This window comes from Sinohyriopsis cumingii, chromosome 18, assembly GCF_028554795.1.
Source record: "Sinohyriopsis cumingii isolate HCF-2022 chromosome 18, ASM2855479v2, whole genome shotgun sequence".
Lineage (NCBI taxonomy): Eukaryota > Metazoa > Mollusca > Bivalvia > Unionida > Unionidae > Sinohyriopsis > Sinohyriopsis cumingii.
Window position 1 is genome coordinate 85,013,720 of NC_142978.1, and position 72,089 is coordinate 85,085,808.

Sequence of the window (72,089 nt, forward strand, 5' to 3'; positions counted from 1 at the left end):
GGGGCATTTATAGGAGTTTCTCTTCGGCCCCAAATGTCTTTTCCAGTTTGAAGCAAGACATCTTTGCCTTTTCTCAAGAATGCTTCTTTGGGATTTTGTTTGCAGATGATGCCATTTTGGAGAAATCCTTTACAGTGCCTCAAAGCGGCATCTTTTAAGGCGTGCAATCCTCATGTCATCATCGGTTTTAAAACAAGGGCCTCCGAACGAAAGGCCGATTTCAACATATCTCCTAAACCATGTCCTCTCTGTCGAGGGACTCCTCGGTACACTGGATACATGACTTACAAGTCGTTAGATAATCTGTATCGAAAATGGAGTTTCACAGTGACTTTCCCTTTGGTCAATGGAATATTTTGTCATCTTTTATACCAATGTTGACACTGTCGAAATACGACTTACTAAAGGACAAGTAATGAGGATGTAAAAATTCATGGTGATCTTGATAGGTGTTTCCACTTTCCTGTCATCAGTTACGGCAGTAACGGCGCGGAAGTGTGTCCCACCACGTCGTACTCCACCACATCTGAGTACACAAAGATCAAATTAAATTCTTCGTTCAATTATACCGGCTGACTAAATAACTTTAAAATCGACTGTTGCTGAAAATGCTGATGTCAAGGGAAACCTGGCCATTAGATAAGGTGATCTTCTCTCCGTCCAACATGCCAAATAAAGTGGGATTAAAAGTGATGGACAACGTTTGGGCATCCGTAAATTTCATCAATAGGCGATGAGCCACTTTATGGTACTCTATCGTGACAGGTTTGTTCTGTTTTGTCAGGGCTTTGCCAAACTAAGTGTCGAAAATAGTGGCAATCTTTTCCACCAAATGTTGACTTTTAAAATAATAGCCTTCAGGAATTTTCATATCATATATGCTCAGAAGAGAATTGGTTTGTGATGGGTTTTTTGATTGGTAAAAACCAGAATCAATAGTACCCAAGTTTTCTTGTACTTGTATATTCCGGATTTCGACCCAAAACTTCGTTTGATTTTTGGTGAAGTTTAGGATTTGTGTAGGGTGAATTATTTAGACCTAAGCCATTTCCCAATGGGCCTCGTGATCCAATAGGATGACCTGAGGTAATTTGGCCGTGAAACAGCACAAAGTATTGTGGGGAAACACACCCATGGAACTGTTACTGGGTAAAGTAAAATTGGTTATTCATAATTCCAGAGTTCTGCTGTTCGAGGGGTCACTCGAAGAGGACTGTCCAAAAGAGGGTTATTGTGGTTGTTTGGTGGCGACTATTGGATGGGTGACTGTTGTTGGTCGTAAGGCTGCCGTTGTTACCGTTCGAGTATTTTAGGGAAGGGTTGCGGAGAAGGTAACCGATGAAACTGCTCTGTAAAATGGTCCACAATTGTTCGTCTCCTTGTTGCAAACTCTAATTGGCATTAGCAGCACAGATGACACAATACACTACAATGATTTAGCAGAAAAAGAAGATTTGCGTTTTAGGCACTTGTTCTCCATACCCCACACAGAAGGGATGCTTTTGTAGATATTGCAGAGAAGAACTCGGAGTAGGTGTGGTCACTGTGGTGGCTGAGTCTGCGTTGAAGGGCATGATGGCCACTTCTTTTTATACTTGATGACTTCTTTGACACGACATTTTCCCACTTTTCGGGTTCTTTGATCAATAATGCTTTCGATGTCGTACACTTCGTCTTCTTTTTAGGTCACTCGCTGTAACTCGGGCAAGTAAAACGTTCCTTTTAACACTTCTCTGTTCATGTCTTACAATTTATAGACGGCAGGATGACGATCACGCACTCGTCCAGTGACACTGAAACAATTTGGTGGTCCAGTTGGGTAAGTATCCATTGCCGAAAGTGCGTTTGGTTTTCCAATGCACACCCGATATCCCGTCATCAACACTCCACCGTTCTTGGGGATAGCCACAGTCGGGAAACGTACCAAACAGGCGCTCAAAAACGGCCGCTTCGTTGTCGGGGGTCACTTGTTGTGGGCACATCCGATGCCCCGATGGTAAGATTGGTTGTACGCTTGGACCAGGTGTAGAAAGATGTCGATGTACTTGAGGGTGTGTTGATACGTAAAATATTTCCACATGCGTTCTTTGAAGGTGCGTTGAAAACGTTCCACGATACTGGGTTTGGTTTTGGGATTCTAGGTGGTGAAAAAATGAATGTTTCGTTTCTTTAATTCTTTTTGGAAAGCTTGGTTCAGAAATTTGGTGCCTTTGTCGGTTTGCCATCGTAGAGGGTGACGACCATTTTGCTTCAGCACCAGTTTTAGGGCTCGCACTAACTTAGTGCTCGATTAGTAAGATAATGGCACGACCAAGCCAAAGTTGGAAAAGACGTCGATGACATAAAACAAATATTTGTAACCACAATTGAAGGTGGCCAAATGAGAGACATCGGCTAAATCGGCTTGCCATTGATGATCTATGCCCTACACTCGTGTGCGATTTCTGGAAAATTTTTGGCGAAGGGGTTTGTGTAAGGTGAATGTGGCTTGTTCTTATAACCATCGTTACACTTGAGGTTACACTTGAGGTAAACGGATACGTTTGTGTCGAGTTTTGGCAGCACGATACAATTTATGAACTCCGTAGTATCCCGCAGGATGGGACGGATCGTAGTAATTGTTGGCTAACACCTTCTCCATGAGGACTTTTTTAATAAGTCACACACTCTTCACTGATGTTACTTTGGATGGGGTGAGGTGGTGGTTTGGAAACGGGTTTACATGTCCGGCTTGCCACGGGAGTTGAAGTCGAGGGGATTGTGGTGGTGGTGGTAATGGAGTGGTTTTGGTCTTGCTTTCTTGTCCCCCTTCTTTCTTTGTGGCTTCTGTTGAAGGAGGAGTGGACATCATCTTTATAACATCTTTATAACCCAAGCTTTGAGTTTTACTCGTTGATGTGTGGGAGAAGGGGTCAACAAGGACGCTGAAATTTTACTAGGGATGGGAGTTGCTTACGGTGTTTGAAAGATTTCTCGTGCCTCTTCCTTCTTGGGCATCCCTGGGGCTATGTCTGTCTTGGTCACTGGGGGTGGTGGTGATGGACTTGGGGCTGTTTCTGTCTTGGTCACCGGGGTTGGTGGTGATTGACTTTTCATCAGGGTCTTAAAATCTTTCAGAGTCGGTCGAGCTGTTTCGTCTGAAGCTTTTTCTGGTGAAAGAGCTGCAGTTGTTGCAACACTTTACCGTACCGGTGCGATGTTTCCGTTTCTGATAAATTGCTGCGATCCATCAACGATTGCAGTTCGTGTTGTAACTGGGACATTTCAGTCAAATGAGGTGTGGAAGGCAAATGCAAGGTCCGTTGTTCTTGCTAACGATGGAATTCCATTCATCGTTTGTAAGGCACTAAAGTCAGTTTTCGCCTTCCATCGGATTCCAAAGGTCACATCTGAGATCTTTCGACCCTAAAGGTCCCTTTTATCTTCTTGGTCATTTTTATCTTGCTCCAATGAGTTATCCCAGCATTGTTCCCAATGCTCCTTTCAGCAAGAGTCCTAACAACATGGGCAAAATTCCTTCGCGTTGTATCAACATATTTGTCTTTTGATGGATGTTTTGTTAAATTCCATTGGACCATTTGGCGTAGAACGTGTCGATGCTAGGCTAGGCATTCTTTCTGATGTGGAAACAAAGGTATCGTGCCTTTCAAGACATTCATGCAACATTCATACACGGTATCGACGACGTCTTTGGAGGATGTTCGAATGAGTTGTTTTCGCATGGGAGAAGGGGCTTTGGACAGGACGGACTACACGTTCAAACGTTTGGCTAAACGAGGAGACAGTCCTTCTTTCATTTTCCTTCCTTTTGCATTTAGAAGAGGGATTACTTCTGTTTGTGTGTGTGTGTGTGTGTGTGTGTGTGTGTGTGTGTGACATCTTTGTGTGTTCGGAGCACAAAAACATTGATACCTATAGTCTGGTACAGGTGTTTTGTATAGTGGAATGCGTCGGTACTGATTCTCGGTCCGTTGTGTCATAACAGACTAAATTGGAACATTCTTGCTTGGATAAATCCAGTAAACTCCGTAACATGCCCGATCTCTCTTGGACTTTGATTTCGGGGGCAGGTACTTTGTGAACAGCTGTCTCAGCAGCTTAAGAGGTGGAGGGTGTCACCGCTGGAGGAGAAGTTCCTTGATACACGGGTTTCCATTTTTTCATCAAATTATGAAAGACGTGTGTCAAATTGGGTTTGGCTGGCATCACCAGCAACGGAGAAGTGGAAGAATCTTAGGCTACCGGAGACTCGGTCACCGTTTCAGCAGGCCGTGGCTTGGGGATGTAAGATTGCATCCTGGGAGAAGTACCTCTCTTGCGGGTAGAAGCTGTTTCTGAGGTCTTTCTGGGGGTCTTTTCTTTTTCTGGGAACTTTTCTGTTTCTGGGGCTTTGACCTGATTTTGACACCACTGCTTTTTTCTTATGGGTCCGTTGGGGTCAGGGAGTGACTTTTTTCTTGGGGACTGATCTGTTGGCATTGGGACCTCATTTTAAGAGGGAGCTAATGATGACACCTCCTAGAGAACCGTTACCTCCATGTTTCAAAATGATTCGCATTTTTGGCTTAAGTGTCGATGCGGATATCTGCCAGTTGCGTGAAGACTACTTTGTTTCTGTCAAAAAAGCACTTGGTTTGATGACGGATGTGAATGATACCTTGTAGTAATTGAATTCTATATAGCTATTATTGTGAGAAATGTGACTATAAGAATCGAGAGCAACACAAACATTGTGGATCAAAATGCTCAGGATTTTTGGCCTCACAAACATTGTGGATCAAAATGCTCAGGATTTTTGGCCTCTAAACCCTGTCTGGACGAAAGACAAGAACGAGTGCATTGCCCAGCTTGTCAGCGCACTTTTGTCAGTTCTACCTATTACCATCAACATCTGAAGACGCAAGGTTCACAGACGAAAAGTGCTTGCGAACTCCTGAAGTTTTGCCCTACATGTCTTTGAATTGTTTTGCCTCGAAACAACAGAGGGCCGCACACTTCTTGAAGGCGTCTTGCAATTTTTGCATTTCAGGAATGCCACAGGGTGTCTTTGGATAGGCCTGCTTACTGTAACAGGAGTTCTGTTTCTCTTCGTTGTTTGGCTTGGTTCGATTTTCGAATGTTCTCCCAGTCTCATTTCCATTCTGCCGTGTCGTTCTTGTCGGCATCCGTTCGTCCTACCACCCTGGCTAAACATATCTGGTCTTGAGAGTTGTTAATTCGGACAAGACTCGTTTTGGTGCTGAGAAGGTTGTCTACCAATAACACCTTTTGCGTCCGGTCTCTTGGGGAAGAGAAACGTGGGCCATGTGCAGTGTCGCTTTTCCATCGGTAAGGTGAAACTTGTCGTTGGAGTGCTGCACGCGTTGAATCTTGTCGATGACTTTGGAAGGTTTTATTTCTTCTGGCCTGCTAAACTCAATCCAAACGAGGGACTTAGACTGTCGCGATCAATGGAAAGTGTCAAGAGATCGTCTTCTTTGGCGTGACATTGTCGTTTTAGTGCGGTTAACAAAGAATCCCACACATCGTTGATGAACTCTTTTGCTTTCTCCAGCGAACGTCGGTCTTGAAATCGCTAAACCTCACCGTGAACTTGCAGGCTGTAGTTCTAAATTTTCTATAGGAGCGTTCATCCGTCTCTCGAATGTGGTAGTACTTTTCAGGGTTTACTGGTGGTGATGGTGGTGGACTTTGGTTTAGTATAGACTCTCTAGGTCTGGATTCTGGCTCACTCATGTCATCTTCATAATCGCTGGCATGAATATGATCCAAGTCTTCAGATACTGTGCGAGGTGACAAGTCACGTTTCTGCCTCTTACTTTCTTCTGCTTTCCCCACAAAATGATGCAATCCTTTTATCTTTATTACAAAAAGTCAAATGACTACATTTTAAACGCCATGGACCCTTTCTATCCATGTTTGGCTAATGTCTTGCCTTTATAAAGGGCCAGTGTCTGCCTTCACAGTATTCATTTCACTCTCAATCTGGCCAGAACGATGGAAGAGTCCACACAGATGGAATTTCTGATCAGAGTTTTGCGAGGTATCATACTATGGTTTTCTTGAGACAAGCCGACGGACTACTCCCCCTCCTTGCAAGATAAAAGTCAAGATACTTGCTATATCTGTCAGAAGAAAGGGCATTTGACTACAGAATGTCTACAACGTCCAAAAAGCAAGATGAGCTTCAAAAGAGACAAAAGTCAAGATACCTGTTATCATTTTCAAGAGAAAGAACATTTGTTTTCAGACTGCCCTAAGAAACAACATGAGCAGGAGGAGGAGAGGGGTTCCGAACAGGAAGAAGAGGTATCCTCCCAAAAGGAAGATCTCAGACACGTCAAGAAAGAGAAGAAAAGAATACGAGAAGAAAGTGAGGAAGAAGAGGAGGAAAACCTGTGATAGTTAAGAAATTCAAAAGATGAGAGAGTGAAAAAAGACAGAGAAGAAGCTAATGAACATTTTAAAGTAATGTGTTGTGACATCGGATTGTACATTTGTACCAGAATAGACCAGAATGAAAAACGTAAGTGTCTCTTGGTTTTGATTTTTCAGAATAAAGACCTACACTCACGCACTCACGCACGTACATCATGGGAAAATGGGATTTTGAATTTTAAATTGATTTTTAGAAATTTGATTAGTATCTCTTTTGTGTGTGTTTGTGTGAATATGTTTGGATGTGTTCGCGTACGTTTGTGTGTGTTTGTTTAAGTGTTGCTGTGTTCGCGTACTTTTGTTTGTGTGTGTGTGTGTTTGTATGCGTTCGCGTACGTTTGTGTATGCATTGTGTGTGTGTGTGTGTGTGTGTGTGTGTATATATTTTGTGTTTGTATGCGTGCGCGTAAGTCCGTGTTTGTGCATTTGTTTGTTTTTGTCTATCCAGTGATATATCCCGCCTCGCCAGGCTATGTTTGTGTTTATTGGTCAGTCTCGCGCGGAAGTTCGTTCCCGGCCCGCCAAGCGTTCTATCCAGTTCTATGTCCCGCCCCGCCAAGAATTGTTTTATTCATGTAGTTTCACAGCTGAACTAGCTGGACTTACCCGCTTGGCGGGACGGGACATAACGTTATCCCCCCCCCCCCCGCCACATACACACACACGCTGTCGCTGTTTGGCCCGATTGAGGTCAGCCATTTGCCACATTGTTGCCAATGTCCAGTACAGTGACGTCACCCTACCTGTTCCATTTCCCTTGTCGTTCTATCACCGTGAAAGGCTGTACCGCTTGGCGGAGCGGGACATACCACTTTATATAACGCCTGGTGGATATGGTTACCAATGTCCAGTACCCTGACGTCACACTACCTGTGCCATTCCTATTGTCATTATATAAACCCACTATATTTGTCCCTATACAGACCCAATATTCCCATATTCAATTCCCCTTGTCGCTAAACAGCCACAAGGATTTTGTCGATGTTAAATTCCCCCTGTATGCTAAACAACACCAAGGATTTTGTCCATGTTAAAGTCCATTTGTCGCTAAACAGCCCCAGGGGACTTTGTTCATGTAAAATTCCTATTGAGGCTAAACAGTCTCAGCAATATTCCCCATGGTGAATTCCCCTTGTCCGTCTTTAGTCCCACCCATGTTTAATTTCCCCATGTTAAATTCCCGTTGTCCCTAGGGTACGACCCTCCCCCACCCCATTTTAGCAAAGAAGTCACATTGTCCCTAGGGTGCCACTTCACTACTCTTCAATTCATTTGACATGAAAAGTTAGAAGAACGATAAATTATTTTAAGATATTGAAAACGCTAGTTGCATGACACTTTAAACGGTTCCGATGCTTAGTGAAACATAATCTGAAATATAGTTGGGTAAATAAAGAGATGGATTCCATGAAATGTTTAGAATGTACAGAAAGTAAAGACAGGATAAAGTTTGGGTGAAAAGAAAGTAAACGTACACCTTATCAATGATAGTATAAGAAGATATGGAAAGAAGAAAACAAAGTGTGCAAAATACATACATGAGAAAATACATGAACAAAATTATCACAGTGATACAGACTTCAGGAAATCACACATTACTACCAGCTTAGAGGCGAAATATTGAATCGGTCACAATATTAAAGTTACTAAATAGACTATCTATTGATTTCTGCAGAAGATAGCTAAAGTTCTCAAAACATAAAGGTTTTTATAAAGATGTGCTTGATATACATCATGTAATATCGTATACCCTTCTGAATGGATTTTTTTTTCAATTGCGTGTGTAATGCACACACACACACGCACGCACGCACACACACACACTCACACATACATACATACATACATACATACATTACATACAAACATACATATATTAATAGACTGACGCACTACCAAGTTACAATGGGTACCGGGTAAAATTGTAAAAGACATAATATTGATTTTATTCCATATGGAGTACATTGGTTGCTGTTTTATAGGGATCTCTTTGTAACTGAGTAATTACATTCATTTTTCGCTTACGTAGTTTTCGCTTATACCAGTTTCTTTTGAATAGTTATTAGTCCGATAATAGCCCATGTTTTTCTTAGCAACCAGGTGTGTATCCAGATATGAGTCATAAATATTGACGCGGCCCTGTAATAAGAGTGTTTATATAAACAGGTTCATGTTGGCCTCCAAATGTCAGGATAAAACGTTCTCTGTCCATTTAAATTTTTGTCTTTATTGATGTATGTCTGTCTTGATGTCCTTGTCTCCATATATATTCAGAGTATCTGTCTGTCTCTCTATCTTTATCATAATCAGTTAAATATCTGGCAGGTTTTATTGTTAAAGTTTGAAGAAAAAAAATGGTTTCCGATGTTCAAGAATGCAGAATGACATAAAAAAAGCTGAAATAATTCCAACACAATAAGGATGATGCAATAGTGTGTAATTCATACAATACAGACAATTATAACACATTCAACAGAAACATTTTGTTTTCTTTTTATCCACTGGTTGAAATTATAGTTATCAGTCCATGTTTAATATATAGATCTCGGTGCAAATGTAGTACGTGCTCACGTTTATCTTGTAGATGCGATACATGCTTTAGTTTATCACAGGCGTATATGATAATTTATATGTTTACAAGTTGTCGTCAAGGAAACGTGCGTGCCAAGATGATGCAGAGAAAGCTGCCTGGCGTGTACCTGATTTGTAAATCAATCAGAACTTTAATCATGACCTATCAATATTCATAGGTGTTCACTGCATTATGCGAGATCGATAGACGGTTGTTGCACCCTTGAGTGTCAGGAGTCAACTCTATGGGGAGACGGCTTTATTCTTATTAAATCCAGTGAAATTACACTACAATAATTAAATATTTTCGAAGAAAAAGAGACTAGATGTTATTTTCCCATTGGAAGCAATGTCTGGGTCAATGTTGCATCCTGGGATAGCTATGAATTACATTCAGTAACATATAGATGATTCAACAGAAAATTCCGACCGCTGATGCGTAGAAAAAATGTGGCACTAGTCAAGACTTCATTACTCGAAATTTATTTAAAAGTTGTTTGCGTTTGATAAGGTGTTAAAATTTATGCAAGGATGAATCTAAACCATGTTCAGCAAATAGACTATATGGCGTGATTTTATGTATATCTGGGAGAAGTGTATGTATGATTATTGTCATAACATTAGCGCAAATGGATGGAAGACCGTCTGAAGATCTTTCTGTTCGAATTGCCTTGGACAAGGACACTGATTGTAACCTCTCCTTAGAAGCAGATAAGTTTATTTCATACCGACGTTATTTACATCTTACGCAATTTAAGGTTAAGGCAGTTACTTTTTCTGTGTGTTCCCAGTAAGTACTGTAGATATGTTAGCGTTTCCTTTCATGAAAATTAATATGAACATCAAGATTCATGTGCCTTGTTCGGGTTTGTGATCCCCTACTCACTGTGTAACTAATAACACGGCAAAGATAGTTGATCGATGTATCTTGCAGATTAAACCTGAACTATGTGCAAGTTTCCTTCGATGTGAGTAGAGCCTACATTGTGAGGAGATCCGAAATAGGACTATCATAACTTAATTTCAAAACAACATCGTAAGTCAAGAGAACCTAATTTTGTCAATATCTTAACACACCGAAAATGGAAGAAAGTAGGGCGAAAGAAATAGTCTTGAAAGTAGGAAAACATGCAATACAAGTAGGAAAAAACAAAATATGGCCGAATGAGGGGAAAAAATCTGAGAAATCACAACAATTCCCTAGGTTAGACGAGGACAATCTCTCACAACTTGACGCGACAAACAATGATGATTCGAAATCTACACAGAAAAAGACAGCTGGTTCTTCCGAAAACGAGAAAGGAAGTGTTCATAATGTATACAAACCAATTGAGTATGTTCTGCGCTTTTGTGGAATCTATCTTTTCGAGAAAATGAAGACAACCACACATTGTCTCCACACACTATATTGTGCATGCGTGCTGATACTTCAATGGTTTGACGTTGTCCGAATGCTGGTGTCGGTATTTATAGAAACCGTTTCTTCAGGAAGTTTTGTTAGTATCTTTACCTTCGTAATAAATTTCATGTCTACACTCTACGCCGTCACTGTATCCTTATTTGTCTTCCGAACCCATCATCAGAATGTGGTAAAGTTATTGAACGAATATTTCGAAAAGCACACGACAAACGTCAACTTCAAGAAAACGGCGAAACGGGTGACTATCGTCATGACTATACTTGTGATAGTGACCTTGTCGATCGTTATTTTAGGAATTGTCGTGTCCTTGACAAATCTTCTACCTGACGCCGCTGCTTTCACAAAGCAGTTCGTTCCAAATGGATTATATGTGCAAACTGGGACTGTCGGATATGTAATATTAATAATTCTTATAGGGTTTGCCAGAGCCCTGTCAACGCTTGGTACATTCACAATTTTCATCTATTATTACCTCACTATCTTTATTTTCTGGAAAGAGTACCAAGATATCCAAAGACAAGTGGAGGGATCCTTGAAGCATGGACATGATGAAGTGTCAAAACTAGAGGAGAGTTTAGAGGGGCTCCGAATACGACATGATGATCTAAGCCGCATAATTATGAAATTCAATGATATACTTGTCCATTTTACATCGATAATCTACATGTCGGCCTCCCCGACGTCTGCCTTTCTCATTTACGGCCTTTTTAATGGTCAGCTGAACGTTGGTGATGCGTCCGTTTTCGTTTGGTCCTTGACAACCAACAATCTTCAAATGGTAATCATGACAGTAGTTGGCGCCATTTTGAACGCAAAGGTAAGAAGTCGTAGTGCTTAGATTTTGCCATAAAACCTATATCACCCGAACTCGGTAGTTCTGATGAAAGCGATGATTGGGTAATCAAACTTTATGTTGACTTAACGCGTCACATTTTCATAGTATTTTTGTACACATTGCGGAAATATAATCCTAGATATGTTGCATCATGGTGTAAATTTTCTATACTTTTTATCTTGTAATAAATGTGGACCAGTCATGAATCCTCTCATTCAGAACTTTTAAAAAAGAATTAAACATTACGGTATATTGAAGTAAATGAGACTAAGACGGTATATAAAACTATAACACATCCGTATCTCTACAGACAGACAAGTAGACAAATTTCTTGAGTTCTAATTAAATTAAATTAAAATCATCAATTTGCTTGATGTTCATTTTCCTTTTGACATTTAGTTATTTATATTTTTATAACTATAAAATAGAGAAAAATAAAAATTGATTTTAAACAAGTATTCTGCTATGGTGGTTCAATAAGTCCATTTGCAAATTTACCTGGCTAAAACATACACTGAAATGTAAAACGAATGTCATGCAGATTTAAGGGACAAAAAGGTTGCGTAATTTTATGATGAAAAGTTGCTATTAATATATCTTTTTTTTTTAAAATGACATCAACCGTAGAACAGTACCGAATCCATTTTGAGGGTGGAAAATCTATGGACAGGATTGATAACTTTATCTTAAACCCTGTCGTATCTTTGTTACTTTTAGATTTAAACAACTTTATCGTACAAAGCTGGGTCCTACTAAACACAGTATAGTCAAAGTCTGAACAAGTCAGATAAAGTCGTGCAAAATTAGAGAAAGTTTGTTTATTTTTGTTTTATTTGTATAATGTTGTATCTATTATACTATATTAACTTTATTTTGACAATATTTAATTAAAATTTTAAAAGCGTGTTTGAATGTTGTTTGTAAGTAAAACTGGTATATATGCACCCTTAGTTGTGCCCCTTGATTTGTGCCCCTTGATTTCGCGTTGTGACAACGATAGATATGTCGACAGTTGTTAATAAACATTCATTAACGAGTTGTTTGAACTAAATATTTTTTATTATTGAGATATACACAATAATATTATGACAGTTTGATGTTTTGCTCATCAATGGAAGCAGAGTCGTCTACCGTTGCAAAGCCGTTTGCTCTGAAAATCATGTCATGTCAACGATTAACTCTATCAATGATACTCTTTAGTATATTGTTGGTCATTTGTTGGTCATTTGTCTTTTGGGTGTTTTGAGCACAGTTTGACTGAGCAGTCCGTAAATGACATGTCTATGGCATTGGTTATTGCCCTTTCGTCTTCAGTTCCCATAATCATTTCGTTATGTTTGTCTCTAGACGAGTATGTGTCGTCACAATCTGCGTCAGCGTCATCATTTTGGTTCTTAAGGATGCTTTCATTGCCGGTGAGCGTTTTATTGTCACTAAAATCACCGATATTGCTACTGGCCGTGGTGGTACAAACATTTACATTTTCCTCATCGAGAAATATTAAATTATTTTGTATGCGTGGTTCATCATTCGTCATGCTTGCGTCATTCATCGATTTGGCTGTCGTACTGATCTTCTCTGGTTTTCGTGACAACAACAGTACAAAATGATTTACAAGCCATATCCTTCCACCGTTGCAACCTAGTCTCGACCATATTGGACTAATTTTCATTATGATGTAGCTATTGTGTTCATGTCAGTAGTTTAGCTTGGAAGTTCGCTGCACCATTTACGGATACACAGCGTTTATTGTAAACTGCAACGCATCGGATGCTGCTTGAATTGGCCATGCACTAGAGTATCCACCAAGTTTCGCACAGTTCCTAGTTGCTTCTGAAAACGATTGCGAACATAACTGGAAGTCCTTGGCGGACGGTTGGGTGGTATAATAGTCACAAGTCACGGCAATTTTAATGTACTTGCGTGCTCATATTTGTGCACTTAATGTTTCACTGCCACAAAGTCCAATAGACAATGCATTAAACAAACATTTCCCATCATCCGTGGTCATTATACATATACTAAACTTATGCAATATATAACTTTCCTATTATTATTATTATTATTTGTCTGTCAATACGATAGTTATTATATAAATTTATTAAATCTGGCTTGGTCACATTCAATCTGCCTTTGTCATTCACTGTCTGGCTTGTTATTAGTCTTTGTCAATCTCTCTCTGCCCCTGTTCCATTAAATATTTATATTAAACTTATGCAGTATATTATTTTCATAATATTTTGATTTTGTCTCTCAATAAGGTAATTATTTTATACATTTATTAAATCTGGCTTTGTCCCGTTGAGTCTGCTTTGTCATACACCGTGTTAAATGAGTTTATCATATTATGTTTGCCTATGTCATTCGTTATCTGTGTTAAATGAGTTTGAAATATTCTATCTGCCAATGTCATACGCTATCTGTTATACGAGTTTATCATATTCTATATGCCTTTTTCTATTGAATAGTTATATTATACTTATGTAATACAAAACTGTCTTGATATTATTGTTAAATAATTCATTTTTTTTAGCAATTATCGGTATCTACATGGAGTTGACACAACACGAAAAAGGGACACAACTAAGTATGCATACGAAATTACATTCAAACAACATTAAAACATGTTTTTCTTCTTCTAATTTTCATTAGAATATTGTCAAAATAAAGCTTAATACTGTATACTATACACAAATTAAAAAGAATAAACAGACGTTGTATTACTTTGCATAACTGTGTCTGACTTTGTCTGCGGGGTTTTAGTAGGACCGTAAAATTCTCTCTCTCATTTACAGGCCCATGAACCGATCTACCACCTCCATAGAATACAAATCTCTAAGATTTCCGACAAGACCTTTCAGTCGGTAGGTCCTTGATGTATATTCTCTCTCTCTCTCTCTCAGCTGATTTTGGTCAATTACGAAATCACTAATATTACTTTTGTTTAACAGTGAGAACATTCTCTATAAAATTTCCCTTTATTGTGCATTCATGGATTAAAAGAAATGGGGCGTACAAATGTTTTTTTTTTGTTGTAGTTTGATGCGTGTTAAAACTTGCAATTTGTATGTGTAACGCCATGAACACACATTTGTATTAAGAACTGAATTATGTTTTGTGAATAAACTTTTTCTGATTCTCATTATTTAAAAGCTGAAGTCATGAATCTTGATGGGCGATTACACGATTCATGAATGGCCGTAGCAACGCGAAAATTGTTTGTAATTATGTCTGAAACTTGCTGATTCGAAAGTTCATCCGTCAAGCAGTTTTGTTTCACTTTTTTGTTGATGTAGAACTCCACTTTAAATCTAGAAAGTGTGTGTGTGCCAGGGATGTTGCTAATATTTGGAGTCGCATCACTATGTATCCAGATGCATGGAAAATATAACAGTAATATATATATATATATATATATATATATATATATATATATATATATATATATATATATATATATATATATATATATATATATTTTTGCGGCCTACAAACCGAATTTCATGATGTAATTTCAAAATGGAAGTACTTTTCAAAATATAGAATCCTCATCTGTCTTTGTGATTTTAGAAGACGTGTTCACTTTCTTCCGACTTATAACTCTTTCATATGGCTATCTTTAAACTCGCTTGATCTACTTTTCTTCCGCGACACCGAGATGAAGCACGTGGTGTGTTTAGTTTGCGATTCGTTCCGAATGCAACTTAGAGTTTTTAAATGTGCATTGATATATTTTCTTGCTATATTCGCCAGGTGTCTCTGTTTCTTTGGCGGCTGCAAGGTCCACCAATTGGAATAAGTGTATGGCGTCTGTTCGTCATCAGCAAGACGACCATCCTAGTGGTAAGCAGCACTCATAATAGAAACGCCATCACCATCACCAAAACCTTCAAATTATCTGATTTTCAAGACATTCTATTGCAGTCGAACGCTGTTACCATGGTGGCGGTGGATTTATACAATAAACAGAGATTATAACATTATATCATTCGTTATGCCATCTTAAGACAATTAGATCACGTGTGACTGTACTTCAACTGGAATATTCATGCTATCCTGTACGGTTGAACTTAGTGTCTAACCGCCACCCGAAGGTTTAGCAACGCTGTTTATGAATAATATATTATTATGTTGACATAATATAAGACTGGAATGGCCGACCCTGCATCTTATCCAAATGCACACAGAGAAGACGAATTGTTTGAGCGGGATACTAGATTCATCGTAGGTAGCGGCGTCGAACGGGTTTTTTGGTAGAGAAATCGAGAAATTTACAGTCTGAGTTTTCTCTATCAATACCTTTTGAGACCCTCACATTACGATATATCTGATATCCCACGAAAAGAATATTAGCTGAATGATTTATTATATGACCGAGGCTTTATTCCGATTTTTATATGACACCTGTCTTTCCCCCGTTTCATGTGTTTCCTATATGCGCTTCTTTACACCCCTTTTTGTTGTTGTTGTTGTTGTTGTTTTAAATCTTGCAACATCAGTCAAGGCTGCATTAATGCAGCCAATCATATTCAGCTGCTCACGCGATCAAACCATATAATTTCAAACAGTGGCGTCCTAAAGGTAGATGGCGACGATGATGGCCCAAAGGGGTTTGACTCCCCAAGACCTATGGCACCCGTGGTTTTGGTGCCTTAAGACCTCTGGCACACGGGGCAATCTCTCACCCCACTTCCCATTAGCACTCTACTGATTTCCAATTTTATCGACATTGTCATTTGTTTATATATGGTGGATAGTGCTGTGATATTACTTCAGTAACACTTGTCGACATCCTTTTGTTAAACGTTTTGGATCATTTTCAAGGCGAGGCAGGAAGTGAGACATTGTTTATCGTTACGGATTTTGTTAAATGGAATTGAATGCTGAATCTAGGAAGGTTTTTGGATAGTTTAACATCATACAAATATAACTGCTTCTTGATAGCTTGCCGCTGCTGAAGAAAAACAGCCCTTACGTAATCTGCCGAAGGAACACTGCATTGAAAATGTAAACACTTCCTAACAGTCTAACACAATGTACCTGGATTTATTACCTTGCTTTATTTCTAGGGCATATTTATAGTGTATTAGAATAACGAGTTAGCTTTGTGGAATTTATACCTTCAGAATGGTCACAAAATACGTCAAGCTGAACACGGACAACTATACTAGTAAATTCAGAATTTCACTCCTGGAGCAATGGTTAAGACATTTACTGTGGGGGTTTTGTTGCTTGTTTTTTATTATTATTTTTTTAAATTTCATTCGTTTTTTATACTTTGCAATTTTTTTCTTTCGTTGTTAATATATCCTTGGCACATATAAAACAATAATAATAATGTACTTTTTATTGAGTTAATTGGTTTTCTTCTTCGAATTCTATATTTTCATTCAGTGTTTATTTACAAGATTGAATAGACGTTTTCCAATGTCAACTTTTTCATTTTATTTACAAAAGTAATTTATTTTGAAATAACTCTCTCTCTCTTTCTCTCTCTCTCTCATTGTGATCTAGATCTATTTGACCACACACTTGAGACAGCGTCTGACGTCATTGATTTATATCACATTTGGCAACGCACATTCGTGGAATACCAGCTAAATTTAGAGCACGTACCAGCCGTAGGTTTAAAGGAATTTGGACGACAGGAAAGATCAAACGACAAAGCTGTCGTCATGCAATAAAAATAATATTTATTTGATAAAATGATTTTTTTTTTATTGGCTTACGAATGACTCTGCCTCTTCAGTATATAATAGAGTGTTTTAAATACGGTAAATGCAACATGTGTGTGTGTGTGTGTGTGTGTGTGTGTAATTTTGATTTTTAACGAAGCTTTAATAATTTTCCATCATATCGCTACGATGCCTGCAATGTGCAGTTTATAGTGATGTCTAGCATTGGGTCATCATGCCGATGACATGTAGCATCACGTGCTGGACGGGGTTCGAACTTAGGTCACCGGAGCGATCTGAAAATGCACATTGTCTATCTTTTTCATAAGCATCTCCCTTTTAAATGTTTCACACTCTCTTACAAATACATTTGTACCGACTGTCAAGAAACATAAAACTCTGGATAAAGCATTTTATTTATTTTTCAGATTCTTCTTGCCATGATGGCATATACAGCAATTGTTAGTTCCAGTGTGACATATTAAAGAGCGGAATACTTTATAAATGTATTGACCATATGTGCTCATTGTCAGAAGTCTGGGATACATGTACGGATCATATGTGCTCATTGTCAGAAGTCTGGGATACATGTACGGATCATATGTGCTCATTGTCAGAAGTCTGGGATACATGTACGGATCATATGTGCTCATTGTCAGAAGTCTGGGACACATGTATGGACCATATGTGCTCATTGTCAGAAGTCTGGGATACATGTATGGATCATATGTGCTCACTGCGAGAAGTCTGGGCTTCTTTATTAGGAATGCCAAACTTAGCTGACGTAGACAAAGACTTTATTATATGTTTTTTTGTGTACTTAAAGGACGATTTCAATCGTTTATGTATAAATTGTATTTTTTGTAGCTTTTTATCTCCTATTATTCAAAAGGAAAAGAAAGAGGTTGTTGATCGCACCAAGCAAAGAAGAGATATTAATGATTTTTTGAATCGCTTTGCATGTGGATTGCAGAGACACGATACATTTACATATGGACCTAAATGGAATTTTCTGTGGTTGAGAAAATATCATCATACAATTTTATTTTTGGCATAAGATTCATATTCACAGTTTCATTATATTTTGTAATGATTTGCCACATTTTGCGATGATATTTTGCAGTTCAGCTCAGCTACCTTAAAGAGAAAAAAACATACTGAATACGACATACAATTAATGTGTGTGTGTGTGTGTGTGTGTGTGTGATTTGGATTTTTAACGAAGCTTTTAACAATTTTTCAGTCAAATCGCTACGATGTCTGCAGTGTGGCAGTTTATAGTGATGTCTAGCACTGGGGCATCATGCCGCAGACTTGTGGCATGATGTCCCACCCAGTCACATTATCCTGACACCAGGCCGACAAGTCCTAACACTAACCTCTTAATGCTGCGCGCTAAGCGAGGCAGCTGTAAGTACCATTTTTGTAAAATCTTTGATATGACTCGGCCGGGGATCGAACCCACGACCTCCCGCATCCGAGGCGGACGCTTTAACCACTAGGCCACCTGAGCGGTCATGCAATTAATGATTTTCCACTACAAACACACACACACACGATGCTTGCAACTCGTAAATTTCATATACAGTGAAAGTTTATTTAAGGTCCTGAATATTTTATATATTTGATATATTTTTGTTATTGTTTATAAGGATTAGATTTTCCTATCTTGAATGGAATTAATAAAATAGCTTATTTTTGTATAAAATATGTTATTTGTAAGTGCTAAATGAACAATATAGGTAGCGAGGGGTTCGGACATTGTTTTCAGACAATACCTAATTGTCTTATAAATTATTAATGGAATGTAAATACGGATATATGGCATTCGTTGTGAATAGTTTAGTTAGTGAAATAAACATATGTATATATAGCATTCGTTGTGAATGGGTAGTGAAATTAACATATTGATATACAGCATTCGTTGTGAATAGTTAGTGTGTGTGTGATTTGCATTTTTAATGTAGCTTTAACAATTTTTCAGTCATATCGCTACGATGTATGCAGTGTGGCAGTTTATAGTGATGTCTAGCGCTGGGGCATCATGCCGCAGACACGTGGCATGATGTCCCACCCAGTCACATTATCCTGACACCAGGCCGACCAGTCCTAACACTAACCTCTTTATGCTGAGCGGCAAGCGAGGCAGCTGTTAGTACATTTTTTGTAAATCTTTGGCATAACTAGGACGAGAATCAAACCCACGACCTCCCGCATCCAAGGCGGACGCTCTAACCACTAGTCTACTGAAGCGGTCATGCAATTAATGATTTTCCACCCCCCCCACACACACACAATGCTTGCAACTCGTAAATTTCATATACAGTAAAAGTTTAAGGTCCTGATTTTTTTTATATATTTGATATATTTTTGCTATTTTCTACAAGGATTAGATTTTCCTATCTTGAATGGAATTAATAAAATAGCTTATTTTTGTATAAAATATGTTATTTGTAAGTGTTAAATCAACAATATAGGTAGCGAGGGGTTCGGACATTGTTTTCAGACGATACCTAATTGTCTTATAAATTATTAATGTAATTTAAATACGGATATATGGCATTCGCTGTGAATAGTTAGTGAAATAAACATATGGATATATAACATTCGTTGTGAATAGTCAGTGAAATTAACATATTGATATATAGCATTCGCTGTGAATAGGTAGTATGTGTGTGATTTGGATTTTAAACGTAGCTTTAACATTTTTTTCAGCCATATCGCTATGTCTGCAGTCTGGCAGTTTATAGTGACGTCTAGTACTGGGGCATCATGTCGCAGACATGTAGCATGATGTCCCACCCAGTCACATTATCCTGACACCAGGCCGACCAGTCCTAACACTAACCTCTTTATGCTGAGCGCCAAGCGAGAAAGCTGGTAGTACCATTTTTGTAAGTCGTTGACTCGGCCGGGGATCGAACCCACGACCTCCCGCATCCGAGGCGGACGCTCTAACCACTAGGCCACCGGAGCGGTCATGACATTCGTTGTGAATAGTTAGTGAAACTAACATATAGAATAAGGCATATGTTGTGAACTTTTATGGGAATTAACATATGAATATAAGTCATTCGTTATGAATAGTTAGGGTAATTAACATATACGGATATATAGCATTCGTTCTGAATAATTAAGGGAATTAACATATACGACATTCGTTGTCTGTTTTCGATATTAAATAAAAACTTCGCAAACATTTATACATTAAGCTTCTAACGACCTGTACTTTTTTAAAGGGTGCATGCATACTTTATGAAAGATGCTGTATGAGTCAAGGTAGCTGTTTGTATTGGCATTATCCATTCCTGTGTGCTAACTGTTTATATTGGCATTCTCCTTTCCTTTGTGCGAGCTGTTCATATTGATATTCTCTATTCCTGTGTGATACCGTTTTATATTAGTATCCTCTATTCCTGTGTGATACCGTTTTATATTGGTATTCTCTATTCCTGTGTGATGCTGTTTTATATTAGTATTCTCTATTCCTGTGTGATACCGTTTTCTATTGGTATTCTTTATTCATGTGTGATACCGTTTTAGACATATTTAAAAAAAAGAAAGAAACCAATACATTTTTGCCTTTATTTAAAAAAGATTAAAAAATATTCGGTATTAATTTTAATGGAAAATATGTACTCTCATACCAAATCTTTTGGCTCTTATAGAACAAGACATTTTGAATCGTTTTCAAGCAGTTTTCATAAAGTCATTTGTTGTTTCAAGTGATTGCACAGATTTAAAATGAGGAGAAATGTAAAAGTTTAAACACTGGACAATTGTAATAAATGTTTATGATCTAATATATGTACACGCTCTCATCGTTTTATTTTAATATCACGTCCATTTGTAAACATTGTTTAAAGTACATAAAGACAGAATTGATGAGGTAGTAATTTAGCCAGATTTTGGTTAGAAGTGCTTTCTTCTTGACGTTTACAGTACTTCAATAAATATATAAAAGTCTCCACACACATCTATATATGCAAAGGGACTATATTATGCTCAAAGGTCGAAATTATAAACATTAATACATTTTCATGAGGTATCAAGAAGTTTCCAAAAATTTTGTGTTAAAAATACCCGTTTTCCCATCAAATATCAGTCGGTCGATAGACCTCTGTGCAAATCGTATGATCTGAAATGTAAGAAAATATCTTTATTACAGAGATGAATGGAAAAAAAAGAAGAAAAAAAAATATTTTAAAATAATTAAACCGAGTTTTCAAAGATCTATTTCATATGTAATAATGAGACCGACAGAAATGCCGTTCGGGAGATTCATCGACTTGTAAATTCATCACCTTGTGTGATAAATTTGAAACGTTATTTTTATTTTATTTTATTTTATTTTGTCTCATTTGGCGCTTAAATATACTTTCTCTAATTTGGAATGATTATTATGCTAGGAATAACTCGATGCACATGCTGTAAAAACAATTATTATATGCACACTAGTAGGCTATGATACGACGGTTTCCATTTGATGCATGCTAGAGGGGAGATAACTTGCCTTTAAGCCTATGAAACAATGGTTTCCATTTGAAGCATGCTAGAGGGGAGATAACTTGCCATTAAGCCTATGAAACAACGGTTTCCATTTGATGCATGCTAGAGGGGAGATAAATTGCTATTAAGCCTATGATACGACGATAAACTTAGGTTTCCATTGATGCATGCGAGAGATAACTTGTTATTAAGCCTATGCTAGATATGCATAATTAAATGAAAACGTTCACTTGTTTGTTTGTTCGACATATCATAATCCTCGTATAGCTGACCTCCATCAAGTTAATATCATCATTACCCAAATCGTGTGTGTGTGTGTGTGTGTGTGTGTTTCCTGCTGCGATTTTCCAAAATTAAATGTTTGGATTCTCTACTCACTGAAGCCGGTTTACAAGAGTCGTCTGTCAGCCATCCATTAAAATCTTCATAGACCTGAGCAGATCTGTTTTTGGTGTGAAGCGCCCTGCAAACTCTGCACATTCCGCAGTAACCGCCGTCAGCTGTGTAGTCCGTCATCCAATCAAAGTAGCTGTTAAATAACGTCTCATTTTTTGCCACGTGTGCAATGTATTTTCCTGCTGAATTCAAGTCCGGGAAATCAAACACATTTATGTAAGAATTAGGGGGTACCATACCTTTGTAATCAATCTTCCATGCGACGACTGGAATCTGATGATATGTGTGGCGTCTCCAGAACTTCTCAGATATATAATCTCTACAGTGAGCATTTTCAAATGCAAAATAAAGTTTATATTTGGTATTCAAAACGTCACATGACCGGTAATCATCTGGACATTTTAACCCACAACCCCCGTACCATTCTATATCTACATACTTACTTAGCTCATGCACAAGTTTGTATCTCCTTGCGTCATCGTTACAGTTACTGTTTATAATAAGGCCCGTTTTATTTTTCTCTCTGAAATAATTACTGGACTTTAAATGCTTGGTCATTTCTTGCTTCTCCTTTTCAGTAGTGTTTCTGAAATAACCGTATGGATTATAAACATCAGCATCACGACGATAGGACCACGTCCAGTTGAAAATGCCATCGAACGCATGAAAATTTCCCCACAACATGGAGAGGGGTTCCAGATTATACGCTATCCAGATCTGTAAGAAAAAGAGAAATAATATATATATATATATATATATATATATATATATATATATATATATATATATATATATATATATATATATATGTATGTATGTATGTATGCAATTCAACAGGATATCATTAAATTCTCACTCTCATGTATATATATATATATATATATATATATATATATATATATATATATATATATATATATATAGAGAGAGAGAGAGAGAGAGAGAGAGAGAGAGAGAAAGAGAGAGAGAGATTTTTTCGCGACGCAGCCACGATGACCACGTCTGAGGATGAGGATACAGCGGCCGTTAGCAGACCAGTTAACGCACATGTAGCTGAAGATTTTCCGTTCAGGGTGAGAACAGCTCTTGCCATCCTCTAGCCAACATTGAAAAAGTTATAGAACAAGGTAAAATGGCCTTCTACAAATAAGACAAGCTAATAATAGACGGTTACACGTACGTATTTGATGAGATTAGAAATGATGTTGTTCTTGTAGACACATGATAGGACTCGGGCCGAGGCCTACAAGATGTGTATGAGGAGAGCGGTTCTACTTCTGTGTTAAGTTGTTTGGTATGGAATATATCTGGCTTAAGAGAGAAACTGTCTAGAGGAGTGACGAAAAAAAATACGTATGGAAAAAGGAAAAAGATCTATCTTTTATACAAAATTGCAAAGATCTATTGACTCAAATACTTATAAGATTTTAAATAATATAAACAATAACAAACTTAATCTTAATGAATGCGTCGAAACAATTACTTATATTTACCATGATGCAGCAAGCACAGTGAAGACAACCAATAGAGAACAAAACGTAGATGTGACATCTCCAAGAAGAACTGTTAAATGACAGCCTTGGTTTGCCACGGATTGCATAACCGCCAGAAACAATGCCTTAAGATATCTAAGACAGTTCAGATTAAAAGGCACACGTGAATCATTTGAACATTATAAATTTTATAGAAATATATATATATACAAATCTCTTACAAGAAGCAAGCAAAAATAATATAAATTAAAACCAAAAAATAGTCTTTTATCTGCATTATACTCTAAAAATATACAGCTTTTCTGGCGTCTTGTAAAGAACTCAGGTAGTGGCATGCAAAGCAGTATCACGTTTGTAATGTGGTATGAATATTGTTTAGAATTATTTAATTTTTCCAGCTGTGTTGACGAGATACAGGAAAATGAAAGCATTCAACTAATTCATGAGACTTTAGATAGAACAGTCACTGAAGAGGAGGTGCGCCTAGCATAGAGTAAACTGAAACATGACAAAGCTGGAGGAATCGATGCTTTATCCAGCGATTTCTTTATATGTACGGGTAGCATAATATCACAAATATTAACAATATTATTTAATAGATTATTAGATGATGGATATTATCCAGAATATTGGTCAACGGCTCTCATCATATCAATTTTGAAGAAAGGGGATGCGAATGAACCCTCCAGTTACAGAGGTATTAGTCTACCTACTGTAATAACCAAAGTGTGTATATCAGTTTTAAAAAATAGGATAAATTAAGGGTGGAAGAAAACGAATTACTGGGCGAAGAGCAAGCAGGATTTAAAGCGGGGTATTCTACAGCAGATAATATGTTTATATTATATACAATAATTTTTTTAATAAGTATGAAAACGTAGGGGTAGATTCTATGCTGTACTTATTAACTATGAAAAAGCCTTGGATGGGATGGAGACGTTTACTGTACCAAAAACTAGTTAGTGAAAATATTAGTGGAAAAATGTTAAGAATTAACAGGCCACTTTATAATGATGTAAAAACATGTGTTAAGTCCAAAAACCTTATTACCGATGTTTTTAGTTGCCCTTTAGGCGTACTCTGAGGTTGTGTTTTATCGCCTTTACCCTTTTCTTTATTTTCGAACGATTTGAAACCCTTTATTAGCTGAAAGAAACAGGGGAGTGTCGGTGGAAACCATAACACTATTTCTACTATAGTATGCAGGCGATTTAGCTGTCTTTGCTCACACTGCTCACCAGTTGCAAAATGTGCTCAACAGGCTGCATACATTTTGCTCAAAGTGGAAATTTAAAGTGATTATGGAAAAACCAAGAGTGCTTGTATTTTGCAGAGGTGTCTATCTCAGAAGTTACGAAATAAGGTACTGTGGCCATACAGAGGCAAAGATTGAATCATATTATAAGTATTTAGTATGCATATTTTCTTCAACAACAAAAAAAACCTCTTGGTATTTGTGCCAGTAAATTCTATCCTTGCAGGCGCTGAAGGCTGTGTTTATATTGAAGCAAAATCTTTTACAATTTGGCAGATTACCCCTAACTTGATTGCTTCGTCTGTTTGACGCGAAGAGGGCACCGATCCTTGACTACGGAGCTGAGGTTTGGGGTTTTTTACGATGCCAATGATATTGAAAATGGTCAGTTGTCATTTTGCAAATATATTCATGGTACATCTATGTTTACTCCAAATGCATTCTTATATAACGAATTAGGAGGAATTAGTATGCGGTGTATTAGATATAAACGTATTTTGAAATATTGGCTAAGAATACTAAAAATGCCGGGAGACAAATATCCTAAACAATGCTAAAATTTACAGTTAAGATTGGGGGAGGGGGAGATTGCAGCGCTAACAATGTTTAAAAGCTTCTATTTAGATTTGGATTTGGCAGTGTTTGGTGTACTCAGGGCGTAAATGATGAAAACATATGTTTTTAGATTGTTCAGCCAGAGATGTGAGTATATATATATGTTTAGGCAAAAGCTGCAGGATGATGTTAAGTCGACGGAAAGATTGCGTTTCTATAGGTCATTGTTAGTAGAATTCAGTTGTCAAAGATATGTGAAATTGCTGAGAGATAGTCATTTTTTGTCATATAATCACTATACTAAGAGTTGGGAACTTACCAATCAGAGGTAACACGAGAAGATATGAAAGCATTTGCTCCGAGGAAAGAATGTGTCAAATTTGTAACAGTAACATCGAAAATGAATTTCATTTTATTACTGCTTGTCTGCTATATGCATAAATACGAAGAAAATATTTACCCACCTTTGTATATAAAAATCCAACTTCAGAAAAATTTAGGTCTTTTATACAAAATGATACTGGTAAAATTCTGATGATTAACTCAGCAATATTTACTATAAAAGCGTTCAAGATTAGAGAAACCGTCTTATCAACGACACCTGCTTCATAAGACTCTCGATCAATATCACAAAACTTGCTCCATGCAGGTTTTAGGGTTACCCTTAAATTCGTTGTGTGATTACTGTGTAAAATAAATTGGAATCTCACCCAATTCGAAAAATGCAAAAATGATTACTTTCATGTATATCACTTCCAATAGATACGATGTTTTTTTGTTACCCTCTATATAATGTTCTTGTACCGCATAATGTATGGATATATATCTTGGGCCAGTGGCCTGTATTACAAATAAACACTATTATTATTATTATTATTATTATTATTATTATATATCTTGTATCAATGCTATATACCACGAGATGTATACATTTTTCGGTACAAGGAAACGAGGCTTGCCGTGTTTCCTTTTAATGAAAACTTTATACAACGAGTGGTATATCATTTATACAGCGTACATACTATACATATATTTTATTTCTATCACATACAAATACGTCTATTTACCATCTGAACTGAGTTAGATTGATGAGAGGTAACTGTGTATTGACTGGGTGAATGAACTCATATCCCTGCCGAGTGTGTCCGCCACAGAATGTAGTTATGTCTTTTTATGCCTATTCACAATCACCTTTTCATATTAATAAGTTGATTGTTTTCATTTTTAGTTTATATTTTTATTCACATTGATTAAATCAATATAAGTTAAACTACGATTTATTTGTGAAAGAATGTTTTAATGAATAAAGTAGAGAACTATGCCTACAGACACATTGATTCTTGAATACTAAACACTCATCAGTTCATACAGGCGCAAGCAAATTAGAGTGGAATAGAATCTAAGCGAAACGACGAACCAACAAGATGTCATTAAAATATAACTACCGACCATAGATCTCTCTCCCTCTCTCTCTCTCTCTTCCTTTGGTCGGTTTGACTTAACATTTACCATCATTCTTCATAGGTCCAGAGACATTGTGGTATTACGCAAGCAAAAATCCTCTATTCTCGTTTCATGGATTTTCGCCAAACTGTCCAAAAGGGGGGGGGGGAGAGAATTGTATAGTCTTTAGAAATGTTAATTAAAGCAGAATAATGACATAGATGAACTGTCAATATATTAAAATATTTTAATTACCTCTTGTTGGCTCGTCATTTTGCTTAGTTTCTATTCCACGCTAATTTCCATACTCCAGTACGTGACAGTTCAGGTTCAGTGTACAAGAAGCTAACCGTCTTTACAGTGCACTACTTTCTTCATAAAAACCCTATTTCATGTTTAAATCATGAGTGTGTTTTATATTGATTTAATAAATGTGAAGAAAAAAAAAATAGAAACTCAAAAAGAAAACAATCAACTTATCAATTTGCATATGTGATTGTGAACAACATGAAAAATCGTAGAACTACATTCTGTAGCGGGCACACTCGCAGGGATGTGAAGAGTTCATTCACTCGGTCAATACACAACTGCCTGGACCATATCGTAACTCCATTCAAAGTTCATCATCATCATCATCATCATCTTTATTTCCTTCCATGGAAGATTACATGATATAAGAATAAATCATCTGAATACAATCAATTAAAAAAAAAAAAAAAAAAAAAAAAAAAAAAAATTCTATATTGGAATACAAATTCTTACACAATATCAATCAACAAAGTGTTCGGCAACTCATAAGTTGCAAGTTTCAGTACCTTATTTACAGAAGATAGCTGCACACTGCATGACAAAGTATGCTGCATACAGGACGAATAGCTTGGAGTTTTCTTTGTCGATTACTCCTGATGGTAACCTTTTACCTAAAAGATATTGTAGTTGCAGCTCATCTTCTGCATTAAATAACGTAATGTGCAGGCTCAGGGGAAATTTATCAGTAAGGAAATCCCAGAAAGAATTTCGAAAGTTCGACATATAAGGACAACTAACACAACAATGAAGTATCAAGTCTGTATAAACATTCCCACATCTAATACACATATCAAGCTGTGTTTGTGGAACAGCAGCCCATAGTTTAGCTACATATGTAAATACCTTAGTGTGTTGTCTAGTTTTAGCCGACTGCCACACTGAGGCAGGTCGTAAGTATTCGTGTATCGAAGAGAATCTATCAAAATCTGCTTGATTAGACATACGAACTCTCCAGAGGCTATTTTCAAGACCAACAATTTTTGACCTTACAATTTCTTTCCAATTATGTTTATCTGGAATTTCAGAATAATGTAAATAATCAGTTAGATACCCGAGCAAGTCAAACTTCTTTGAGGTATAATATAAATTTGAAATTAACCCGCAGCTTGACATGCATCCGCTCAGAATGAAGTGAAATAACGCAACGTTAAACACACGTTTAGTATGTACATTGTTAGGCATCAAACACAATCTGTGTAAAAACATCAATTTTCTTCTATCAATTTCGGACTGCGCTGATGTCCATCCTAGCATTCCCAGGGCAATGTCTGATCTTGTATGTATTGGAAAACCTTGTAAATGTTTGGCAAAATACCTCAGAGTTTTATCCAATAAAGCGAGGTCACTTTTTGAAATGTTACACCATAATTCACTTCCATAAAACATTGAAGGGAAAATTACCTTTTTAATTACATTTGCAGCAACCAAAGGATTTAAACCATTCGGTTTAATGCCAATACCAAACAGACCGTGAAAAGATTTTTTCCCTTTCTTGCATGCATCGAGTATTGCGTCATGCGACGTCAGCTTTGAGTTAATCCGGTGACCCAGGTGTGTTGCCGAATCGGTGACCGGCAAACATGACGGGCCAAGATACCATTTCATATTGATAAAATTCTTGTATTGGGGTCCGAAAATGATAATGTATGACTTTGTAACACTAAGCTCGAATCGCCACTTATTACTGTAGTCGTATGCTATATCTAACAGCTTTTGTAGATTGCTAGGATATATAGCCAAAAGTGAAATATCATCAGCTAGGGTTGGATTTCCCACAGCTAAGGATCCAATCTTTGCTCCAAATCCACTATTTTCTAACTGTAGCAGCAAGTCATTTATAAATATTGTGTACATCAAGGTTGACAAAACACCCCCTTGTCTCACTCCTTGGCCAATTGAGAACCAATCTGAAAATTGCCCATTTACAAGAACTTTACTCTGTAAATTTGTATACATGTTAAAAAATATCAAAAGGGATTTACCCGTAATTCCCAACGTGAATAATTTAAAAAGCAGTCCTTCGTGCCACACGGTATCAAATGCCTTTTTTGTATCAAGAAAAGCAGCAAAAACCCGTGAACCCATGTTTACATTATATTGTACTGATTGCAACAGCACAAAACTCGCTGTTGTGCAGCCTAAACCTTTTTGGTAACCATGTTGTTGTGAACTGGGTATACTAGAATTAGTATCTTTGAGCCAAGTTACCAAACGTTCATGAATAATTTTCTCAAAGGTTTTGTAGATAACAGGCAGTAAAGTAACAGGCCTGTAACTTTCGAGGGAGTTCTTTGATTTTCTGTTACCTTTGTACAGTGGTATTACTAACCCTTTTTTGCAATCTACAGGTATGTAAGATTGATCAATCATCCGAGTAAATAAAATTGTCATACACTCGATGAGGTAGTCGCTGCCATAGATCAAATGTTCATTGCAAATTTGATCATGGCCCGATGCTTTTGATTTCTTTAGACCTTTAATGATTTCTCTTACTTCAAAAAGAAAACAATCAACTTATCAATTTGCATATGTGATTGTGAACAACATGAAAAATCGTAGAACTACATTCTGTAGCGGGCACACTCGCAGGGATGTGAAGAGTTCATTCACTCGGTCAATACACAACTGCCTGGACCATATCGTAACTCCATTCAAAGTTCAAATATGTGTATTTGGATATAAATAAAATATATGTATAGTATGTACGCTGTATCAATGATATACCACTCGCTGTGTAAAGTTTTAATTCAAAAGGAAACTCGGCAAGCCTCTGTTCCTTTTAATAAAATATTTATACATCTTGTGGTATATCATTTATACACTTGTATACAAAAACACAATTCAAAGTCTTAAGAAATCACTAAACACCCTTCACAGTCTTTGCTTCAGTAAAAGAAAACGAGAAACAAAAGACAGGAACTCAAGATCGACCCTGTACAGTACAATACAAACTGTCACGAAAGTGCATCATTGTACTGACATAAAGTACAAAATGGTCTATACAAATTTCAAACAACCAATATAGATTTGCTATGCCATGTAATGGAAATATATCAGGGCATTGATACAAAGCATAAAGCATTCCGTTGTAATTTTTCATGAATCTCGAATACTTAAAAATACCAAGTTCTGCTTGTAACACGCAGATGATACAAAATTTCCTTTTCTTCTCTTAAATATTCATTGTCAGTAAATAATCTATAAAGATAAATGCCTTTGAAGTTTCCTCCTGGACATTTATGTCGATTTTTATTAACTTTTAATGATTTGAGATCTGTTCTTGTTTGCTATGTCCTATCATTCTCTTTCTAAGTTCAGCTATTGTCTAGCCTTTGTAAAAGCCATCACATTTCAGACATATCAGTGTATAAAGCACAGTCCGTGTCCTGTTTAACTTTAAGTATATTACCATTCTAAAATTTAAATAGATCCTTTCCATGAAATAAGGACAAGCTGGGCCCTCGTAGGCGTTGGATGATACAGGAGACTACCTTGGGCGCCAAGCCCGGGTTGGGGGTGGGTGGGGTAACATTTCGCGGAGTTTGCGGCATATTTTTTTGTGGGGGGGGGGGGCTCTGAAGAAGACGCTCGCCGGGGCGAAATTTCGTCCAGCGCAACTTGCGACGGCACTGAGGACATGTTTTCCATCTACTTGCTCGACGTCTAGTTACCCATGCTTTTCTTGCAGTGAAGTTAAAATTTAGACCAGGTAAGAATTTATTTCAAAGTTGTGGGTTGTCCTTTAATAATAATAATTTTCATACTTTCCAGAACATTTCTCATTGATCACTAAGTCGAAGTAATTGTTCAAATGTTCGTACCATAGGGGAGATATTATTGTTCCGTGGGTTATAAGTAGTAACTGAAGTAGTTCGATTCGATGATGGGGTAATCCTTGATGATGGGATAATCTTTTCACGGTTATCTCCCTTATTGGATTAATTTCATTTCGCTCACAGTATTTACTCGATATTGTGATAATTTCCTCTGAGTAGTTTTTCCCCCAGGTAGTTTTGCCTCTGGGTAGTTTTGCCTCTGGGTAATTTGCCTCCGGGTAGTTTTGCCTCTGGGTAATTTGCCTCTGGATAGTTTTGCCTCTGGGTAATTTGCCTCTGGATAGTTTTGCCTCTGGGTAATTTGTCTCTGGGTAATTTGCCTCTGGGTAGTTTTGCGTCTGGGTAATTTGCCTCTGGGTAGTTTTGCCAGAGAAGTGTGTTCTTTTCACGGTTATCTCCCTTATTGGATTAATTTCATTTCGCTCACAGTATTTACTCGATATTGTGATAATTTCCTCTGAGTAGTTTTTCCCCCAGGTAGTTTTGCCTCTGGGTAGTTTTGCCTCTGGGTAATTTGCCTCTGGGTAGTTTTGCCTCTGGGTAATTTGCCTCTGGATAGTTTTGCCTCTGGGTAGTTTTGCCTCTGGGTAATTTGCCTCTGGATAGTTTTGCCTCTGGGTAATTTGTCTCTGGGTAATTTGCCTCTGGGTAGTTTTGCGTCTGGGTAATTTGCCTCTGGGTAGTTTTGCCAGAGAAGTGTGTTCTTGTGTATCCTTGTCCTATACCGCTTATATCTCTTTTGATTCAAGAATAAAAGGCATGTTCACATTTATGCTTGCAAGACAAGGTTTAAAACAGAGTTAGGTATGTGTTACTTTTTTCAAAATGAAAATAAGTGATTAAGTTCATGGATGAATTCTTCTGCAGATATATCATTTTTTTTAAATTCCATATTATGAAGCAGTCGTCTAAAAATAAGTGATTCAGTTAATGGAAGAATTCCTCTGCAGATATATATATATATATATATATATATATATATATATATATATATATATATATATATATATATATTATGAAGCAGTCGTCGAAAAATAATTACTATTGTGTTTTCAATAATTCCCTATTTTGCGCCCGTGTTTATCAATTAATCTTTCGAATAATGTCTCTTCCATGTACCCAGTGACTAACAGATCATAATTTGGTGCCTCCTTGGTGTCCATAGCCGTGCCTTTTTCTGTATTTTGTATTTTCAATTACAGTACAATATACTGTGCTCACGTACTAGTTCAAGGGACTTAGTTTTAAATTAAAGACTGAATTGGGAATATATATTTTAATTGTTTTTATTTTGACAAAATATCACTCCTTCTTTTCCAAGCTCATGCGAAATATTGGTGTATGAGTACGAGGTATCCAAGGCAGCGAGTGCTGATCCATCGTTTCACGATGTCTGGAATCTGGTTATAAAAACAAATAAAATCACCTATGAAATTGGTTTTAATATTACATCGAGTAAAGGTTTATTCATAGCATTCAACTATTAGGTCCTCCTAGAATGTTTACTGCAACACGTTCCGAATTTTCCTGCTGAATTTCTTATGTGAAGGTATTACGTTTGTTTATTTTTGGAAGTCAGTAACGTCTGTTTAAGTGCGTGTATATATATATATATATATATATATATATATATATATATATATATATATATATATATATATATATCAATTACTTCAGGATAGAACAGTATTTTTGACATTTGACATCGATTTCAATTGTAAAATTCATTGTCAGATATTCAAGATGGCACCATAGTTTGACAAGAGTTCTGCGGCAAAAATATGTCTCGCCTGCTAAACGTGCATTGATAGATCGAATGTGACTTTCAAAAAGAAACATGCTTAAATCACTTATACCAGTGTTATAACAACTGCGTATTTTCCAAAAGTTGCGTTTTATATTGGAAACCTATGGACGTGTTGCAACACCTAAATTTCTTGACTAGCTATTCATGCATAGCCACGGTTTCCATGGTAATTAAAGAAGCGACTGTGTTGTCACTTAAGCGTCCCTAAATTGGATTTGCAGTTCGCTTTGGATCTATCATAACAATAAGATAGTTCTGCTTACGAAATCACTTCTGGACGCTACTGCACTATGTACTATATACGGAAGATCTACACTTCGAGATGTTGGCATCAATCACAGAAAATGACACCAGTGTAAAACAAACCTCTTTTGAGGATTAAATATCCACAAATCCTGTAATATAATCGCTGACAAGTGTGACACCCACTACATAAGCAGAAGTCGTGCACTGCAGTCGATGAAATGTGTACAACAGCAACTCAATAATAATGTATCGCACACTGCAGTTATTGAAATGTGTACAACAGCAACTCAATAATAATGAATCACATACGGCAGTAGTTGAAATGTGTACAACAGCAACTCAATAATAATGTATCGCACAGTGCAGTTATTGAAATGTGTACAACAGCAACTCAATAATAATGTATCACATACGGCAGTAGTTGAAATGTGTACAACAGCAACTCAATAATAATGAATCGCACACTGCAGTTGTTGAAATGTATACAACACCAACTCATTAATAATGTATCGCACACTGCAGTTGTTGAAATGTGTATGACGCCAACTCAATAATAATGTATCGCACACTGCAGTCGATGAAATGTATACAACACCAACTCAATAATAATTAGTCGCACACTATTGCCGCTGTAATGTTTACGACACCTCCTCTATAATAATGAGTCGCACACTATTGCCGCTGTAACGTGTACGACACCTACTCTATAATAATGAGTCGCACACTATTGCCGCTGTAACGTGTACGACACCTACTCTATAATAATGAGTCGCACACTATTGCCGCTGTAACGTGTACGACACCTACTCTATAATAATGAGTCGCACACTATTGCCGCTGTAACGTGTACGACACCTACTACCCATGTATTGTACATCTGCATTAAAATTTCGCTTCTACATAAGTGGAGTCGATTTTTTTAATCTTTGATCAATGGTCGCCAAACATAATCTCACAAGTTTAATTCGTCTAACTGTTTGATGCTTTCATGGAAAATGACTGATTGCCGGTACAATACATGAAAATTAAGGTGTTCCGGTCTGTTGCTACAAAATATGTAGGTATATAGTTTGATCAATATCCATTATGCCCGTATATTCCTACTTAGCTCACCAACAGCACAACCACTAACCAAAAGCGGCGTACACTGATATTGTTACCAACATATTTCACGTACACGTCTGTAACACTCGCAACCGTTAATAAGTCGTGTTAATTTTCGAAAAATTCAAACATTCATTTGATTAATATTAATGCCAAGAATGCGTATACTTACGGTATACGGGTGAAACCGTGACTGTTGTTCTAAATGGACTGAGGTAGTGGCAGGGTCGAGTCTGGAAGGGGTGGTTCGTTTCACGTGAAATGGCCTCATTTTTAACATTGAAAGGTATAGTACTGGAAAAAGACAGCCATTTCCATCACCCATATAGCAAGAGAAAGACGGAATAAATCGCAAATATCCGTACTTGTTTTGGTTTATTCATTCACTGGAACAATGCTAAGAATCTGGTTCCAATCAGGAAATAGGTATTGCTGTATGTTCATGCTGCATGCATAATTTGAAGAGAATCTGTCGTCCAGCGTGTATAATGTATGCAAACTATTATACCTTTTTCTCACGTGGACTAAGCTGATGAAAGATAAAACTGACAAGTCATTCTTGCCGACCTGTATTTTTGTGCTCATTTCCAGCATGTACAACACATGCAGTCCACTGTACCTTTTTTCTAAGTGGACTATGCCGCACTCTCTATTCTTATGAAAAATCATATGGACATGTACTTCCTCTCCTCATATACCCATGGATACCTTCAACCCATTCTTTGGCGAAAACCTAAGATTTATGGAAGTAAGGGTACTTAATTACTATTGTTTTAGACATACAAAGAAGAAAACTATTTGCTGTAGTCAGTGGTAAGCTATCTGACTATATTAAACAAGCTCATTTTTGTTATATATATATATATATATATATATATATATATATATATATATATATATATATATATAACAAGCTGACGTAAGCATGCACGCAGATGATAGTACATTTTAGTTTGCTGGAATAAATGTTGACAAAATGAAATAAGTCTGCACTTAGAGATTACTAATTTCTATGATTGTTGTATGCCAACAAGCCTAGTCTCCAAACGGGCCAGACCAAATCTATGTTCCTATTTTCTAAAAAAAAAGACGTTAAACTTGTTTACACTAAGCTGTCTCTTAAACTGAACAATGAGACAGTTGTTAGAGTCGAGATCTGTACATTTCTGTGTATTACTTTAGACTGTCTCTTAACTAAACAATGAGACAGTTGTAAGAGTCGAGAACTGTACATTTCTATGCATTATTTAGACAAGATCTTTAACCATTTGTTCCTTCCTTCCTTCCTTCAAATCCATGCTAAGAAAATCTTGTATAATGCTTTCATTCTTCGACATAATAATTAGTCTTCTAACATTTTGATGCAGTCGGCCAAAGACTTGTTTTGATAGACCCGAGTAAATACAAAATCGCAGTATGCGCATAATTTAAAATTTTCACTATGTACTCTCACTTATGATAATCTTAGCTAGCTCAGTTTTATCGGTATTTCAAAATGCATTATCTAAATATACATGCTGTTTAATGTGGGAGGCCGTGAACGGCTTGACTTCCAAACACCTAACAGATCAATTCACAATAATGTCCCTTGTTTTTTCCAACCATACTAAATCCATTTCAAATATGGATGTGTTTATTAGTACAGATCAGAGAAAATTCTTTTAAGTGTTCGGGATCAATAACACGTACTGACCTACCAACAGATGTATAATCTTCAAACAACATTCAAATTTCTTACGTACCTTGCACCTTTGCCCTCTGCATTGTAGTAATTGTGTGCTTAGCTTTTATTCCATTATGTTCTTTTGCAAGTGCTGTTATCATATGTGTTTGACCTTTATACGTAAAGATGCCGACGAATGAAGTTGCTCGAAATGGAAAAAAAAAATATATGTATAATTATGTGTTTCTTATGCAGAATTTTAAATCGAGAGCTTGTACAGACAACGACTTTACTCACGTTAATGAATTTTTCTCTCGACAGTCAGACTTTACTGACAAGACTGTGGTTCGGATATATCCAATCTATAGTAAACTAATTTGATTTTGAGAAACATCGAACTTTGCAAGATACTGTATAAACAGTGAAGGCAGTATTCTAATTCAACTCGGTTTACATAGGAATCACCTTATCCCTATCGGTAGATGCTTGTGGGGGTTGGGGGTTTAAATGCCATTTTTCAGCACGTTGCGGGATATACATGGCGGACAGTATACTGGGTGGAGGAAGAACTCGTAAAGATCCCGAGAAGAACCATCGACCCACAAGAAATTACTGGCTAGCTTTATCACATACCAAAGTCCATGACTCGAACTTAACGCGGACGGAGGAAAGGTGTTTGAGTGATATGTAAAGGTGAACGCCTTAAACCACTCGGGTGCTCGGGACCCCTAATAGAGCATTCACGTTCCCAACTATTTATGTGGTGTTCTATTCAACAAAATTTAATACTCTCATACACTGACAATTTCAGGATGGCATAATTTGACTCCCTTTACACAGGCGGACACATGTTACTCTCTCTCTCTCTCTCTACGCTTAATTCACGTTTACTGCGAATAAAAAAAAGTTTATTCACAGAAAAATACAATATCGGTTTGGAAGCCATAAAGAAAAGAACAAAATCATAGTTTTTATCATATTGGTTCTGATGACAATGCTATATAAAAACGAGAATCAAACACAACAAAATATTAATGGAACAAATAAATAATGAATGATATATGTCTTTCAGTTTGCAAACTATTTATTGATTCAGATGAAAAAAGTTTCGAAAATAACAAAATGATGGCAATGATAATGAAAATAGAGATAAACGTTGGTTTGTATATCAGTGACAAACTGAGATAAAAGTTAGTTTGCAAGTGTCAAATATTGCAATAAGAACATTATAATTGACTAGAAGATACACACCAAAATCGCCTTGTCAGTCAACAAAAAGACGTCAAAGTTTGATAAACACCATATGGCCTTGTCAGTCAACAAAAAAATCTTCAAAGTTAGATACACTTCATGTGGCCTTGTCAGTCAACCAAAAGTCTTTCAAAGTTAGATGCAAACCACGTGGTCTTGTCAGTCAACAGAAAGTCTTCAACGTCAAGTATACAATAAAAACAAATAATTAATTTTCACATAAATAAATTTAATCAAACAAAACAAGTCGATCTGAAAAACAACAACTTTAAAGTAAACAACTGAAATAGTTTTCGAGAAGTATAAACAGTTTGAAAACCTAAGGCGACGAATCAAACATTACATTTGGGTACACTATATGCCATCAAAAGATAAGAATCAAACATTACAGTTGGGTACACTATATGCCATCAAAAGATAAAATCAAACATTACATTTGGGTACACTATATGCCATCAAAAGATAATATCAAACTTTACATTTGGGTACACTATAAGCCATCAAAAGATAAAATCAGACTTTACATTTGGGTACACTATATGCCATCAAAAGATAAAATCAAACTTTACATTTGGGTACACTTTAAGCCATCAAAAGATAAAATCAAACTTTACATTTGGGTACACTATATGCCATCAAAAGATAAAATCAAACATTACATTTGGGTACACTATAAGCCATCAAAAGATAAAATCAAACTTTACATTTGGGTACACTATATGCCATCAAAAGAGAAAATCAAACTTTACATTTGGGTACACTATATGCCATCAAAAGATAAAATCAAACATTACATTTGGGTACACTATATGCCATCAAAAGATAAAATCAAACTTTACATTTGGGTACACTATAAGCCATCAAAAGATAAAATCAAACTTTACATTTGGGTACACTATATGCCATCAAAAGATAAAATCAAACATTACATTTGGGTAAATATGCCATTAAAAGATAAATCAACAATGAGCATCTCACGCGTATATACGCTTACTTATGCTTCACTGTTTAGCCTGATATTTAAGATAGGAATAATCGCATAATACCCAGTTTATAAGGAATAATCCCATGTTCTGACCTGGGGAATCATAACACATAGTTATAAGTGTAGTGAGGATCCCAGACTGCCAGCAGTTATCGTTCAATACAAATTTTAAGTTCAATTATTTACTCGTATTCTAAATCTCAAAATCATTTTGCTTTTTTCTCTACATAATGGAGAAAACAATCTGAATTTCGAACTGGATACTAAAAAACGGAACCTATATTGGAACTAATGGCCTTTACAGAATTCCTGAAATTAAGAAGATAAAACCCTACGATAGTTGGTGGTATTATCTACTTAAGCAGTTTTTGATTTTGTTCGGTGTTCAAGTATATAGATTAAATTAATCCTAAAAAACATAAACAACATTTGTCTTTGAATTTTTCTTTTAGTATTGTTCATAAATTGTATCTAAAATTGAAGTCTTGTATATTGTTACTGGAGAAACAGAGTATTTTCTTAAAAGGATTTTGTGGGATGATGCAAGAGAAAACCTTTCACCTGTGTTATTCTCGTTATTTCTTAACAATCTGGAGTAATTCTTGCAATAAAATCAATGTTCTTGAATGAATATAGATTCGGTAAGTTTCGCAATTTAGACAAGCCTAATACTTTTAATTCTGTTGTATGGAGATAACACTTATATTTGGAAATGATGCAGATTCCTTCCGGTAAAATAGCAATACTTATACGAATATATTACACGATGGTAACGTGACAATTGTTTATAGGAATATACACGAATGTTTATACGAATATATTACACGATGGTAACGTGACAATCGTTTATAGGAATATACACGAATGTTTATACGAATATAGTACACGATGGTAACGTTGTTGTTGTTGTTGTTCTAGGGTTTAACGCCATTTTTCAGCACAAGATAGGCTATACATGGCGGCCAGTATTAATGGTGGAGGAAGAACCCTGGAAAACCCAGGGAAGAACCACCGACTAACGAGAAGCTACTGGCAGGCTTTCCCACGTACCCACGCTACGATGGTAACGTGACAATCGTTTACAGGAATATACACGAATGTTTATACGAATATATTACACGATGGTAACGTGACAATAACCTTACAAAAATAAAGATCATTATATCTGGTCATGTAAACTAATAAGCTTAAATTTAAGCTTGAAGAAAATATTATTGCTATATACATTTAAATACCTTGGGTTTTTTTTCCATACAACCTAGATTCTTTAATGCCATGAAACACAAAGTTGAACACGAAAAGAAAGCAATGCATCTGCTATTTAATAGAATAAGTAACATGCACACCAGCATCCATTTAATAAAATACGTAAAATGCACATCCACGTCCATTTACTATCTGATAAAATACGTAATATATATATATATATATATATATATATATATATATATATATATATATATATATATATATCCATCCATTTGCAATTTAAAAGAATACGTATGATGCACATCCACGTCCATTTTCTATTTAAAAGAATACGTAACATACACATCTCCAATCATTTGCTATTTAAAAGAATATGAATACACACATCAACATCCATTTAATAGAATACGTAAAACGCACATCCACGTCCATTTACTATTTGATAAAATACGTAACATGCACATCTCCATCCATTTGCTATTTAAAAGAACAAGTAACATGCACATCACATCCATTTAACAGAATACGTAAGATTCACATCCACGTCCATTTGCTATTTAAAAGAATACGTAACATGCACATCTCCATTCATTTGCTATTTAAAAGAATACGGAATACCCACATCAACATCCATTTAACAAAATATGTAACATGCACATCTCCATCCATTTGCTATTTAAAAGAATACGTAACATGCACATCTCCATCCATTTGCTATTTAACAGAATACGTAACATGCACATCCCCGTCGATTCAATAAAATACGAAACATGCACATCGCCATCAATTTGCTATTTACAAGAATACGTAACATTCACATCCCCATCGATTTACTATTTATCAGAACACGTATCATGCAAATCCACGTCCATTTAATAAAATACGTAGCATGTACATATAAATCCATTTGCTATTTAATAGCAAACGTAACATGCACATCCCCATCCATTTGCTGTTTAACAGAATACGTAATATGCGCATCCCCATCTATTTTATATAATATGTAACATGCACATCCCCATCTATTTTATAGAATATGTAACATGCGCATCCCCATCTATTTTATATAATATGTAACATGTACATCCCCATCTATTTTATAGAATATGTAACATGCACATCCCCATCTATTTTATAGAATATGTAACATGCACATCCCCATCTATTTTATAGAATATGTAACATGCACATCCCCATCTATTTTATAGAATATGTAACATGCACATCCCCATCTATTTTATAGAATACGTAACATGTACATCTACATCCATTTAATAGAATACATAACATGCACATCCCCATCTATTTTATAGAATATGTAACATGCACATCCCCATCTATTTTATAGAATATGTAACATGCACATCCCCATCTATCTTATAGAATATGTAACATGCACATCCCCATCTATTTTATAGAATATGTAACATGCACATCCCCATCTATTTTATAGAATATGTAACATGCACATCCCCATTTATTTAAAAGAAAACGTAACATGTACACCTACATCCATTTAATAGAATACGTAACATGCACATCCCCATCTAATTTATAGCATACGTAACATGCACACACCCATATATTTTATAGAATACGTAACATGCACATCCCATCTATTTAAAAGAAGACGTAACATGCTCATCCACATATATTGAATAGAATACGTAACATGCACATCCCCATTTATTTTATAGAATATGTAACATGCACATCCCTATCTATTTTATAGAATATGTAACATGCACATCCCCATCTATTTTATAGAATATGTAACATGCACATCCCCATCTATTTAAAATAAAACGTAACATGCACATCCACATCCATTTAACAGAAAACGTAACATGCACATACCCATCTATTTTATAGAGTACGTAACATGCACATACCCATCTATTTTATAGAGTACGTAACATGCACATACCCATCTATTTTATAGAGTACGTAACATGCACATACCCATCTATTTTATAGAATACGAAAAATGCACATCCCCATTTATTTAATAGAGTACGTAACATGCACATCGCCATCTATTTTATAGAATACGAAAAATGCACATCCCCATTTATTAAATAGAGTACGTAACATGCACATCGCCATCTATTTTATAGAGTACGTAACATGCACATCGCCATCTATTTAAAAGAAAACGTAACATGCACATCCACATCCATTTAATAGAAAACGTAATATGCACATCTCCATCTATTTAAAAGAATACGTAACATGCACCTCTGCATCTGTTTAATGCAATACGTAACATGCTCATCCACATCTATTTTATAGAGTACGTAACATGCACATCCACATCTCTTTACTATTTAACAGAGTACGCAACATGCACTTCCCAATCCATTTGCTATTTAATAGAAAACGTAACAAATGAACTGAATGCCCCTACACTATTTTCATTTATTTTGTATGAATCGGTCTTTATTGTCAGGACTCTATAAATAACCCCCAAGCTACACATGCAAGAAATATCCAAAAATAAACGATCTGAATATAAAATAATGGAATGCAAAAGAACGCAACTTCACCAATGAGTATGCAGTACTTCCTTTATAAACAGGAACTGACGTATGAAATTACTTATCACTTCGTCAAAATTCATATATTGACATCTGCACAATTTTAGATTGATCAATCACACACTCCATATTTAGGCAGGACGTTGGTATCTTTCACCGCGTCAAGACAGAATGCGTCATCTTCGTGAAGAAAACGACATTAGTAATGAATACTACTATATGTTCATCTGTCATTCATTTCAAGTGAAAGATCTCAGTTTTTGAAACCTAATCTTTTTTTAAAATTAGACCAAATGATCTCAAAATTTAAATAACTTTCAACGGGAAATAGTTCTTCCAGGAAAAAAACTTCATTCAAATTATAATGATGACATTTTCGTAAGTGATATCACAACAATAGCAATATCACATGAGTTTAGGAACTTTCCGATCCTTTTTTTTCCTCCAGTTCTTCCAGATGATCTTATTACAAGTTGGTTAGTGAGACATATCAGTTAGTGAGACATATCAGTTAGTGATACATATCAGTTAGTTAGACATATCAGTTAGTGTGACATATCAGTTAGTGAGACATATCTGTTAGTGATACATATCAGTTAGTGAGACATATCAGTTAGTGAGACATATCAGTTAGTGATACATATCAGTTAGTGAGACATATCAGTTTATGAGACATATCAGTTAGTGATACATATCAGTTAGTGAGACATATCAGTTAGTGTGACATATCAGTTAGTGAGACATATCTGTTAGTGATACATATCAGTTAGTGAGACATATCAGTTAGTGATACATATCAGTTAGTTAGACATATCAGTGTGACATATCAGTTAGTGTGACATATCAGTTAGTGAGACATATCTGTTAGTGATACATATCAGTTAGTGAGACATATCAGTTAGTGAGACATATCAGTTAGTGATACATATCAGTTAGTGAGACATATCAGTTTATGAGACATATCAGTTAGTGATACATATCAGTTAGTGAGACATATCAGTTAGTGTGACATATCAGTTAGTGAGACATATCAGTTAGTGATACATATCAGTTAGTTAGACATATCAGTGTGACATATCAGTTAGTGTGACATATCAGTTAGTGAGACATATCTGTTAGTGATACATATCAGTTAGTGAGACATATCAGTTAGTGAGACATATCAGTTTATGAGACATATCAGTTAGTGATACATATCAGTTAGTGAGACATATCAGTTTATGAGACATATCAGTTAGTGATACATATCAGTTAGTGATACATATCAGTTAGTGTGACATATCAGTTAGTGAGACATATCTGTTAGTGATACATATCAGTTAGTGAGACATATCAGTTAGTGTGACATATCAGTTAGTGAGACATATCTGTTAGTGATACATATCAGTTAGTGAGACATATCAGTTAGTGTGACATATCAGTTAGTGAGACATATCTGTTAGTGATACATATCAGTTAGTGAGACATATCAGTTAGTGAGACATATCAGTTTATGAGACATATCAGTTAGTGATACATATCAGTTAGTGATACATATCAGTTAGTGTGACATATCAGTTAGTGAGACATATCTGTTAGTGATACATATCAGTTAGTGAGACATATCAGTTAGTGATACATATCAGTTAGTGAGACATATCAATCACTTTCAAATATCCTTGACTGTTTATGCATTTAAGCATCTTCAATCGGAGTCATGATTATTGCTCCACAGAACACGTAAAATTAACGCTGAAATACCTCTCATTAAAGAAACAACATTATACCATATTAGATACTATGCAGCATCAGGTTGTTTTTCAGCATGACGTATTTGCTGCCTGTATGTACACTCGGATCGATCTATCGATAACGTTATAAAATATCAAAGGAATATCGATGTAAATGAAGAAGGATAGGCTAATCTCGATTCTTATTCCAATATTACATAGACCTGTTTTCTGTTTTCATTCTAATAGTGCTTCATTTTCTATTTTCAAAATACAATTTATCACCTATTATAAATTATTTGTTGTACTCATCTGCTACCTGTATTTGGCCTGAGATTTTAAAAGATAAAGTTTTGCTCTTTTTTTTTACCTTGTTCTTAAACTTGCCTTGTCTGGTAATGTTGCAAAACATTTGTTCACAATTAAGAAGGTACACAACAAAAACAAATCTCACAAATGTTTAAAAGCCTCATGTCTAACCTGTTTCTACAGCTCTAGCGCGTTAGTATTCAAGAACGACAATCCAGTCTGAATCTAAAATCAGAAAAATAACTGATCGTCATACAGATCAATCTATAGAATAGACTCCTCCTTGTGAACTTTGACCTCGCCACCGTCTCGTGATTGAGCATTGTAAAGACTTAAAACTGAATTGATTTACTTGCAAAAGGTTATACAGGTAAGAGAATTAAAAAGAGCGATTTTGTTAAGAAAAGATGTGGCCACATACAGTCTATAAAGCGTATTTAATAAAAGTGGAGTAACTATCTACTGGTAAATAGGCAGCTCTGTATACTTATATCGAGCAAGAAAAAACGAGTTTAACAATGCAAAGAAATAGCAAAAATTAGTCTCCGTACTAGGTCAGTGTTTTCGGAATGCTTCTGTCGTTAATGTGATACTGTTAGAAGAATGACGTGAATTTGGGACTAAACCCCACTACTACTCTAAAATGCATGCAATAAATATACCGAATCTAAAATCAAAACACTGTGATCATAAGTACTAAAGCTGGAAACTTCAATATATGCAAAGCTTTCCATAGCACTGATCTGCTTGAAACAAGTAAAACAAATATGACTTTTAAGACCCGATATTCATGCGCAAAAATCTTGTGACGAACGCCTTTGCCGATGGATAAACTTCCGTGTAGCCTAAATTTTTTTTGTAGGAGCATACAAACCTTCAATATGAAAAATGCCCAAAAGAAAATCCCATTTGTTTCAACTAGATTTTCACGAGATATCTATCACCCCTTCACTGTAATATTAGCCTGGTTTACAAAACGTAAATATATCTGTAATCGTCTAAAGGTATTGTTCCAAAAGATTTTAGAAGATTTGAAGGACGATATACCGTTAGTACTTGCTTTAAGACGAATTCTACTGCAAACAATACATACCCTGATCTGCCATCGTATAATGAATAATGGTAGACCAGGGTCTATGCTGGCTGTTCTACTAATTTCTCATATCAAACTGCATAGATCCAGATCTTCAGGTAAATACTAAGTAATTGAGACCGCTTCGGTGGCCTCAGTAGTTGGCGCATTCGCCTCAGATGCGGGAGGTCGCGGATTTGAACACTGGCCGAGTCATACCGAAGACTTATAAAAATGGTATATGCAGCTGTCTCGCTAGGCGCTCAGCAATAAGAAGTTAGTGTTAGGACTTGTCGGCCCGGAGTCAAGATAATGTGACTGGGTGAGACATAATGCTACATGTCTACGACATGATGCCCCATTTCTAGACTTCACTATAAACTGCCACACTGCAGACATCGTAGCGATATGACTGAAACATTGTTAAGGCTACGTTAAAAATCCAAATCACACACACACACACACACACACAGAGTTTGACATGACTTAAAAGCTAGTATACAATGCAATTTCTTTTCTAGCTGTAGTACAATTATTCTTGCTTCAATTTATAAAAAGAAAAAGAAAACACATTATGTCCACTATATTAGATATATAATACAAAATAAGATATGCTGGCAAGAAAATAAAATAACATAGTTCCACTTCCCGCTAGCTATCCTGGACATTAAATGATCGGTCCCTTTATCAAAAGTTAGTTTCTACACAATGATTGCTACATTTTACTGTTAATCATATTCAGATGATATTGGGATCCGAAAATGTAAAATCGAATTTAAAAAGTTAAGAATATCGTCACATAGATTGAATCTGATTGAAAGAAAGGACCAAATAAGACTGCCACAGAAAACAGAGCACGTACAGAGACTACAAATTTAACCTGATTGATAGAACGGACCAAACAAGACTACCAGAGAAAATAGAGTATGTACATAAATTAGATTCGAAATTTAAAGGTCAATGGCCACTTATATTGTACAAACGTGTAATATTAACATAGTCATAAAAAAAACACGCTTTTGTTATGTATGTACACCATGAAAATGTTAATAAGTCTTAAAAATCCGCTCTTTTAATTGAAAACATTATTCGGCAATCTTCGTAAACAATCGGTAGTTTCGAGAGGCCAAAAATGGATATGACGTACGTGTATCCCCTCTACTCAACCTTGTATTCAAGTGCTTAATTTCCCAACGTACATGTCTAAGTGATGTATCTTACGATAGTGCTTTTATACAGCAAATATGGTGCACTGTGCTGCATATGGACATAACCAAAAGAGTGATGATGGGACAAAAGAGTTCTTTCTTTTTCCGAAAGACCCTGTTTACCATAGAATGTGGATTGAAGCTGTGGGATCGAATATGGCGAGGGATGGGAAAGTCCTAAATCCTCCTAAATCCCGTAGAAAGTTCGATGGTGCATATGATAAGAGGGTTAGAAAGAGCATAAGTAAAATATATGAAATAAAGGATTACATTATAGTAATGTTACAGCAGATGTACAATAATAATGTTTAAAATATTCATAATACTTTTTGAACGTGCAAAGTGAAGACTTTGATCAAACTCTTTATTTGGCATTATTATAACCAATATGAACTCAAAAGGATTTAAAAAAGAAATATGAGGTATTACTCTGGGATGTTTATGATTTATAGGTGACAAGTCTGTAGGATCAGTAATATATATTTACAGTATATATCGAGACACGATAAAATAATTATTTTTTCCTGTCCCAGAACTTATGGTCAAACTTTTATTCATCAAGATATACGTTCCAAAACTTAAGAAACGAAACAATTTTGTGTTGACTTTATGCCCCCCTCCCCCCGCACGGTACAATAAAATAGATAAACAAAACACTTATTTTGAAAATAAAATGAAAAAAAAACTAACATTGCATTGTTATAATTTATTCCTTCTTCTTTCATCACGCGAAATTTGTTAAAGAAAAAAGTATATCAACGAACTCCGCATATGAAGCAGATGCCGGCTGGTGTATGCGTCCTTATTGTACTGTGTATCGCTTATGTCAGATAACAAAATCGCAAATGAGGCGGGCATATCACACAATTGCTTGAAGGCACCTGCCATTCACGCATGATACCTTATAAGGTGCAAACTGACCAAGACTGTATTGTATCAAGGTTAACTATACGAAGGTATCTCGTAAATAAAAATCATTATTTGAAAATACATTCACTGTGAGTGCAAATGACACTATTTTCGCTAGCATGGGTTACAAAAGTATTATTAAAGCAAGTTATTACTGTATATACTATTTACCCTATTTACATCAATGACCGTTTGTATCAATTACGATTACATATAGCAAACAAATAGAAGCCCGGATGATGAATACACACAACTAGCAGCGAACAATAAACTCATTGCTTAAACTTACCGAAAGGGTATGAAACACAAAGGTCATTTTATTATAAAGCAAGCAACCCCCCCCCCACTTACTTCGGATTCTTTGAAGTGTGCCGATCTTTTTTATGAAGTCGGCCAACATAAGGAAGCCAATTTTGGTTCCTTTGGATTATTTTAGGTGTGCCGTATTTTTTTTACAAAGTCGGCCGACATAGGGAAGCCAGCATTTATTCCTTTTGACGGGAACTTGAAAATAAATTGAAATAATTAAGTTTTTGAAAGCGACACAATCTAGTGCGTCGTGCACGCATATCGATATAAGGCTGAACAGTAAATTAGTCTTCAACAGTTTCATCTAAATGTTCCCTATCCATAGTGTTTTATTTTTCAACAACAAGAAGCATGTGCTTCGTTTTGTAGGGATAAATGTACGTCATTTCCAGTTGGCGTCCTCTAAAGGTGGGAAATTGTAGCTAAGGGGAAGTAACAGCGTTACATACTTTTTTTCGAGTAATTAAATTATTGACTTTTTAACACTTGATAATTTTTTAAAATTCTTTTTGTGCGAGTATAACTATTTTTGATCACGTAATGCAAATATGATGTAAAAAGAAAAATGTTAGTATGACTGGTGACCTTTAACATGATTAATAGAACGGATCAAATAAGACTACCAGATAAAATAAAATATGTACATAGATTGGAATTTTAACATGGTTGATAGAAAGGATCAAATACAACTACCAGATAAAACTGAATATATACGTAGTTTGGAAATTGAATATGGTAGAGAGAACGGACCAAATATGACTACCAGATAAAATAAAATACGTCCATAGATTTTACATAGAATCAGTGTGATAGCACGGATCAAAAAAAGACTACCAGAGAAAGTAGAATTCTAGAAGACGAATTCATTTTGTCTTCGAATGTCCACTGTATGTGGAAGTTGGAAAGAGGAATGTACCTAAATATGTCACTTTATTGTCTAGTTCTCTTGCACGTATTGTTAGGCATTTTGGTATCATTATTAATGAAGTTATTTATCTGAGATATAATGCCTTGATTCGACTGATATATTACACCCAAAATAATGATTATACTATATTGTCAACCGTACTAATTCAATGCAATACTATCAAGAAATGAATATGTTATATTGACAACAGTAATGATTCAGCGCAATACTATCTAATAATGAGTATACTGTATTAACAATTGCAATAATTCTATAATATTAAATAAAGATCATATTACATTAACATTTGTAATAATTTAATGTAATTCTATTAAATAATGAAAATATTATAATGGCAATTGTAATATTTTAATGCGATAATATACCTTATTGCCAAGCGTAATGATTTAATCCAATACTATCAAATAATGAATATAATATATTAACAATTTATATAATTTAATGCAATACTATCTAACAAGAATGTTAATTCATCACTTTCTCCCTAAATGAGCTGATTTATGTTATAAGTGTAGATAATTGATATTCTGTATTAGCAGGGTCTATATATATATATATATATATATATATATATATATATATATATATATATATGTGTGTGTGTGTGTGTGTGTGTGTGTGAATGCTTCACAAGTTACATCTGTCCGGTATCAAAGTAGTTACATTAATATAAACAACAAAATCATTATTGCTGGAAACTAAAACGAAAATCACGGTAATCCTAAATTTGCGAAAAGATCTTACCTGGTCAGGTCGTCGATAGCCAGGAAACTTGAACTGTATAGACTGTCCTGGATTGTTTACAAACCCCACCCATGTAATATCCGTTAGGTGAAATAGTAACGCGTCGCTTGTTGCGACTTCATCCTTATTATCGGTTAGCTCGCATTTCCAAGGACACGTTCGTATACAGTCCATGGACTCTCTATACCACACCATTGAGCCAAAAAATGGAGTCCAAAACAGAATCTTTGGGGTATTATTTCTGTAGTAGTAACTTGTGGTAAAGTATTTTACATATCCTGTACTCGGGTGAAGACGCACATAATCCAAGGAAATTTCACTCGTTGTCGATAGGTAGAACCATATCAATACAGTGACAGCCATGACAACAGAACACATACATTTTAATTTTCTTGTGGTATTTGATAGTACACAGGGAAAAGACTTAAACCTTGCACAAATGGTCTCCATACCTTGTCCCAGCCAATACGATTTTCACTGTTGTCCCGTTATTGACTCTTCCATTGACCATAAGCTTACACAAAACACTCATAGGAACACAGTACGCCAAACAGCTCTTTTGTGTTCACTTTTCTACACTACGACAATCTGTTGTGGGTAAAAGCATGTAGTGTTTAATATGAAACAAACTGATTGTCTAGTATGAGAAAATCCATACATCTTGCTATTCTATATAAGACAAAGTGAATCACACACACACACACACACACAGAGGGTATAGTAAGGCATGAAAATATGAGTTGCACCCTATTTCTATCGCTGTATTGAATGCCGGTAAAAAACTCTTTATGAGGCTTTGGAAAATCAAATATTGTCAACTACGATCTTTTTAATCGAATTAGATTTAGTGAAGAAAATGAAGATGATAAAAAAGAAGAAGAAATCAGCAATATGGATATACAATTTAACGCAGTATATATTTTTTTACCTACCATATCAGTGGAGACAATATACCACTGAAAAAAAGAAAGAAAATAAAAACAAAAATTTCTGACGAACTAGCGCAGTGAACATAAGATAATAATTTGACTTCTAATATACGTCATAAAAAATTAAACAAAAGATACATCATACTAAATTGAACAGTTTTTAGAGAGGTGACAGAAATATCTCAGGTGTTTAACATTAAAACAACAATGTCGGCATATGAAGATAACTCCTATTAGCTTAAAATGTTTTGATTGGATAAAACTGTGATCAGTGCCAGAAGTGTTGAGGAATAACACTCTAAAAAATAAAGTGTACATTTCTTGATTTAATCATGAAAAAGAAATTGAATCCTTTAAAGTAGAAGATTATTTATAGATTATAAAGGAAGGTAACACTGACATAAGCAACATCAGCCCTGCAGAACGATGAAAGAATACATCATTAAGATGAAGAAATAAATTGTCTACCTGATTTCGTATTCAGCCATACTTACTGTACAAAATGAGATCTTGTAAATTTTACCGGATCAATCTCCAATGAGTCGACAAAAACAGAGATTAAATTTATCAAGTACAAAGTAAGAATTAAAACTTCAGAGGGTGAGGCAGTATAAAAAATCAATTTTGTACAATTTATGTTTCGTAATAACACAAAATGGCTATCTTAGAAAATCATTTCTAATGCTTGTCTTAGACAATCTGATTTTAATTAAAAATACTGATTGTATTCTACTAAAGTTTCCAAAGTACTGCAAATTACACACACACACACACACACACACACACACACACACACACAGAGGTCATGCTTTATATTTAATAATGTTCATTTTAATGACTCTAAAATAATTGTCTATATTTACAATTATCTTTAGTCCACTGTATCACTTTCAATACATAAATACACACTGCATCCATGACTCACATTAATTACACAAACACACATTCCGAGTTCTTTTATATAACAAACAAATTAATCTAATGATGCACATCTGTCAGTTAATCCGGCGGAGAAGACAATTGATTTGAGCACTATGGCGACTTCTGGTAGAGACATAAGAGTATTATCTTGCTAGTTACTACGTAAGAGTATTCAGTTTTATGGAAGACTCTGGTATTCTTTGCATCGGGGATGAAGTAGATCTTCATATTCCCCATTCCCTCACCAGGTCAGAGCTCCTAAGACGAGTTCAATAGTTATTGGAACATCATGGACCGAGTTTAATGGGACATAAACTTCCTATTCCGAGGCGGACACTCTAACCACTAGGCCACCGAAGCGGTACACAGAATCTAAACACACACAGACACACTTATGACTCAAATCTGGACCATTAAATAGCGGAAACAAAGTCTACGAGCACAGATGACTTACGTTGTGTGAGATCATGTGCATAGTGTACTGACTGACACCCAAACTTCGTAAGTTCCGATATTTTTCAAAGCTTTTTCCTTCCATAGAAGAATGATGGGATTGCATTATTATGCACTTATTTCTTGCCTCCGAATTTAAAGAGCTTGACAACGTGTAAACAACTACGATCCTCAGAAACTGAAGATTTGACAACGGAAGCGCTCCATTGAGAATCGGCAATTTTATGTTTTGTAAAAGCACGTAACACACACTCATAAAGTATTTTACCTTTTCCAAATTGCAGTCAAGACATATCTTAGCTTTACCGTAGCAAGTCGTAGTCAAAAAGCCAGTCCTGTCGAACCTGCCCGGTACATACCAATAATACACATTAAATCAAAGATTCCAAATTTAATCAATTAATCTGGTGACATATCCATATATTTATTGCGAGCAGACCATTTCCAAACCGATTGTGTGATCGTCCCCGCATTTAACTGAACATAGTTACTGCCCTTTACTGTCTTTCTTTAGCGCCAAAGGAACGTTTATTTTGTAATGAGTTTGTTTGAATCCATTCTTTACCCCAACGTTGTCATTTAATTAGATTTATATTAATTAGTAGTGTTTCTGGCTTGATTGGAAGGGAGGGGGATAAATGTCAAATTTTACAAGAAAAAGGAGGATGGATTTGAAAATTTTAATGATATTGACGAATGAGCTAATCATAATAGAAGATACTCAGCGATTATTCGAATTCTATTCGAATACGCTCTTCGAACATTCGAATCATATTTGAAGACACTCCTATTATAATAAAATATGAAAATTTGGTATTTGTTGCAGCTCTGATACTGCGTGCAAATTTAGGCCGGGTACCAACGAATAGTGTCAAGCACGATATCTGTCAATGTCATTACGCGAAGTCACCCATCTGCGTTTGTCTTGGGCTTTACCAATTTTATTTTAGATTCTTTCGTCCCACGTTTCCAACCACTTCAGTTATAAGATTACATTTTTCTAATCTTCCGTACAACTTGCCCTAGAGTGACTTTTGTCAGGTGCGTTTTGTATTTGACTGCGTCACCTGAAGCGTTCTTCATAAGCAACCATCCGGAACATTCAACAATGCCTCGTGTGTGAATCAGTGGTTAGCTCAGGGAGTAGCTATTATTTGATTATCACAATTCGAAGTTGTGTATCAATACCATATTATTTCTCTCTGCAATTAACATTTAACACCAGAGTACTCCCGAATCCATATTTATCGATAATTTATATTGTTTTGCAATCATACAGGCAAGCCCTTTAGATTTTTAAATCGTCGGAGTTAAAGTGGAGCGTAAACATTTGCAATATAGTATATTGTAGGAGAAAGCATTCTTTCCTAACAGAGTTTGATAGAGCTAATCGACTTATAAAGATACTGATGAGAAATCTAAAAATAATGAAAAGCTAATGTCTTTTTTATCCAAAGATTTTATCAAGACCTACGCGATATTGCGACCGAAGATCGTGTAAATTTATTGTTATAAATCTGTGGGGGTAGCTTGTGCTTTTGAAAAGAAGTTTTTGAACTTAATCATGTCCATATCCCCTGAACGAATATTTCGCAGAGTATGTGTATCGACTCCATGGAACACAACTAAAATATTGCAATTATCTCTGATCACTTTAGGTATTTGTGTATATCGCTGAGTAACATAAATCCCATCTGTGTTTTTGTGTCTGCCTCGAGAAAATGTCTGAGATCTATTTGTTTGTCCAGTATTGCATCATCATATACTACGAGATTATTAATAAATCCATCTAGGGTTCCACAATGGGGCTTCATCAATATCGGTGATAAAATCAATATCATTACCATCCTGGTCCAACATTTTTACATTTTCATTAAAATCTTTAAGCACAACGTAGCATCGCTGATCATCTACGGAAGGTGCCACCAAATGTAACTTATCACAAGCACTTTCAAAATTTAGGTCACTTTACACAGGAAGTAACGTCTATAAAAACAACAAATACGGAAATAATATGCCTAAATATACCATGTAAATAACCTATAAAATTCGACTCCAAAAACGAGATCGTCAAAAACTAAATCTATCATATAATATCTTTTATCGTAATTTTTTTCATCTGCTGAACGGATCTTTCTGGATTGTTCTTCACAATAACGAAAAGATCGAAGACTGGATGTCTGATCCATTCACTGATATATTTGAGCATGTGGCAAAAAATCTTAAAATATTACTGTGATCCCTGAAAAATTGCAGCATTTATTTTATCATTTTGATGATTCTATCAACGATGGTACAAGTATACAAATTACTATATAATTATTATTTTTGTATACTTGTACCAGTCATGAAATATATATGTATGTCTAAGTAAGATATCTTGATACAACATTTATTTTGTCATCCTGAGGCTGTTGCAGAAGTCTACAATTACTATAATAATAAGAATAATAATAACGATATTGTAGACTTTCCTCAGTCATGAAATATATATGTATGTCTAAGTAAGCTGTTATGATACAGCAATTATTTTGCCTTTCCGATGCTCCGGCGTGTTTTTTTAAAATTTTTTGTCAAGGCGAGAAATTCTTCAACCGTCGGAGGTTTATCTTTTGATACGTAATATTTCGTATTTCTTTTTGCATAATAAAGTAACATTGTTCTGTATTTATTTCCACCGCACTTTGTACAGATATCTAATTTACCTCGTAAACCCTTTCCACATCCCAGACAGGGTCTAGATCCTACAGAACCTTTCTTGATTGATTGATTATGCACGCCGCAGTATTTTCCATAGCAACTTTTATCACAAGATCTTAACGATACTTGTAAGAGCCATTTACATTTATTCATTCCGATTGGAAATGGCATTATTTATTTTATACAAACAGATGTTCAATTTTGAATTAGATATAAATCCTGCAAGTATATATATATATATATATATATATATATATATATATATATATATATATATATATATATATATATATATATATATATATATATATATATATATATATATATATATATATATATATATATATATGATGTCAGCGAATAATCACGTGTATGATATTATTTGTAAAATTATTCCTGCGGACAGTCCAATTCACGATTTGGAAATGATTGATATTAATTAAAAAATCATCAATGCGATAAAGTCAAGGAATTTTGTCTTTGTGCTGAAAATGATCCTGATTTTATTCATCCAACTAATTTATTTGAAGAAAATACTGAGGAAGAATTAATAGATATCGCTGAAAACGATTATTTATTCTCAGAGATTATTACCTATTAATGAACGCCAATTTATGTCAACAGTAAAACGGAAGCAATAAACGCTCTAAGAAGTATATTTATGTGCAAATATGTACTTCAAGGATTAATAATCCAGCGTTTTAATAAATTTTATATATTTGCGTCGGATGATGATTTTGAACGAGTTGTGGATAAATGTGATAATGATTATTCAGTCAATGAGGATAAATTAGGCGAATGGATGAGTACCAATGAAAAGATAGACACTGATGATATCATTAATTATTTCACGAAGTTATGTGATTGCTCACGGTCACGGGTCTATCTTTTCGAAACAAATAGTGGATATCATATTATATGTAAATCCACGCCTGTTTCCATAGAAACAACCAAAAGAACTAAAATAAGCTAAAAATGACAATCCAGAATGGCGTGTAGATTTACAGGCTGGACTGCATAGTATTAAACTAACGAAAGCAAGATCTTATAAACAGGTAAAATAAAAAAATGCAAAAAATGTATTTCACATAAAAATGCGTCAGCATCTGAATTACTTGCTTCTCCAACTCGCATTCAACACAAAGAAATAAAATATACTTAAAAAGAAATTACATATTACAATCATTATTCCGATGATATACCAGATGAAGACATGAAAATACTTTCTGGTGAATTAACCGGAAAACGCGATCAATTACTGGGTATAGTTTCACGTAATATTAATGCATATAACGTGCGACGAAAGCCTGGTCATTATTGAAATATTTGCGAACGAAATCATGAGATTACTCCTAATGGCTCAATCGATAGCAAATGTAATAATTGAGTTGTAATTGTAAATTTAGACCGTTATATTATTATTTGTCCGAGTTCCATGAACAGTAAACGTATAATAATTCATCGTGGCGAAGAATCACTCGATGAAGAAATAAAGAAAACAATTTCCGGATAGTCCTGTTTATGAAGGCAGCCCTGGATGTCATGTAATTTATAATTCAGATTATATCGATGGATCTGCATGAGGAAGGGGAAAATCAGAAGCTGTATGAAAATCTATATAAGAAGATCAATCTATTCCTATAGTTAGCTATAGAAAAACATTTACGAAAAAAAAAACAAGATCAGATTATAAGATCGAATCCTGTATCGATATCACTGGCGATATAATATTTAAACCCGATGATAAACGCAGAATTATCGTTCAGGTAGAATCACTTCACAGAATAAAAGGAGCTCCAGATGTATTAGTAGTTGATGAATGGCATGGAATTTCTCAGCTGCGGAGGTTTATCATGACTCTACAGAAACTGCTGGTAATAGCGATAACGTTATTGATAATGATGTAGTAAGAAACAAATTAGTTGGTTACAAACAATGTGACAAAAAATAAACTTGACTTTAATCTCAATGTTGAATTTATCATGACGCTGAAACAACAGCAAAATAATCATTGTGCAAGCTGTAACACAGTAATGTTGTGGCAGTATTCAAGTAATAATAAAGACAATTTACCGTAGATGGAATTAATAGTAATGTTGGTCATACACGCGAAAATGTGATGCACACCTGTCTTGAAGGTAATCGACGTCGAGGTACTAGTTTACAGAAGTGAATGCGGTGGTAATTGTGTGTCTTCAGGAATTACTTGTAACTGTTCACGTATAAATCCATGTTGAGGAGCAGTTGAATCTAGTCTGTGGAGTGCAGGTGTACCCGTGGATCTTACCACGCTGGAAATTGTATGTGTCCTCACACTCCAAATAGGATCTGTCGCTCTTATTTTTACCACCTTCAAGTTCACCGGGTTCATATACATATTTGACAGTCCCATTACCTAGTAATGGTTGTTTTGAAAAATCATGTCGACGTATTGGTATATGCTTTTTTGTATTTGCATTGATGGGTTTCATAGAAATTGCACAAGTAATTTCATTTTTTAACGCAGCTATCACACTTGGTAATCTTGCAACCCATTCACGAGATCTAATATCATTCTCAATTATTTCCTTCGCATATTGATATCCAAAAAACCGGTCAAAAAGTGTTCGATTACATCGGTCAACAATTGCCTGATCACGATGAATTGCTGTATGTCCTCGTCTAATTTGGACATTATATTTTTTCATTAGAGATGATACTGCAAATTCCTTGCCAGGATCAACATGTAGTAACTGTTGCCATCGCAAGGGTTCTCGTTGATAAATTCGTTCAAAAGCAGATACAACTTCAGATGCTGTTTTAGTTGATAGTGGTTTTGCGTCTTTATATCTACTTGCAACGTCAACGACAGTTAACGCGTGTTTGTATGTACGTGATTGACTTCTACCAATTTTAATAGAACCGTAAGGTAAAAACAATATATCTGCTTGATGTACTTATTAGGAGTGCTGACATCAAAATGTGCATGCTGAATGTTTTTAGGTGGTGATATATAAATTTGCCATATTGTCTGTTGTGCTAATCAATTTACAGCAAAAGAACGTGTAACATTTGCTGCATCAGCAAGTTTACTAACAGCTGCTCTACCCCTCCAATATCCTCTTGGGCTATAATACATCGATTCCTTTGTAATAATAATCGGTTGATTAATTACCGGCACCTAATACTAGTTAACTTTTCATCGCAGATTTTACTAGGAAGCTAGCAAGTTTTGCTTTGAGAGATTCATTTTTTATGGCATTTAACGAGTGAATTAACTTTTCATCTGGAATATGTCGTTGTTGTAAGTGCTTATTTTTATACGCAACATCATTTTTCTAGTTTTACTAGGAAGCTATAAAGATTTTCTTTGAGATATTTATTCTTTTATGGAATTTAACGAGTGAACCAACTTCACATCTGCAATATGTCGTTGTTGTAAATCCTTATTTTTATACGCCACATCATTAGCGTGACATGCTTGATTAATCGCATTTATTGGATTGGATGCTCTCCTGGTCTTGGTTGATCTCGCTCGTCCAGTCGGATATCAAGTCTAATTCCAGTACCACAATAATTATATCCGGGAAGATATTTTTCTCCTGGGTATTTAGCCCATGGAGCTCGTGGTAATTTTCCTAATGAAGCAGCGATATCACCACCAGACAGTTTGTGTCCGGAGATAAATTTATATATTTTTGTACCACATTTTACACATTTACCTGTAAGTGCACGCTTTTAGTTTTTGTTGTTATTGTTGTTGTTAATCCACTGGTGGGTTGGATTCTCTGTATCGAACACATTATAAATCCATGTTATTTATTATATTTGTACAACATGGATGTCATTGGTTTTTCAGAAACACGAAAGCGAAAGCCAGTAAAACATATTTCAGCATTACAGAATTCCATCAGAATGATAATAATAAGTCCATCCGGATCGGGTAAAACACAATTACTGCTTAATTTAGTAATTTGATGGCTCAAGTGGGATAAGTTATATTTAGTGGCAACGTCAGTAGATGATCAGCGATGCTGCGTGGTACTAAAAAATTTTAATGAAAATGCAAAATTGTTGGATGAGGATGGTAATGATATTATTGATTTCATCAACGATATTAATAAAGCCCCATCTGCGGATGTCCCCTATCGATTTATTAATAATCTCGTCGTATATGCTAAAATAATGCTGAACAAACAATCAAATCCAGCTCGGACATTTTCTCGAGGCAGACACAAAAACACGGATGTGATTTATGTTACTCAGCGATATACACAAATACCCAAAGTGGTCAGAGATAACTGCAATATTTAAGTTGTGTTTGATGGAGTCGATACCCATACTCTGCGAAATATTCATCAGACTTGGTGTAGTGGGGATATGGACTTGATTAAGTTTAAAAGCTTCTTTTCAAAAGCACAAGCTGCCCCACACGAATTTATAACAATGAATTGACACGATCCTCGGTCGCGATACCGTATTGGTCTTGAAAACATCTTTTGTTAAAAAAAACATTAGTTTTTCGTTATTCTTAGATTTCTCATCAGTATCTTTATACGTCGATCAGCTCCAACTCTGACTTTGAATCATTTAGGACTCGTCGTATTATTTCATTTATACGATTTTCTCTTGCTTCATCTATACAATTTTTAAATTCATTTCCTGATTCACGTTCGGGATTATGAGCCGTTATGGTAATTCTTATTTCAAATTCTTTATCTAAACAGCTGCAGGGAGGGTGCGACCAACAATAAGTGTCAGAAAGGTAAACATAACATTTAAAAATTTAGAAAAACACGATCGACAAAGATAGAGTAAAATAATGAAATAACCGAATTAGAGAAACTCTCTGTTTTGGTGGGAGTCTTCGGTTTGACGTTATTACGCTTGTATTTTTCATTTTTTTTGTATCAAGTTTTATTTTTCATAAATGGACTTTCAAGTAAGTGGTTTGTTTACCCTCCCTGCGGCGTAGTACATCAGACAGACTGAAGGGTGAATGCAGCAGAGACAGCTCTTATGAATCCAAACTGATTAGGATGTGGAAAGTTTATTTTGGCTAAATAATTCTGAAATCTGGTCATCAATATTTATTTTCAAAACCCTTTTCCAGATGTCAATGTATTACAACGATAATTCGCCAGATCCTTCTTATCTTTATCATTTTGTTTGTATATCGGAAAAATCCTCACACATCTATATACATTAGACAAACGAATTGGATCATGTGATTAAAAAGTGGAGCTAGATGTCTGGGGAAACTGCAAAAAACATGACATTTCCATCATTGGGATTTATTTAAGGCTTCTGTTTGACAGGAAAGTTGCAAGACAAAAATAACACTGAGATCTCTAAGGTGTAGTTAAGGCTTCTGTTTGACAGGGAAAAGTAGATTCTTATTTAAAATGAAAAATAAGAATATACAAGTAGACTTTTGATTTGGATCTATAATTACTTTTTTTACTCACGCATGTAAATAAAATGAATTCTTTTTTTATGTTAAATGGCTTTACTTTTCATGGCTTCAAATATAGACATATGAGCAAACAATCCATACAGCATACCCCCCCACCCCAGCTTATCGTGTGTTTGAATGAAGAATGCATGATTTTCATTCAAAATGGAATTCATCACAAGCAAAATATGTCGCCTTTGTTAGACTTGAAAAGGGACGTGGTCAGTTAGATCCTCTTGTACCCTGTATGTTGAGATTTCAGCTCTAACTTTAATGCCTAAAGTGGATGTACGTGGCCTCTTTGATGTCAGTGAGTATAAATTCGGTCAGTATGCAGGCGACGATTTTGTTCTTCTCTATTAATCTAAATATTCTTTTAAAGCGATTATAAATATCCAGCAATTTTTTTCCCTATTATCTAGACTTAAATGTAGCATAACAAACACGAATGCTATTTGGATTAATATGTACCGATATTGATCTAAACTGGTCTTCTAACTTATACTCCTTGGCATCGATTTTTATCCAAACGTACTGCAAAATGGTGGAAATTAATTATGAGAACAAAAGAACTAATGAAAAAGAATACTGGCAAGGTGGAGACTAAGACATCATTGAGTAGTAGGTATAGTAATTATTGTAAAAAAACACCTGTTCTGTCCACATTAATCATCTCTTTTTTCAGCACTTTGAAATCCATTAGCAAAAGTTGAAGCAAAGCTCAGTAGTATATTGTTTGAATTTGCATGGGGTGGTAAACTAGAAAGAATAAAAGGTGATATGCTAGTATACCCAGAGAATGAGGGAGGATTAATTATGATATAAATTTATTCATTCGTTAGGTGTATTAAAATAAGATGGTTTGAAAGATTGCTGGAAAATGAGGATGCAACGTGGCAGAACTTAGTCACCTATATTGAGAAATGTAAAGGCTAATTGGAATTTAGGAAGGATGAAATTAGAAGAATTTGGTATGCTCATTAAAAATAGTTTTTGAAGAGATGTCATTTGGGCAGTATCGAATTGGAGAGGGGAACCGCAAAGTCCAAATGAATATTTATTCATGAGTGTTTTAAATTTTGTTCCATCAAGAATGTCTTGTCAAGACAAATTCTGGATAGAAGCCGGCATTGAAGTACCTTGCGATTTAGTTGATGATCAGGGTAATTTGATACATTTTAAAATGATAAAAGAACAGCTGGATGCGACGAATTTTGATATATTTTTTCCTTAATTTCCAGAATTCCCAAATGATCTAAAGATGCAATCAAAGACCAAATGCTTCACAACAAGTTTGATAAACGGAGGATAAAAAGTAAACTTGCAAAAACAAAACCCACTGAAGTTTGTTTACAACTATTTTTAAAACGGCAAGGAGGCAACACACTGCTAAGAAACGTGGACACAAGTATTAAATAAAACTATATAAGTATTGAGGATTGGTCTGAGATTTACAGCCCTACGAAACTTGGTACTAATGATACAAAAAATATTTCTTTGAATTTAAAATAATTCATTTAATAATTTTCACGAATAACTTTTGAAAAGACTTAACAATTCAGATAAAGACAAATGCACTTTCTGTAAGAGTGAGAACAAATGTATTACATATATATTATATGACTGCAATCTTACTTCATAGTTTTGGTACTCTTTTACTAAACTTGTTTGTACCTTGTTGTCCAAATATTGTACATTTATCCATCAAATAAATTCTTATGTTACGTGTTTAGGCTCGAATAAACAGTAACACAAGAAAGAGTGAAAACAACAAGCTTTGAAAAATATAATAATTTATTTCCCTGGAAAAATTCAGTAAAAATGAAGGAAAAAAATGAACTTACGGTTTTAAGAATCAAATCCAAAAATAATCCAAGAATAATCCACGAATACATTTTTAGAAGTCCTAATAAAAATATGTTCTAATGATTTCAAGTTCGAGTCCTGACAATCCAATATGGAAGACGATGGCGCATGCTGTAACTTGTCGTGTTGAAGTCTACAGTTCCTTGTAGAAACAAGAAATATCACTCCGGTTTTGGAAATAAGAATTTCACATGAGCACACGTTTTTTTTTTAAGGAAATTTTTAAAAATCTTTTTGAATCCAAGTAATATGAAACAACTCCAAACTGCACAACAGTCACTTTCCAGTGTAATAGCCCAGCTAGATATAATATGTGCACTTACAAATCCAATATTGCAAAATCCATCTATTTTTGCTTTTAAACAAATAGTTGAAACGCATAAGAACACTGAAATATATGCTGCTAAATTAAATAAAAATGGGCCTTAATCATGAGCATGTGACGTGTACAATTCGTTATATTTGTTTGGGTCCGATTTGATGGTAAACATGAACAAATGTTATAATAGCACAGCCTATGTCACTTAGACGCAGTATACTTTATGTCTGTTTACTTTGTCGAAAGAGACTGCGTGCAATATGCGTGCGAGCATGCGTATGTGTATGTTCGTCGTATCTTTTCTTTTTCTGTGCATGATATTTATTGTCCCCAGCCTATCTGATAACCAGAAATGTTTAATTGTAAGGTTTTCCCCGACCCAATGGTTAACCTATTACGGGTCTAATAGAAAAGGGTTTTCTTCAAAGGAATCATTATCTAAGACCATTCAATGATGAAAGTGTACGATTAGGTCCAGTACTGGGTGTAGAGGTAGTTTGTCCACAGACCTGTAATACCAAAGTCCAGTTCAAGGCCAGCCCCATAGTCATGTCCCTGATGAAACAATTGCAAAACTAGAAAGAAACAGGTCATGATGCACCCATCCAGAGTTTTGCAGAATGCATATCATCTGTCCTGATTGTATTTGAGACGGTAAGATCATTCCACAGTTTCTTCATGGTGTTGCTATGAACACGTGACTGACAAAAAACCCAGCAATGCGCCAAGAATTATCGGACTAAGACTGTAACAACCGTTTAAATGAAATCATTAATGAACTTTTGCATTAGTAGTGACTGTTACAACGTTGTGACTATTTTGTTGGTATATATGTATACTCTTATTTTGTTTGTGTTGCAAACTATTATTAAAAAATCTTGAAAATATTATTATTTTTTAAAATCTGTGACTTTTTGTTCTGAGATTTTCTGTACTACATTCATATGTAAATGATTAATTTTTATTGTACGAGTCTATGATTTATTGAAAAAAATAATTATTAAACGAGACGACATTAGAACACAATGGACGGACGAAGACAGTAACAATCAATCAATTAATAATAATAATAATAATAATAATTCTTTATTTCCTTAAGATGAAGTTTATGTAACTCATGCATATATTTCCTTAAGATGAAGTTTATGTAACTCATGCATATATATATATATATATATATATATATATATATATATATATATATATATATATAAACTTCATTTTAGGGAAATTAAGGGAAAATAAAGAATGTTTCAAAATACTTTAATGATTTATTGGAATTAAGGTTAGATGTATAAAAAAAATCATAATACAATAATATATTCATTATGGATTGTTATTGTCTTCGACCGTTTACTGTATACTAACGTCGTCTCGTTTAAATAATTATTTTTTTCAATAAATCATAGACTCATACAATACAAATTCTTAATGTACATTGAATGTAGGGCAGAAAATCTCAGAACGAAACGTCACAGAGAGAAGGTCACAAGACAAATATTCACAATTTGAATTTTCACTATTATGGGGGACTCCCATAGCAGTAAACACATGGGTTTGGGGCAACTAGTATATCGAAAAAAAAAGGCTTGGATGCCAACTATTTTCAATCGCATCAGACTGTTTAGTACTTACTGTTTTGCAGAATTGTCGTCTAGGAAACGGGCTTGTGTTTGCACTGTGACAATCACATGGTGTCAAAAATGACATTCGGACATGAAAATTGCGGATACAATTTGGGGTTGGGGTGCATAAACTTCTGCTATGAACTGCCATTGACTTCTATGGTCTAGTGGATAATATTCTTATGCTTTGTTTTAATATAGGTATCCAAAAATATGGACCTTTTTGACCTCACTTGTGTATTTAATTTTTTATGATTTTTTTATACTAGGTGGCTGATTGCGGCATTACATTTGTACATAAAAACTGGTCCCTGCCCCCTCACCCACGTCTTCTCCTCCATCTTGCCTTTCATGGGTCTAATATTGTCATCATAGAATTTCTCAAAATGAATCTGGGAAAATCTTGAGAATACATTTCAACATGTTATTGATTGTGAATATTTAGTTTTATGACTAAAATATAATGCTTGAAGGATTTTATTTCCTACGAAAGACAACGGTCTAAAAGGATACAAATAGAATCAATCATCTACTCCATTGTTCCCACGCTTTTCTAAATATAAATTTCCAGGTCTTTTCCAGTTTTTTTTTCCAGGAAATTAATTTTTCCAAGGTTAACATATGACCATTAATGAATGGAATTAAAGAACATTTTGGAGTATAAAACATGCTTTTTCCAAATCTGAAGATGTTTCTCTTTCAAGACTCTCCAAAACATATATGTCAGAAAAAATGATCATGTACAAAACCACAAAATGAGTCACACGAAATAAATTTGGCTTTATTCCTATAAATTGGCATTGAAAGCCATTTCAATTTACAGAATACGAATTCTAACTTTACTTTGCTGACCTGCATTATGTTGCTACATGGAAACAACATAATGAGCGGACATTATTTTGTTTCCTTTCAAACCTTTAATTCCAAAGAATTCTAGAGCAATATGTGTGCATGTTATACATAGTAAATATTTCCTATCCCAGTATGAAAAAAACCCCAATAAATGCAAAGTTTTAGAACCTTATCTTGTTACGAAAAAAGTTTAATCCTGAGATTATGTGTGCCAATAAAATCTCAAACAAGATTTTTCAACCAACCGAAACTCCTTGAGACGTTTTGATTAAAAATTCCATCATTTAAAGACTTTTTTTCAAAAGGATTGATTTAAATTTTGACAAAAGACCTTCGAAATTATATATTGTTGTATAAACAAGGACTGAATTTTCTGTAAAATCAACTTGCCTTCTTGCAGTTCAATAAACCAGTCCCCAAACTTGTATTGATACATAGTCTCTTATCGTTTTTTAATACATAATAAAAGGGACGACAATTTCCCATTTCTCCTGCGTTCCGTTTAAGATCGGAATCCAATGCCTCAAGCTTCATGTACCTGTGTAATAGTTTCGCACCAAAGTATAGCTCCAAGATTCGAACTTTTTTCTAATATGGGTTTCCGCCGAAAATTCCAATCCCATTTTTCACATTTGGACATTTTGGATGGAGTGTGAGTTCAGAGCAATTACATATAAAAGAAATTGGAATCTGCCGCATAGAGCTTACCAGCATGCCTAGTAAATTTAATTTAGGTTATATCGACTTATATCTGCATGAAATCGATAGGAAAATTATTTATTTTCTCAATAATGGCAAGTATTATAATCGTTATGTCTTTAATCCGCTGACAGGCTAGACGAAACTCAGCATAGATGAAACCTGACCAGGTACTCGCCGTTTTCCTTAATAGTCACAGTACTATTCAAATCTCAAACAACGACATCGGAAGTCCAATAGTCACGTGATATTTCAACTTTTTTTGGGGGGGGGGGCAATGCTAGATTGGGGGTGGGGGCACAACTTGATTCGGGGAGGGGACAACACTTGACGGGCTTGTTAAGTTTCATATATATATGCAACGGCAATGTTACATTTTACAGCACATGCAAATTCGGGGGGGGGGGGGGGGCGACATCCCTGCATGTCTCCCGGTGTCCGGTTTCCGTTACTTAAAGAAGTGTTGACGAAAGTACACGTAACAGTAAGATTAATATTATATCATTATCTATAAAAGCCGACGTTTACAGAAAATGGGCTCACCAATGTATGACAAAGCTGGTGCACAAAGAGAAAGTGATAAAGTGATTATATACACACACGCGTAAACAATATCTTTTCAGTTCCTGTTTTGTTATGGTGAAAGCAAAATCAATCCTATACTAATGTATCTGGGAAAGCAGAAAAACTATATCCTTTGAACTATTTACAACTGGACAAATCAAATTTGTCAATTGTATATGTACATTCGTGTGCTTAGGTTATAGTGAACACCCCAAATCCACTTTCGAACGGTGAAAACCTATCAGCGTATGTTCTTTTTTTATTCCTATAGTTACTTCCCTTGCAATCAATTTTCTATTCGCACATTCATACGTGGCTAGGTTCTCTACGTACATTTAACACTAATAATTCAATTTTTGTATTTAAAAAAGACAGACTCATCTGGCCAAATATTTGAATAGGAATACATACTTTCGAAAACATATTTCTTTATTTGTCTGCCTTCCACTGATCTAAAGAGATTGATAGTCTTAACAAAAGACGTATGTAAATACAGTGGTTCCCCTTTTATACGGCCACCCCTTCTGCACGGGGAAAGTGGCCTTATAAGACAGGTGGCCTTTCGAGAGGGGGACTAAATTTTTTGTGAGAAGTATATGTAATGTACGTAGTAACAAAGCCACATACTTCAAAGTACTTAATACATTTATCGCTTCCTTTACGAAGAAGGCGTTTCTTCCACTCTACAAAAGTTTCGTCTGCATAATTAAATCGCATACAGATAGCAACATCTGAATAAATCATTACCAAACATTAGCATGTCATCACGTAAACGAAGAGACGGATTATTTTAGAAGAAAGTCGGTTGCTCTACTCGACGACATCGGGCGGGGGGGGGGGGACTTGCCGAACAATTTTATGTTGAAAAGACTCGAATAAACAACGCTGTAACCGATAAGGAGATTATTCAGTAGCAGTTTGAAAATGGAGCAAATGGAAAGAGAATTATGTATGTACCAGGATTTAAATGACATTTTTGAATGGTTTTGCAATGTGCATGACAACAGTACCCGCCCACATATCACGCTTACATCAAGAATAAGAACTATTAATGTATATTCAGCTGAAATATGTCTATTATTATAAGAAGAACTTTTTAGTAATGAAGGTTACTTTTAAACGAAGATATTAAAAGAAGATATTAAGTGCTTTAAAGTATGTAGCTTTCTCACTACGTACATTACATATACTTCTCACAAAATATTTAGCCCCCTCTCGAAAGGCCACCTGTCTTATAAGGTCACTTTCCCGGTGCAGAAATGGTGGCTGTATAAAAGGGGAACCACTGTATTTACATACGTCTTTTGTTAAGACTATCAATCTCATTAGATCAGTGGAAGGCAGACAAATAAAGAAATATGTTTACGAAAGTATGTATTCCTATTCAAATATTTGGCCAGATGAGACTGTCTTTTTTAAATATAAAAATCGAATTATTAGTGTTAAATATACGTAGAGAACCTAGCCACGTATGAATGTGCGAATAGAAAATTGATTGCAAGGGAAGTAACTATAGGAATAAAAAAGAACATACGCTGATAGGTTTTTACCGTTTGAAAGTGTTGTTGTTCTAGGGTTTAACGCCATTTTTCAGCACAAGATAGGCTATATATGGCGGCCAGTATAACTGGTGGAGGAAGGACCCTGGAAAACAAAGGGAAGAACCACCGACCCACGAGAAGCTACTGGCAGGCTTTCCCACGTACCCACGCTAGCCGAGCCTTGGACTAGAACCCACGCAGACAGAGGTGAGATGGCAGTGATACGGAACGGTGAGCGCTTTAGACCACTCGGCCACTCGGGGCCCTCCGTTCGACAGTGGATTTGGGGCGTTCGCTATAACCTAAGCACACGAATGTACATATACAATTGACAAATTTGATTTGTCCAGTTGTAAATAGTTCAAAGGATATAGTTTTTCTGCTTTCTCAGATACATTAGTATAGGACAGATTTTGCTTTCACCATAACAAAACAGGAAGTGAAAAGATATTGTTTACGCGTATGTGTATATAATCACTTTATCACTTTCTCTTTGTGTACCGGCTTTGTCATACGCAGGCCGCACATTTTTTTTCTTCTTCAGTGTGTCCCGCTTGTCCAAACAAGAGGTCGCGATTTAGAAACTCGCGGCGGCATCCCCGTTTTTTTAAATACGTTTTTTGTGCATTTTTGTATTTTTAAGTTAAAACTTTATTCTAATTCTCTAATCCCAATTTGTTTAATATATTTTAATACCGTCCTTGGACGGGCAATGAACATAGCACACACACACACACACACACACACACACACACACGCATACATACATACATACATACATACATACATACGTACATACATACATACGAATAGCAAAGAGAGAGAGAGAGAGAGAGAGAGAGAGAGAGAAGCATTGATAAATATAACATATATGGTTTATAATAGTACAAGTGCGACTTTTGTCCTTGTTAATTCTATAGTATGAGCCGCAACTGACATCACCAATTTACTTGAAATATTAAATCAACTTGTTAACAGCATGGAAAAGAAGTGAGTAATAAAGGGGAGGGGGTGGGTGGGTGGGGGTCAAACATGTACAGCGGATAAGTGCCTTATGTGCACTGAATGGACTTATTGCACTCTGCTTGTGATGGCCAAATCATGCAAATTATTTCCAGTCACTATTTTAGACACATTTTAAAACAATGAGACACTCTGTATCTCATAAATTGCCTTCTGGGCACTTACCTGCTGTAAATCTTTGTCCCCGTTTCCGTGTTCTCAGGTATCGCACCATATTTTCACAGTGGCAATTTGCAATAAAGGCAGAACAAAAAAATTGTTTCAAGCATGGAACGAGCAATTAAAATGAAGTATGCTCGTTGGATTGATCGCTGATAAATTTGAAAGTAGCCAACTGTAGAGGGATGATCATCAGCTCGTTTGACACTACCATAGGGAAGCAAGGATGGTAGCTGTCGGACCTTGTTTTGTATTATTCAGAGGATGCGACCAAACCCGGCCCACGGGCAAGGCTTTCAGGCAATTAATTTTTTTGGCTTGGGGCCCCGCGCTTATCGCTTGCTGTCTTGGGCTCCCCACATCCTAGGAAAGCGTCTGGATGCGACCTAGAAAATAAAATACAGACACTGTTTAACGTAAATCTCGTGTGTAGACGGATCCGCGGTGGTTTATTGTTTCTAATCCTATCAGATAGGCTACCATGGTGGATCTTTGGGCATGGCAGTTGTCTGGTAAATACATCAACTCCTTGGTTGATGTACCGTGAAACTCCATACCAGAGAAGGGGCACTATAGTTCGAGTTACAAAACGAAAAGTGCAATTTACCAGGGGAAATGTCATTTATGACACATACCTCAAACTCCCAGGGATCAGTATTCAGGATCAGAAACGTTTGCTGTCATCCGCTATTCCTCGTGCAACATCATACCAAATAGGCTTATCCATAAAATTAGTACCGCGTGCCCCAAACCGGCACCACAAAACATTGTTCTTCCCATATAATTATGAAGACACGTCTCATTTTGTGTGTGATGATGTCATAATACATCATATTTTGTTGTGCATGTCAGTCTGACGAGACCGAATTCGTTACCCACCCACTTTTTTTGTTTTAAAACAAAACACTGAAATTTCAACTATCTTTATAATTCTTTCGTAAACAAATAGATCCACCAATAAACGGTTTTGACATTCAACACAAAGTCATGATCCGGAAGGGCATGTTTCATTTTAATACACTGAAGATGAAACATCTTTAAACGGTTGTCGCTTGCATTCAGTATCAACCTCCATCCATCATATCCACAAATACATGTCCCACCCAGTCACATTATCCTGACACCAGGCCGACCAGTCCTAACACTTACAATCTTAATGCTGAGCGCCAGCGAGGTAGCTGTTAGTACCATTTTTATAAGAATTTGGTATGACTCGGCCAGGGTTCAAACCCGCGATTTCCCGCATCCGAGGCGGACGCTTTAACCACTAGGCCACCGGAGCGGTCGCGCACATACGTAAGTACTTTACTAGGGGGAGAGACAGGAAAAACTTGAAAAGGTATCTAAATTAAACACTTATCAGATATCAGATATTGTGACTATTATTTTTCTTCAAAACCATCTGTGTCTCTTTCTCTCTCTCTCTCTCTCTCTCTCTCTCTCTCCATCCGTGCACACAGGGGTTCGTTACAAAGAAAATTAGGAGTACCCGTCCATGAATCAAGGGATGGGGTTTCTAACCTGTAACAATATAACAAAAGGGAAGACACCGATCCGCACTCATCGGTAGTTCCAACACTGATAGTTTATCGTAATTGCGTCTGCTAATTTCCAACTTAAGCCAGTCGTAATCAAGAGTAGTTCAATTTTCAAAACAGCTCGACACACTTCGTACAGTTTGTGACATATTGGAGAAAATGCAATAATTGTTCGCCGATTTTGACGTCTTGACAAGTGCTGTCTGGAATCAGGTCACAATTAGTACTTCCAGTTCAGTACCCACGAATGTAGCTCTAGTCTATTTTTAGAACATTTTCTCCTCTCTCATTTTGGTGGTGATAGAACAGTTATGTTTATGCATTTTTGGTAGGGATTTAAAGGTAACTGTTTATTCTTGAGAATATGAGCTCAGGGTGTTGTTGTCTGTGCGTATTTCGGCGACAGTGCACAGTGAGTAATAAGGCCTTGGTGATGATCCGGAAGTGAAATCTGTGTTCTGTTTACATGCTGCTATGTTGTCAGTCCAGCATCTCAAAAAAGAGCAGGTCAACCTTTGACAAGAACTTCCCCGTGAAGTCATCTTTGAAGGTATTTTAGATTAACATATGATTTGTATTGATTGTCACACAGTGGAAAGGTCAGTATTGAGAAACAAATGTAGAGAACATATAGTAAAATTAATTGTGTTCTATGTCCGTCTGGCAGTGCCGTTTGCATTCGGAAAGTCTTGGATTTCACCATTGACCGAAAGGTTAGATCCGAACAACCACGAGTCTGTAGTTCAACAATAAGTATGTTTCAGGAGTTAACAAAAGCACTATGCAGCAATGTAACAAGCAACCATCACCAAATTTACCAAAAATCAATGTTTGTTTTTGCCACCAAAATTGTTTTCCCTTGTGTTATATTGTTACATGTTAGAATCCCCATCCCTTGATTCATGGACGAATAGTCCTAATTTTCTTTGTAACGAACCCCTGTGATCATGCATGCATGCATACATCCACTTACCTACCTACCTGCCTGCCCTACTACCCACATGCCTATCTATCTACATATCTTATGTATGTATGTATGTGTGTGTGTGTGTGTGTGTGTATGCCTATTGTAAGTACATTTATATTTGATCATATATCTCTTAAAAGTGTGTTCGATAAACAAGACCGAGTTTCATGTTTGACTCTTAATCTTTTGATCAGTGACACTAGTCATGTCTGCTGTTGGCTCGTGCATAATAAGATGATAATGATAGGCGTTAGGAAATTTACTTGGTTAAGGTTATTCAACCCAACTTGTCAATCAACCAGGACAGAAGAGAGAGAAAAGAGTGTGGCATGGATAATCAGGAAATGCATATAATGTCACCTGTAATTAAAGACAACTATGGGCCAGTGTATTTATCTGCTAACTCTGGAAAATATTAAGGGGTGCGATTCTTGAAAAAATATTCTCGATCATACCAAACACGTTGCAAGACACCAAACGAGATATGAAGAATGACGGTAAGGCACATAAATAATTATTCTGTATAATTAGGCAGTTTCTGTATAATTTTCTCATTTATATTTTTAATATTTTTTGGCCATTTTTTGTTTGTACTGTAAGTTTGTCTCATATTTAGGACTGACAACATTTATAATTGTATCGTTTTGTTCCTTCATCCAGTTAAAAAAAGAAAAAAAAAACCTGGTGGAGGTAATTTTTGTGACACTGCTCATCCGTACATGCTTTTGTCTGTACACACCTGCTTGCTTTCACTGCAGATATACCTCAAGTCCTTTAACTTTGTAACACTATGCTATTATTATTATTATTATTATTATTATTATTGTAAATCGAAATATTGCACGGATATGGGCAAGGTCAGGAGTGCATGATTGTTAGAGAAAATCTTGGAGTAATTCTGATTTTCTTATCACTGGGTGAATGTAGAAGCATTCCATTTATTTATAGCACCCTAGTCAATTACGACTCTTGTATTTGTGTGTGTGTGTGTGTGTGTGTGTGTGAGAGAGAGAGAGAGAGAGAGAGAGAGAGAGAGAGAGAGAGAGAGAGAGAGATTTAGATTTATTTATGGTAAAATTATATGACCACTGGGCATTCGAACCATTATCCCACAGACAATATGTATTTGCACTTTCTGGTTTTGCTATTCCAGCCTTTATATACGGTTGTAGTTTTATCGGGGGTGGGTGGGTGGGTTAAATATATTGCAAGTGTCATATAGATATGTGCACACGATGAATGAAGCCCGCTCTTTGTCTTTCGTATGACAACAGCAAGTCGGAGATGGTCATGATATCGTCACCACTGAAATGTGTTTGCATTAATGGCATCGTGTTTCAGTAAGCCACACCGACACAACATTGGTCTTCTTTAGAAAGCCACACCGACACATGTGTATGCTTTAATAAGCCACATATATATGTTACGTTTTAGTAAGCCACACCGAGACGGCATGGGTATGCTTTAATAAGCCACAGATATATGGTTATGTTTTAGTAAGCCACACCGACACAACATGGGTCTTCTTTAGAAAGCCACACCGACACGACATGTGTATGCTTTAATAAGCCACAGATATATGGATATGTTTTAGTAAACCACACCGAGACGGCATGGGTATGCTTTAGTAAGCCACATTCACACGACATGAGTATGCTCTAGTAAGCCACACTGACACGATATGGATATGCTTTAGTAAGTCACATTGACACTACATGAGTATGCTGTAGTAAGCCACACTGACACGATATGGGTATCTATAGTAAGCCACACT

At 35.7% G+C, this 72,089-nt stretch overlaps 2 protein-coding genes across 2 annotated transcripts; one reads left to right on the forward strand and one right to left on the reverse strand.

The window, feature by feature from the left end:
- Positions 1–9,538: 9,538 nt before the first annotated feature.
- Positions 9,539–18,490, forward strand: LOC149777201 (uncharacterized). The gene is made up of 4 exons (XM_089941906.1): positions 9,539–11,246; positions 14,060–14,128; positions 15,018–15,107; positions 17,368–18,490. The coding sequence occupies exons 1-4, from the start codon at positions 10,092–10,094 to the stop codon at positions 17,422–17,424; spliced, it is 1,371 nt and encodes a 456-aa protein (XP_089798032.1). The 5' UTR covers positions 9,539–10,091; the 3' UTR covers positions 17,425–18,490.
- Positions 18,491–20,510: 2,020 nt separating this feature from the next.
- Positions 20,511–49,233, reverse strand: LOC149777202 (lewis-type alpha-(1,3)-fucosyltransferase-like). The gene is made up of 3 exons (XM_089941907.1): positions 48,726–49,233; positions 21,827–22,561; positions 20,511–21,077 (listed from the first exon to the last, which is right to left on the reverse strand). The coding sequence occupies exons 1-3, from the start codon at positions 49,173–49,175 to the stop codon at positions 20,988–20,990; spliced, it is 1,275 nt and encodes a 424-aa protein (XP_089798033.1). The 5' UTR covers positions 49,176–49,233; the 3' UTR covers positions 20,511–20,987.
- Positions 49,234–72,089: the final 22,856 nt, after the last annotated feature.

Excerpts from the sequence above, each read along its gene's own strand:
- LOC149777201 (XM_089941906.1), top strand. The coding sequence starts at position 10,092 with ATGGAAGAAAGTAGGGCGAAAGAAATAGTCTTGAAAGTAGGAAAACAT. Across the intron at positions 14,129-15,017 it reads CCGACAAGACCTTTCAGTCG|GTGTCTCTGTTTCTTTGGCG; the intron begins GTAGGTCCTTGA and ends TATATTCGCCAG. Across the intron at positions 15,108-17,367 it reads GCAAGACGACCATCCTAGTG|ATTCTTCTTGCCATGATGGC; the intron begins GTAAGCAGCACT and ends TTTATTTTTCAG.
- LOC149777202 (XM_089941907.1), bottom strand. The coding sequence starts at position 49,175 with ATGGAGACCATTTGTGCAAGGTTTAAGTCTTTTCCCTGTGTACTATCA. Across the intron at positions 22,562-48,725 it reads GCTATCGACGACCTGACCAG|ATCTGGATAGCGTATAATCT; the intron begins GTAAGATCTTTT and ends TTTTTCTTACAG. Across the intron at positions 21,078-21,826 it reads ACTCTTGTAAACCGGCTTCA|ATCATACGATTTGCACAGAG; the intron begins GTGAGTAGAGAA and ends CTTACATTTCAG.